Source organism: Epargyreus clarus, unplaced genomic scaffold (assembly GCF_041222505.1).
Source record: "Epargyreus clarus isolate Ecla_fem2 unplaced genomic scaffold, WU_Ecla_fem_2.2 ptg000016l, whole genome shotgun sequence".
NCBI classification, from domain to species: Eukaryota; Metazoa; Arthropoda; class Insecta; order Lepidoptera; family Hesperiidae; genus Epargyreus; species Epargyreus clarus.
The window spans coordinates 6,392,108-6,454,599 of record NW_027332224.1 but is presented as its reverse complement, the minus strand read 5'-3'; the positions used below and the strand labels follow the sequence as shown (position 1 = coordinate 6,454,599).

Genomic DNA, 62,492 nt, shown 5'->3' with positions numbered 1-62,492 from the left:
GCGCACTAAATCTAATGAATTTTTTGCACGAACAATTCTATGTTCATACGATATTGTTTGTTTAACAGAGACATGGCTTAACGATTCTTTTTATAGTAACGAATTTTTCAGTAATGACTTTGTTATTTATCGCAAAGACAGGGACGAAGTGGCAACGGGTCGGTCGCGGGGGGGCGGCGTGGCGGTGGCGGTGCGCCGTGAACTGTGTTCGACATCCACTGCTGGCGCACCTTCTGGGTTTATCGGCTCTGAGGAGCTGTGGGTTAGCATTCCATGTACATCAAATAATGAGATGCGTGCGCCGGCGCATTTACGACAGCGGTGCGACGTTGCTGCCACCGTATTCAAACATCGAAACGAAACTAACTATTTGCATTTAATTTGTACATATATTCCGCACGGACCTCATCACGCTAAAAGATTAACGTCCTTCTTTGACAATGTTTACAACTTTATGGCGTCCCATCCGAATGATATGTTTATGATAGTGGGCGATTTTAATGTTACTAATGGTATTTGGAATTATAACGTAGATTCAAATAGTATGTCCATTGTTAGCAACGATGACGAGCTTGCCTGTTTAACCGCAGATTTCATGAATTTAGCGCAATTAAAACAATACAACTCCATTCAAAATCTAAATTTAAGACTGTTAGACTTAGTGTTTTGTACTTCCCGTGTTCAAGTATCACGTAGCTTTAACCCATTGACACCTGAAGATTCACATCACCCTGCTATTGATATAGATTTGACTATAGAATATATAGAACCATTTTTAAGTAAACCTCATTCACGTAAACCTTTGTTTCACCGCGCAGACTACGAAGCTATAAATTCAGAGTTGTTAAAAATTAATTGGCTTGAAGAATTTCAGTCTCGTTGTGATTTAGAGTCAGTTGTAGAATATTTTTATTCGATCTTAAATAAGTTAATACACAAATATATACCTTTTGGAAGCACCACTCTCGCTACAAACCATTCCCCGTGGTTTACACGCCCACTTATAAAATTATTAAACGAGAAACGTAAATACCATCGTAAATGGAAACGTTATAAGGATCCCATGGACTATATAACATTTTCTCTTTTGAGAACTAGGGCACAAAAACTTGAAAAAAAATGTTACGAAACATATAAAATTATAACAGAAGACAAAATTAAAAGCAACCCAAAGTATTTCTGGACATACGTGAAATCTAAAACAGGGCACAATGTTATACCTCAAAACTTAACTTACAACAACATAACGTCTAACGATAGTACAGAAATCTGTAATCTTTTTAATAATTACTTTAACTCCGTTTTTATACAACCTTCACTTGAGGATCGTAATAGTAGCTTCGAATTCAACGCACATACAAGTGATTCAGCCTCGTCATTGAATATAAGTACAATTTGTATAGACAAGAAAATCGTTAAAAATGAACTGAAGCGTGTTAATGTCAATAAGGGTGCAGGATATGATGGTATTCACCCATTATTTTTATCTAAATGTGCACATGCATTGTCAGTCCCAGTGACATACATATTCGAAAGTTCACTTAAAACTGGTACCTTCCCAGAACTTTGGAAAAAAGCGCTCATTACTCCAATACCTAAAAACGATAATACTAATGACGTCAGTCAATACAGACCCATCTCGAAATTATGCGTCCTTGGCAAGCTTCTTGAAAAAATTGTAACTAATCAATTATCCTATCATATTCGTAGTCATATAACACCCAACCAGCATGGTTTCTTTCGCGGCAGATCTGTTGATACTAACTTAGTTACATTCACGAACTTTTTATTAAAAGCAATGGACAATAAGCTACAAGTAGACGTCATTTATTCCGATTTCTCCAAGGCCTTCGACAAGATTAGTCATTTTGTTCTGTTAAACAAACTTTGGAGTGCCGGCATTCATGGGGATTTGTTCCGTTGGATAAAATCATATATAAGTAATAGATCTCAGGCTGTTTCTATCAGGGGTTTTATGTCAGATTTTAAAACTGTGCCCTCTGGCGTGCCACAGGGCTCTCATTTGGGACCATTACTCTTTAATCTATATATAAACGACATTCAAAACTTCATCAGTAGTAAATTACTTTTATATGCTGATGATGCTAAAATTTTTAGAGTAATCACGAATGAAGGTGACTGTGCGTCTCTTCAACACGATCTAAATTCTTTAGCCGACTATTGTTCTAAAAATCAATTATTCTTAAATCCTGAAAAGTGTTCGATTATATCTTACTCCCGTAAACACAATAATATCAATTATGCCTACAATTTAAATAATAAAATACTCTCTAGATCAAGTTCAATTCGGGATTTAGGCATTATTTTGGACTCTAAATTAACTTTCAAGAACCACTACGATAATATGATTCAACGAGCGAATCGTCAACTGGGCTTTTTACTTAGAACTTGCAAACCTTTTAAAAGCACACTTACCTATAAAACTTTATATTTTTCGCTGGTACGATCTATATTGGACTTCGGCTCTGTGATCTGGAGTCCTTACCATGCATGTCACATCAATAGGATTGAAAGAATTCAAAAAACATTTTTAAGAATTCTAGAGTACAGAGTCGGGTCCGATAATCTATCGTATGGTGGTTCATTAAAAAAAACACGAAATTTTAACCCTGAATCTTCGACGGCAACAGCGAGACTATATGTTTTTGTATAAAATTTTAAATAACTTTATCGATTCCCCTGACCTTTTGGAAATGATCAGCTTAAAAGTACCGTCAAAAAGTATTCGCCGACCTAATAATTTATTTGCTGTTCCTATATCGAGTACTCAATTCACCTCTAACTCATTTTTCAATCGTTGCTTGGCTGCCTACAATGAACATATTGGTCATATTGATCCTTTTTACCCGACTGCCAAGGAAGGGTTATGTTTTTCGCGCGTATCTTGTATGTTTGTCTTTCTTTATTTGATCCGATCTAACAAACGGGTGGATGAATTTCAACAGTTAAGGTGTCATTATATTTGTTTCAATGACCCGAGTGTCCTTAGATAGGTGTTAGTAAAAAAAAATCAAAATGGCGGATTTTTGGCGCGAAATAGTAACACATTTAAAAAAAAAAGTTAACCGAACCTATCGAGTAGGGTATCAAATGAAAGGAAATTAAACGGAGATTATAAAAACATATTTGTATATATATAAAACAGCAAGGTGACGGACTGACTGACTAACTAAATGACTTTTTCATTTTTCAGAAATCAACGTACAGCCTAAATTAAGGACCTTACAGTTGTGAAATTTTGCACATAGGTTCTCTATATAGCGTGAATAAGTACTAAGAAAGGCCTTTTGGAAATTGTACCCTTAAGAGGGTAAAATAGGGGAAAACAGTTTTTTTGAAATTCTTTAATTTTGAAGCAACTACTATAAATTTTTATATTTGGCTTTCTGGATAAGAACAAGGCCGCACTAATTTATCCCCCTCCAAAAAATCAACCCCTTAGAGGGTAAAATAAGGGTTAAAAGTTCATTTGAACAATCGTCAATTTTGAAGCAAACACTGAAATTTTGTATCAGGCTTGTTAGACAAAAATAATGAAGTTCTACCTCTAACGAGGTAAAATAATGACGAAAACTTTGATTTAATGAAGTTACATATTTTATAGACCGTAAATGGTGGATTTTTTCGCGAAATAGTAACACGTTTTAAAAAAAGTTAACCAAACCTATCGAGTAGGGTGTCAAAATAACGGAAATTAAGAGGAGATTACACATACGTTAAATAATATATCTTATATATAAAACTCTCGTGTTAGTTACCGTACTCCTCCGAAACGACTTCACCGATTTTCACCTAATTTTATATACATGTGTAGTAGGTCTGAGAATCGCCCACTACCTATTTTTTTTACCCCTAAGTGATAAGGGTTGTTCACCCTTAACATTGTTTTATTTTCATGGGAACACAACGTTTTCCGGGTCAGCTAGTACATATATACTCGAATATACACATCGAGATGACTGTCTGACTAAATAAGTGAGTTGCTGTGCCAGAGATCAACGCAAAGGAAAACCGCTGAACTTAAGCGTGCTGGAATTTTACACATAGGTTCTTTATATAGGGTAAATGAGCACTACGAGGATAAAATAGGATAATATTGTTTGAACATCTTTTGTTTTTGAAGCCTACTATGCCTACTATGAAACTTTGTATTTGGCTTTCTGGATAAAAATAATGAAATGCCTATTTCACCGCTTTTGGAAATTCTACTTCAACCTTTTTGGTGCAGTCGGGTTTTTGATTTTTTAAATTAATTACTTGTTGTCAATCTATCTCTAAATTTAAAGTAAAAGTTAATCAATCCTTATTTGAAAAAATGTATAATACCTTGTAATATGTAACTACTAAACATAATAAAATGTACCTTGAGACACAATTCAGTATTTAAAAACTTGTAAATTTAAAGTAAAATCTAATCAATCCTTATTTGAAAAATGTATAATACCTTATAATATGTAACTACTAAAACACACTAAAATGTTCCTTGAGATACAATTCAATATTTAAAAACTAGTAAATTTAAAGTAAAAGTTAATTAATCCTTATTTAAAAAATGTATTATACCTTGTAATATGTAACTACTAAAACACACTAAAATGTACCTTGAGATACAATTCAATATCTTAAAAACTTGTCTAATGTATTTTTAATACACAAATTGTTGGCACTCAAAGTCTAGAATAACATATATTAAGTTAGTTTAAGATGTTGTAATGTAATACATGACTGTCTGTGTCCAAAATACAATAAAATAAAAATAAAATAAAATATTGTGGAAAGTTAATCAATAATAAGTAAATCTTATTTATTTAAACGTTTGGTACATTCTTAGAATTTAGAAGTAGCAACATTAAATACTCGTCAAAGTCAATGTCAAATTGTCAGTGTCAATAATTTCGATTTCAACAAATAGTTGAAATAAAGTAAAAATGGCAAATAATTCGCTTTCGAAAATATTTGCGCTCGATAAACTTACTAATTTTTTCAATATAATTAAGCAGAACGGTGGAATCCGTGCCTCCCTGTTTAAACTTTACAGGTAAAACTATTTATTATGTAATTTCTATAGGTTATGTTTTTGCTATTTACAAGTCAATTTTAAATATTTGGCTGAGATCTAATGTGTTTTTTGCGTCGTATTTATTAATTTTAAGGGTTTGCAGTGTGAGATATTTGTATTATATGTTTTTAGGATAATATATTGGTACTAGTGATGTAGATGTGTACGGTAATAACTTTGTGAATTAAAAAAGGGAATTTATAAATATTCTTGTTAATTATAATCTGAAAATATTGTCTATAATCTTCTGAGGAAGTGGATATTTACGTATAATAAATGAGCCAATCATCTTAGTCATTAGAAGTCATCAGTCATTAGAAATACTAACACATATGTGATCGGCTTCAGTCCTGTTCTATATGGAGTTGGTTGAAGATGTCCATAACAAAATAATGATGTGATGGCAGTGACTCCTTACCATTACGTAACTGAAAGCTCTTTTCTTACACTAATCTTAAAAACTAAATATTTTTAAATATGTAATGTCCCTATAACATATTGGTCTTCAGTATTTTATTAATATAGGAGTAGGAGACGCTGGTATTCCTGAGGACTACACTAGAACACTTCGGAAATGTATCTCTCTCTGACCACAACCTTCAAACCAGAACACAGCAGCGCTTAACACTGCTGCTATGAGCAGAATAGATGTTGCGTTGGTGCTATAGTCAAACCAGGGGCAACACTGCTGTTATTAGGTTGAAATAGATGTGGCAGTGGCACCAGTTGATTAATATAATAATTTTTAATGTATTATTTCAGGCAAGATGAGCTGAAGGATGGTGTACTGGTCGGCGAGGACAGATTTGGCAACAAGTACTATGAGAACCCTCGGTACTTCTACAGCAGGAACCGCTGGGTGGAATACTCTGACAAGTTTCACATGAACTACGATGCTAGTCAGGTATGTTTGGTATTTTTACCACACTTTTATTGGCTTGACCTGTATGTATGTATGTATGTATGTATGTAACGGAAACTTTGAACTCGATTTGTACCTACTTTGAACAGGTCGATTAATTAAAAATTTTAAACAATTATCAAGAACCGATGACAATACACTATTTAAATAATTTTATCCCATTCACCACATCAGGATCGTCAAGATCAAGATTAATGATTTTCCTTGTGCAATTTTAGCGTGGTTTTTAGTTTTTAAACTATAATTATTTTAATACATACAGATATAGAGATCATTCTAAAAAAATAATAATGAACATTAATAACATAGTGGTTAAGAAATGCATCTGTCATTCGGGGGTTCATGGTTTAAATCCCAGGTACACACCTATGTCCAGCGCGGTGGACTATGGCCTAATCCTTCTCATTCTGAGAGGAGACCCATGCCCAGCAGCGGACAATAATGGGTCAACTATTATTAATCTAACCAATGTTTTACCTACCAAAGATCATAACATTTGACAATATTTCACACTAGAAATTGGCAGATTTCAATTTGGCTTACATGAACACAAATTTGCTACTATTGTTTATAAAACTTAATTCCTGCATAGATATAGTTGTAAATTCAAATCATTTTGAAGATGTTAGAACCAGTATCATGTGTCTGGGTAGGTGCCATCTCTATGCCTATTTCTAGCATGTAGCACTTTTAGTGTTTCTATGGTGCTGACTGATTAAAGGTGAGGTGGCCATCTTAGTCCTAACATGTCAACCTCTGATCTATATGGAGTTGGTTACGATGTCCATGGGTGGCAGTAATCTACAATCAGGTAGACTGCAGGATTACTGCTTCAGTCTTTGTAAATAAAAATAAATACACTATTTGATGTTAATTTTCGACTGGTCTTCCTTTCAGGTTCCCGCTGAGTGGTTCGGCTGGTTGCACTACAAGACCGATCTACCTCCACACCAGGTGAGTTTTCTATGTAGTGTAATGGTGTTATAAGGAGGTAGAACACATTGTGGTACTACTAAATGCCCCAAGTGTACGAGTGCCTTAGTATTTCTCAAAATGTGGAGATTTTAACATTTATGGTGAAACCCTTTAGTTATAAATTAAGTTAGGATCCTTGGGAAGACTGTAGAGGTACCACCATCACACTTATTTCTCCTTTATAACATCAGTACTAAACATTGCTATGTTCTGGTTTGAATGGTGGTGAAATTTAGAAACACTGATATGAGGCATTCCAACTTAGTTCTTAGAGCACTGCATGTGTGGCCCAACTCATGGACGAATCCAATTCTAATTAGGGTTGATTACAGATGTATTTATGGCAGTAACCATGCGCATTCCTATATAATGTTAATATAGTGTTATATAATGTTAGACAAGAGTTGTAATTGGAAGGCACATATTGAATATGTTTGTGACAAGTTAGATAGGTTCGTCTTTGCGTTGAAAAGATTACGGGGTTGCGGTGTCCACTGAAGTAGCAATTACTGAGTACCACGCGTATGTTTCTTCAGTACTTTAGTATGGTCTTTTGCTATGGGGAAACTCCGTAGATATAATCAAAGCTTTTCGGGCACAGAAGAGATGTGTGAGAGCCATTTGTGGTGCTTGGGTTATGGACAGTTGTAAGCCGCTATTTAAAAAATATCGAATATTGCCACTAACTTGTATGTATATTAGGGAGCTTTGCCTATTTGTTAAGGAACATCCGGAATATTTTAAAACCCACGAGCAAATTGTAAGCAGGTGTGTAACAGCTAGAAATAAATTCAAACTGTATTTGCCACAAAGTAAATTAAAATTGTTTAGTAGGAATGCGTATATAAACGCTATAAAAGTTTATAATAAACTACCCAATAAATTTAAAGAATTGACTTCTTACAGATTTAAAAATAAAGTGTCTGACTGGCTTCTTGATAAATGTTTTTACGACTTGGGCGAATACTTTGCATATAAGGAAAATAATCAGCTGCTATATTGACATACATACTTTTTTCATGTTATTTAAACAAATTTAATTAAATTAAACATATTTGACATTAATATACATAATTGACTAAATTAACTAAAAATTATTACTGTATTATGAACTTGACATTGCACACTATTTTTATAGTAGAATGTAAGAACATATAAAATATTTGTCACCATTTACCATTACTACATTCTGGCAATAAATAATTTTCATTTCATTTATAGCTTTGATTAGGTTCGGTCACAACCAGATCATAGAGGTTGCTGAAAAAATTTGTGATTTTCGCGTCTCATTAAGATCCCCCTAAAAATCCAAGAAACTGTTCAAACCTTTATCCTTATACGCCCATGTCAGTGATTTTATCATCAGGTGCACTGCATGCTCGTTTTCTATAATAATTGCGTAAAAAAAATAATTTAATGCATTCAATATTATACGCTGTCCACAGGATCCATCTAGACCCAAGTACCCCTGGATGCAGCACTACAACGAAAACCTTTCAGGCACTACTGGCCAGTATGTTCCATACAGCACCACCAGAGCCAAGGTGGAACCCTGGGTACCGAAGCCTAAAAGCAGTGCTTAGAAATCTTCAATAAATACAAATAAACACAAAAATCATTTATTTAAAATTTGTTAAACTGCCTGCGTAATACTATTTGAAACTACCCGCGAAGTTATAAAGAAGATGTTAAAATGTCATTTGCTACTCGACCGTCATTGACGAAGGACTATTTATTTGTAAAAATTAAAATGCAGAGATAATTTATAAATCAGTCTTGTATAATAGTTTAGTTATAAGTAGAAAATGGAAATAAATATTATGTTATATTTTGTGGTTTTCTTGTCGTATTTTATTTATTTTTTGGTAATGTAATAAAGGTAAATGTGAACTGCAGAATTACCTAAAAGGTTGGTAATTTATTTTGGTTGTTCAGGCATTTTTTTAAGTTTAAAATCCTAGGCAAGTTATTTGAATTTTCAATATTTTACCGGCGAAAAAAGTGAAAAACTTACAGGCTTGGGAAATCTTATAAAGTACTAAAATGTATGTGAAACAATTTGCACATGATCAGATAGGCGATGACCTTAGTCCTGAACCCCTCTCATTCTGAGAGTTAATCATGAGGAATAGTTTCGATTCCTTAAATTTGTTCAGCTATTTAATGGGTGAACGCGTGCTAAGCTGTCAGTATAATTGGTAAAATTATTTGTAGTTCGAAAATGTAAGACTACTGTTATTATATGGTAGAACTATTGAGTAGGCAGTCGAACTATTCGTTAGGCGGTAGAACTATTCGTCCGGCGGTAGAACTATTCGTTAGGCGGTAAAACTATTCGTAAGGCGGTAGAACTATTCAGTAGGCGGTAGAACTATTCAAAGAGTGGTAGAACCACTATAGTTAGATCGGAGAGACACCACCACCACAGTAGTGTGTAGTAGAGTGCAGTAGATCTTGTGATTTGGTGGAAGGATGTGAATACTAACGAAGTAACGAATTAATGGCGACTGTCTTAGTCTTCAGGAGTAACGAAATTGTAATCGGTTTCAAGTAAAACTTGTTCTCTATAAAGGAGGTTCCATGAGCCTCAGTCATCAATTGCAGGTGTGCATACTCATTTCTACTTCTACCCTATATAATATAGGATAAGAGTCCTCATTGAAACCACATGTGTCGTTGAAGGTGAATAACGAAGTGGAACGTCGTGAGAATACTTGCACTGTTTGAAACTTAAAAAAAGTTCTCAAAGTTGTGAAGTCTCTCAATTCGCACTTAGCCAGCGCGTTGGACTATGGCCAGAAGTGGAACACTAATGGATTGACAACATGTGACGTTACCCCTAAGGACTCTACCAGACCTCGTGTTAGCACACCCTTCAAACCAGAACAGCGCTACTGCTGATAAAAGGCAGGTCTACATAAACCAAACTAGATATAGGTATATATTGCAACTAAATTGTACTTGAGAATAACGTTACAACTAGATAACAATACACGGTGTTAATTCATGGCTTATTGAAGGCTGCTTTATTTCTACGTAGAAACCAGTTTGGGTACGGGCCGTGGTCAGTGCTTCTCAAATTGAGTGGAGAACACGTTTGGGAGAATGCCGTTAGGTTATTATTGCGTTGTAGACGTTTTGGTGGTTGTTTGGCCTAGATTGGTAGCCCAGGTTTGTGATTCGGCGTCTCATGGTCCAATCGAATCCTTGACAAACACTGATTTTTCAAAGTTATGTTTGTGTTAGAAATTATGATAGTTGCTTTAATGCCGAAGGAAAACATCGCAAGGAAACCTATATCTCAGAGTTTATTAAACAAGTTTGAAGGTGTTTGAAGTCTAACAAACTGCAGTTGGTTAGAATATGACTATGGCTTTAACCATTCTCACTTACATTCTAAATCTGATTGAATTAAAAATAAATTTACTTATTTTTATGCTCTTCTCAATAAAATATAATGAGAAGTGCATAAAAAGAGTTTGTCTGTAAATTGAGCGCTGAACTTCCGTAAACAAAGTTGAATAAAGAAAAACTCTTTAACCCATAAAATCTATCTAGTTTCGTAACAAAAACATAAAAGTGCCTAAACATTTCTTTTGTTTCGTGCGTAATCAATTCATCATCGTTAAATAGGTTGACAGTTAACGTCGGCTGTAAACTTTAAGAATCTCTGATTCCGACCAACTGTCCACTATACATTGAATTGTAGCGTATGGTTGAGCTTTTACGGCTACACAAAGCGAATTAAACTTTAATCCACGACGATATAGCAGCTTTTTTGGCATCGATAAGCAAGCTTACGGGCACACTAATGCAATTAAGACCTGCGAAGGGATTCAAGCTTTAGTTCGTGGAGATTAAGTCGACAATGTATTAAGTGGGGACGAAGTCGTGGTCGGTCAAACTTTTTGCTCTCACAGGTAAAAATATCTTGACTTGACTCTCCACCTCCAGCTCCAGTCAAAATGCGACGCGACGCGCAACGAACGCGCTGCATTTAATTACATTTAAAACGTGAATTAAGTCGTTTAATATAACTTTACTTGTGAATAAAATGGCTGCGTTCATAACGTTACGTTGAGTAGAGTTGAAAGTATCTTTAGAAATGTGTTTCGTTCAAAGTTTTGAAATAGTTTTGTGCGTGCGAAAGGATGTTTTACGGTTTAAGTGATTCGAAAACAGGATTTGGTGATCACATTTGATTTTATGGTGAGTTGAATGTTGTAAGTACATATCTTTTGAAGGTTTTGGTTAAGTTGTTGATGGGAATATTATTGTTACAATTCTCATGATTGCAACAAAGAGTGAACTATAGAGATATAAACTTTTGAAAGTTTCGACTTTATAGGCTGCACGGGTTTAACTTTGCCTTTTTTTGTTTCGAAAAAGTTCGCGTGGGCGGCAAAAAGCGATCTAGGATAAGATTTATGGTTTATGCTTTTTAGATTAGAAGAAAGGGCCGCTGATAAAAACTATGGTCAGTTTTTTGTTGAAACTATGAATTTTAATGACTCTTAACAAGGCTTTTTGTCGTTTTATTGTTTGTGGGGAAATTTTTCTCAAGATACTTGACCGTTTGTGGAAAAGAATGGTTATGTGGGACTTAATTATCCCTGTAAATGGAGTTTTGAGAAGGAATCATCGGTGTTTCTTTTGAGCGATGTCCCTTAGGCCCTTTCTGAGATAAACGGACTCTAGTATTTGCTTAGAAGCACGCCTTCCTAGAGTTGCAAATACTACATATTCATACTATGTTTGTTACGCGATTATTTAAAATAGCGCGTTTCGCAGATTTTTTTACTGCTATTGTCTTTATTACATAAAACTCTATATTATTTACACAAAACTCTAAACTCACCTAAATTTAAGTTCTGAGTGGTGACTCATGCTACCCTTGACAATGGCGCACTGATATTGAAAAACTTTCGTTATATGAGTCAATGCAAAAGTATTAAAAATTAAAAATCTTGAATGGAAAATCTATGTTTATCAACAGACTCATAGATTAGAACAGAGTAAAAGTTTTTTTAAATGTCATTGTTTCTCAAACTGTACCAGATATTTCATAAATAAGTTTAATTCAATAAATTTAATTCAATAAATAAGTTTAATTAGGAATAAGATATTTTCCATGATTTTTATGAGAAAAAACTTTTTACATTAATAAAGGCGCAAAACATAGTTCTTCGATGCCGGCGACGCACAGGCAAATGTTCTGTTGCAAAATACCATAGGCGATGGCGCTTTGCATCAGGTAGCCTGCCTTATCGTTAGGTTTAAGCATAGATTAGTAAAGATACTTCGCCGCCTTGAAATTGAATGAAGCCACAGACGGCTTATTAGTAAGTTCTTCTTTTGAATTCTTGACAAATAAAAACATTGTTAGAGAAAATTTACAATAAATAACTAATACTGCGTAATTAACATAATAAATAAATAATTATTTCAAATATTTCAGGGACGTTTTAGCACGGAGACGTGGCAAAACTTTTTTACGCAACTAATCAATTCTCAAAACTGTGTACATTTTCTTGTTAGGAGTGAGTAATCTTTACTAATCTATCGGTTTAAGTAAAAAATAAAGAAAGTCGCTGCCGGTGTTATGATGTCGACGCCGGTGCCGTGTCGTGTCGTTACAATAAAAAAGATCCCAATGGGGTGAGGAGCAAAATTCTTGTCATTTCTCTGAAAGTATTTCATTGCCTCCCGGCTGATATTCAGCTGCCAAGTTGTAGGCATTATTTCAACGATATTTTCTAAGAATTGATTTCAATGGTACTTCTAATCTATTTACGAACAATCCTTAGGTATTTATTTTAACACCGAAGTGGTGTTAATTTCCAACATAAAAATAATTTCAATACACTTTTGTTACCTACTGTAAAACTTATTTATTTACAACTTTATTTTTACCGTACTATAAAATGTTTAGTGTTATGTAGTAATAACGTGTGGTGTAACTTTCTGTAGTGCTAGGACTTATTAAAAAAGTGTGTGTGTGTCAGCTACGACGCACGATTGGAGTTTACTCCTTACGAACGATAATTATGACATATATCGAATAGAAAAAAAGGGTAAATGAACGCATCTGCTAAAATGATAAGAGAAACAAACATATATCTGTAATTATTCGGATTATTTATATTACTTCAATAATGCGTATTACATAAAGTATGTTACAAAATAATATAAATAATAATAATAATAAAAACATTAAAACTTGATGGTTAGGTTGCTGTTTATGTACGTTGTATATAGATGTATACAATAGATGCTACTATATGCATTTATTATACAGCATGCATACCCTGTGCTCGGCAGCAGTATACAAGTTGTGGCAGAACTTCGTAATACGCAGGCGCGCAACACACACGTACAAACATACGCACACATTCAACTCTCAGACTGGAGGTAGTGAACTATACAGTGAGACTACGAAGTATCGCGCAAAGAGGAGACCCCGAGAATGAGATACGCTGTGTAATGTATTCCATCTCATTCTTTTACACGTTCAATCCTACAGATATATATGTTTGTCTCTTTCTACGTTACGCCTCAACTTTTCGTGTTACACTTGATTTTACTCCTCATAAAATTTCCGTACCGGGCCTTATAACTCAAATCGTTTCTTAAGGAGTAAACTCCAAAAAATGTTACGCCAAGTATCGCCATCTTGTAGTCCATTTAAATTTAAATATTACGGTACATTACATTGCATTACGTCATGCGACAATATACAAGCTCGCCCAGCTGTAGATAATAGAGCTAAATGACAACACCATTGAATACAGGAACAGCAAGATGATACACAAAGTTAAGATGCCAATGAACTCGGCTCGCTTTGCTTCTCGTTATGTCGCGTGTGAATTTAAAACCAAAGTGAACAGATTAAAGTATTATAAAATGTACAGATTTGCACCACACTTATAAAGAAAATATACCTATTGTAATTCAAAATTTGTTATGCCCCGAAGGCTACAAACAAAATATAATACATCAAATACAAATTCTGTCGTAAATAACAGTCACCTTATACTTTTTTTTTATAATATAGGAGTAGCAGACGAGCATGCAGTCCACCTGATGGTAAGTGGCTACTGCAGCCCGTGCACATCTGTAACCAACCCCACATAGGATTAGATATCCTGCGGTCGGCCACAGATGCGCTGCTACCTCTGAGGACTAAGCTAGAATGCCTCGGAAAAGCATGTCTCCCTTACCACACCCTTCAAACCAGAGCACAGCAGCGCTTAACACTGCTGTTATTAGGCAGAAATAGATGTGGCGGTGGTGTCGCCGGAGTCTAACCACACATGGTTCTACCACCTTCAAAATCTTTCAACTTTATCGATATGATTAAATTGTTGTAGTTATAAATATTTAACGTTATGTTTTCTAGAAGATTTCTTCAGACTTTAAAGGTTACTCTTCGTGGCTCAGGCCTATTTCTGCCTTATAATAGTAGTGTCACCCCGCCGTGTGCCGTTCTGGTTTGAAGGGACTCCCTTACGGAGACACTAAACGAAGTAATCCGAAGCACTCCAGCTTAGTTCACAGGTAGGGATGGCGATTCTTTCCTAAAAAGATCGATTGTTTCGATCGATTAGATTCGAATCGAAGTGCAATAAATCGATTCACAAAAGCATCGAGGCCCAAGAATCAATTTTTCAAAATCGATCTTCGATCTCTTGTGAAAAGAAGGCCATCAGGACCAGAACAGCACTAAAATACGTATTCGTTAGCAAAAAAATGTTTATAACACATTCAACCAACTTGGAAAAAATCGACATTCGATTATCTAGGATGAAAGATCGAATCACTGAATCGATCCATTATTGGATATCGATTAAGATAATCGATATTTTGGCCCAAAAGATCGATCCTTCGATTAATCGATCTCAGATCGCCATCCCTTTTCTCAAAGAGAAATGCACCTGTTACAAACCTCGAACAAACGTTCTATCCACGTTCTATCCTATCTAGGGTAGCTTACAGTTGTCCAATGTCCATCGATACATTGATCTTACTTTGATTTAAATATATTACAATACATTGTTATACTAACACTTAAATTGTCTGAAAGTTTGAGAATCCGTGACCTGAAATGTACATGGTTCCCTATCTTTTACAGCCATAAAGATAACACATAAAGATAAAAGATAGAAACAATGGAGATGAAAGTTACATTTCTTTATCCAATTCGTGAGTAATGATACCTAAATAATTACATGCAATTTATGGAATTTTCCCATAGTTAGTCAATCTTGGTTTATCAAATTGTATTATTATTTTGAAGGGATAGCGCATCTGTGGCCGAATCAGGTAGGAATCTAATCCTATCTGAGGTTCATTAAATATGCCCATGCGCTGCAGTAGAAGCAGTTCTGTTTTGGAGGTCGTTTAAGGCGCCTTTCTTAGTCCTTACGTGGCAACACATGTGATCAGCTTCAGGTAGAACCTATTTTAAATGGAGTTGGTTACGTCCATACGGCAGTGACTTACCATCAGCTGAAGTGCATGCCCTTCTATACACAGGTAAATAAAAATGAATGTTTGTATGTCCTTTATAGAATCTTAAACTATGCTTGATCACGTGATGATCTTTAGCAAAGTTGTTGTGCATGAGCCCACGAAAGTTCTGAGTTGGTACGACAAATTTTCGACAGATGGCGCCACTGTCATTCCAATGAGGGTATAGTCCGCGCCAAACTGCTAGTCCGTTCTGAAGTTGGCGCGAGCAGGTGTAGTCATACAATTTGCTATGGCGACGCAATTCATTTCTATATTCAGAGCGGACTAGCAGTTTTACGCGGACTCTACAAATTTTCAGTTATATGTACGAGGGTGCGTTTTTAAGTTCGCGGAATGAGGGACAAGGAGGGAAAATAAAATGTCAAAATTATTTTTCTTTTTCTACATATTCTCCTGCAAGACGAATACATTTTTAAGATCTTTGTATTAATTTATTTAAACCCTCATAAAAAATGTTTCGTCCTTGTCGGAAAAATTGCGTCCTTAACTTCTTCGTCTGTAGAAAATTTATTTCCACGAAGCTCTTTTTTCATTTTTGGAAAGAGATAATAATCGCTGGGAGCCAGGTCTGGCCTATAGGGTGGGTGATTTAAAATATCAAAGCTCACCTTATGCAGGGCAGCCAGTGCAATACGGCTTTTGTGTACGGGCGCATTGTCGTGCAACAGCAGGACACCTCTGGTTGATTTTCCCCGCCTTTTTTCTTTGATGGCTTCTTTTAACCGCTCCAGGATAGTTGCGTAATATTTTCCGGTTATAGAGACACCTTTATCTTTATAATCTATTAACAAAATTCTTTCTGAATCCCAAAAGACTGTCGCCATGAATTTTCCGGCCGATTGTGACACCTTAAACCTTTTAGGAGGTGCTGTACCCTTTTTATGCCACTGCATGAAGTCTTGTTTAGACTCAGGTTCATAATGGTGAACCCAAGTTTCATCTCAAGTAACAATTCGATTCAATACAATATCTTTATCTTCTCCACAGAGGTCCAAAAACGCACGGGAACATTCAACGCGCTGTTGTTTTTGAGGCGGCGTGAGCATTCTCGGCACCCACCGCGCGCTGACCTTAGTCATGCCAAGATGGTCATGCAGAAATTTAAAAATGCTTGTATCCGATACTCCAACCATTTCTGCAAGCTGTTCCTTCTTTAGCCGAGCATCTTCCAGTACTAATTTTTCGACTTTCGCCATCGTTTCCGGAGTGGTCACCTCAACAGACCGTCTGGGTCGTGGGTCGTCTTCAAGTGAATCCCTGCCTAGCTTAAAAAGGTTGTTCCACTTGTAAACCATCGTTTTTCCAGGGCAAGAGTCCCCGTAAACCGATGACATCTTTTCCATTATGATTTGCACAGACTTTCCTTGCTTGGTAAGGAACTTTATAACGGCGCGATGCTCGATTTTCTCCATACTTAAATTGTTTTTCCGGATTGAGTTGTTTAATTGTCGATAGTTTTAAAACTAATGATGCAATTGTGATAAAACTTTATATTTATACTATTTATGAGTCACTTAACACGTACCGCCCTTAACAAGCCCGCTATCATCCCTCCAACCCCGCCATTCCGCGGACTTAAAAACGCGCCCTCGTACCTATGTCATGTTATTTTTGAAAACGCTTAAAAATAAAATTAAGATTATGCTTATAAAGTAAGCTTCGTTTTGAGAAATGAATTCAAATTACTAAAGCGAATTGTTTGAAACCTATTGAATTCTATTTTTATCGTGTGTGCATATGTGCATGTGCATACGGAGAATTAGTACGTGCGAGATATTCACATTCCTTCGCAAACCTATGATATCCGAAGCTGGGTGGTTTATTGTGACAAGGATTGCCAAGAAATTATATATGTTATGGTAATACTAGCCCGCGGCTTCGCCCGCATTTGAAAGAAAATAATATAACATACTAACATACATAAAACTGAAAATTCGTACCTTCAACTTTGCTAAAGATCATCACTTGATCAAATGCATAGTTTACGATTCAATGCTTACTAATATCGATTAAAATAATCGATGTTTTGGGTCCAAAAGATCGATTCTCCGATTAGTCGATCTTAGATCGCCATCCCTAGTTCCCGTGGGATTTCCGGGATAAAAACTACCCTGTGTCTCGGGTCTCAGACTACCTTTGTACAAAATTTCATTAAAATCGGTTCAGTGTTTTGGGCGTGAAGAAGAGACAACCAGAAAGACAAACAGACAGAGTTACTTTCGGATTTATAATATTAGTAAGGATTTAATTGTGTTATGGAGATTCTTTCGCCGCTTCTTCTCCATAAGGTGTTTCGTACCTTGTGAAGTGGTGGTAGTTGTATTGACATTCAAAAAGTGCTCTGTAAAGAACCTATTTTGAATACAAAAATTTATTTGTATTGATTTGAATATGTAGGGCTATTGAGCGGATTTTGTCACGATTTTAATATAAAATCTTCACACTGACGTCAGCCATTATTGTCCCACTGCTGGGCACAGAATGAGAAGGATTAGGCCATAGTCCGCCGCGCTGGCCAAGTGCGTATCGGTAGACTTCACATACCTTTGAAAACTTTTTTTAAAGATTTCCCTGGTATGCCGCTCTCCTTACGATGTTTTCCTTCACTATTTAAGCAAGTGATAATTATTTTCTAATACGCACTTAATTTTGAAAAATCCTAGGAACGTGCCTGGGATTCGAACCTCGAATCCACCTCAACTACCATCTATATTAAGATAAGATTGACTTACATAAACAATATAATTAAAATTCATTTCTCTCCTTAAAAGTTATCTTCATATCGCAATCCTTAACACATGATACGAGTAATTCCTGTTGAGTTTATAACAAAGCTATCCTTTATTCGGTACGTATTAGATCATTCAATGCAAATAAAGACCGCTAGTGTTGCTATTCCACGTATTCGCAAGCTTATCTTTGCGAAATTATATATTAGAATTCCTACATACACATCTAACACATACGTAAAGTGATATATATGGTTGAAACTCGGTGTTTTGATTGGTGGGTCCGAGGTTGAAAACCCAGTCCATTCACGCTAATCTACTAAATCGCTTATTAATCACACCTTATGTGTGAAGTGAACGTTTGTGAAGCTGGTAGAACCCTTTGTGGTTCGACTCCGGCGGCCCCACCGCCACACCTATTTCTGCCTATTAACAGCAGTGTTAAGCGCTGCTGTGTTCCGGTTTGAAGGGTGTGGTAAGGGAGACAGACTTTTCCGAGGCGTTCCCGCTTAGTCCTCAGCGGTAGCGGCGCATCTGTGCCCGACTTCAGGTACGAATCTAATCCTATCTGGGGTTGATTACTGATGACCATGGGCGACAGTGGTCACTTACCATCATGTGGACTGCATTCGTCTACCTGATGGTCGATCGTTTGCTTCTCCTATTTTTATATATATATTTCTTATGTGCGTGTGTATGTCACTGAACGCCTCCTAAACGAATGGACTGATTTTGATGAAATTTGTTGTGTGTGTTTAAGGGGACTTGAGAATGTTTTAGATTCACAATTTAGTCCGTGGGAAAAGGCCTTTTTAATTAATTTTTAATTCGTAAGTAGTTGTTGATTTTGGAATGTTTCACATTGGATTCGACAGACTTCGCTACCATCGCAGTTTCAAATATTATATCTATTTTTTAAACCCGTAAGTGATAAGGGTTGTTCACCCTTAACATTTTTTTATTTATATGGCAACACAACGTTTGCCGGGTCAGCTAGTATCATATAAAAGTAAACAATTAAAGAGAGCGAAGCCGCGGGTACAACCTCATTTTGTCATAGTTTATTGTCTCGGAGTGACATAATTTCGCCAATTGCCGCCATGTTTTAACAATTGACTGCTCTTAAAAGGTCATCACAACATCTGGACTTGGGTATTGCATTGTCCTTTTCGTTTTTAGCTGACTGATATTTTTTTAATTATCAAAGTAGTCTTCTATACTAATATTATAAAGAGGAAAACTTTGTTTGTTTGTTTGATTGTAATGAATAGGCTCAAAAACTACTGGACCGATTTTAAAAATTCTTTCACCATTCGAAAGCTACATTATCCACGAGTAACATAGGCTATATTTTATATGAAATATGTTTGATAAATCGATTTTGAGGCGGTACAAAGTTTGCCGGGTCAGCTAGTATGACATAAACGTATTATTTGGACTTCTCAAACTAGCCCCATACAATGGAATTCCACACCAATTGGTAAGCTGTTCTGAAATGTAATAAGCATTATGTAAAATTACATTAATTTTACACGTTCATTTTTGTATTACGACTAGCTGACCCAACAAACGTTGTTACCATATAAATAAAAAATGTTAAGGGTGAACAACCCTTATCACTTAGGGCTATGAAAGATAGATAGTAGCCGATTCTCAGAGCTACTGAATATGCATATAAAATTTGGTGAAAATCGGTAAAGCTGTTTCGGAGGAGTACGGTAACTAACATTGTGACATAAGAACATTATCCGAATAAAAAACTTATTTCTTTCTAAAAGTCATACAATCTGATATATTCTCTGTGTGAAACGGGATGGATGTTCTTGAAAATCATGACATCAGTTTTTTTATATATAATATAGGAGTAGCAGACGAGCATGCAGTTCACCTGATGGTAAGTGGCTACTGCCGCCCATAGACATCTGTAATCAACCCCAGATAGGATTAGATTCCTATCTGAGGTTGGCTACAGATACGCCGCTACCCCTTAGAATTAAGCTGGAAATCGTCGGATAATTATGTCTCCCTTAACATTGCTGTTATAACAGAAATAGGTGTGGCGGTGGTGTTGCTGGAGTCGAACCTCAAAGGGTTTTACAACCTTCATGTTTTATAGTCTTATTTATTCAGTCTCTATCATAATACCATGGCAATTACCAACTAAATTTGCCATTTAGGAAAACACATTACGTGACCAAATTATTCGAGGGAAAGTTCTCCCACAGTTTAAATGTAATAGAGATTACAATGGACGCTATTCTCATGATTGTGAAAGCTAAGATACCTAAAGATATAATAGTTCAGCAACCAAATATTATCCCACTGCTGGGCACGGTTCTCTTAGAGTGGTTTAGGGCATAGTCCATATCTGGCCAAGTGTGGATTGGTAGATTTCAAATACCTTTTGAAGGTGGTAGAACCCTTTGTGGTTCGACTCCGGCGGTACCACCGCTCCATCTTTTTCTTAGTTATAACAGCAGTGTTAAGCGCTGCTGTGTTCTGACAGATACTAATCCGAGGCGTTCCAGCTTAGTCCTCAGGAGTAGCGGCGCATCTGTGGCTGACCTCAGGTAGGAATATCTAATCCTATTTAGGGTTGATTACAGATGTCCATGGGCTGCAGTAGCCACTTACCATCAGGTGGACTGCATGCTCGTCTGCTACTACTATATTATAAAAAAAGCTATGGGTTGACAACAACATCACTCAACAGAATCACTTTTAATTAGGATTTGAACCTTAAACCCTAAAGTGAGGGGTCAAAATTCACACCACTATTCTATCATCCCCCCCTGTCTAGAAATATAACTAAAAACACTCAAAAAATCCTTTCAATCATTTTAATTGACATCCCAAGTGACGTGCCCTTATAAAATACGGGAGAACCATAAATATGCCTCAAAGGGGTGGTTCAACCCCATCCCACATGACATCGGGTTATAACACTCGAAAGTTTTCAGACAGATGATTAGAGGTACAATTCTACTATCTATAACAGCGGTAGAAAAAATACTACTGCTAACTATTTCTCTCTTTTCGTATAGAAGTAAGAAACCAGCAGTTCACCAGATGGTAAGTGGCTACTGCCGCCCATGACATCTATAATCCACCCCAGATAAGATAAGAGAGGCCTACCAGAGGTCTGCCACAGATACGTCGCTATTTTTTAATTATATAGGAGTAGAAGAAGACTAGAATGCCGTCCACCTAATGGTAGGATTAGATTCCTACCTGAGGTCGGCCACAGATGGGCCGCTATCCCTGATTATGCTGGAACGCATCGGAAAAGTATGTCTCCCTTACAACACATCAAACCAGAACACAGCAGCGCTTAACACTGTTGTGTTTAGGCAGAAATAAGTGTGGCGGTGGCGCCGCTGGAATCGAACCACAGAGGGTTCATCCATCTGCAAAGGTCCTCTCTAATTTGGTAAAGAGATATCTTCCTCCAGGCTAAGTGATCATGCCCGGGGGCTGTGCTCCGACAGTCTCAGTTCGGAGCTTGTATGTATGCAAGATGTTGAGAAATCTTCAATAGCGTGATTCAGAAATGCCATCTCTTGATGAGTTGGGGAAAGTAGTTACAATAATTTGCGAGTCATTCAAGAATTTTACAATTACCAAAGGATACCTAATATTAATTGGGGTTCTGGGTTCGATCCCCCGCCAGGTAGGTATCTAAATAATGAATTTATACTTTTGTTCTGGGTCTGGGTGTTTGTGTGTGTACATTATACCCACAATCCTACTGTAGGGTTATTAGTTAAGAAACCGCTATTTATTTATATTTATATTATATTTATTTATATTTATATTTATATATATTTTGGTAAATAAAAAAATCTTTGTTAGTAGCATTAGGCTTCTACAAAGGCTGAGTACACACACGTCATATGCGTAAGCGAGACAACTATATGTATCACGTTTCGTTTAGTTCGAATATAATTTTTTTCTAGTGTAATCAAAGGATATGGGAATCCGTGTTTTGAAGACCCTTAAGTATAAGGGCACGCATTTTGAAATTTCAATTATTTGTACTTAAAATACATACTAGTTTTACCTGTGGTTTCGCTCGTGGTCAGAGCTCGATGACACTACAATAATTTGATAAGATTATCATCATTATCAACTCATTAACTGTCCCACTGCTGGGCACGGGTCTTATGTTTGAATGAGAAGGTTTAGGCCATATTCCACCGCGCTGGCCAAGTGCGTATTGGTAGACTTCACATACCTTTGAAACTATTTTTTAGATTTCTAAGGTATGCCGGTTTCCTCACGATGTTTTCCTTCACCGTTTAAGCAAGTGATAATTAATATCTAATACGCACATAACTTTGAAACATCAGAGGTGCCTGGGATTTGAACCTCAGATCTTTCGAGCAAGGGACCGAGTTTCTTACCCACTATACTATCACTTTGATAACATTGTCGTTAAACTCATGTTATAAGTTATTTTATTTATCCCTCGGGAATAATTCTTTTTTGAGATAAAAGGCACCCGGGTCGTCTTTACCCTAAAGGCACAGGGCCCCAACGTAGTAGAGGGTTCATAAAGCCAATACATTCGCTTATACGTAAAGTAATAAATGAAAATATTGATTATTCACCAAATTTGTGTTTTTTTTTGCTTTCTAGAAGGTCGGGTTTCTTTTTCTTTTAATTACATCTACAACACTTATGTAATTGTTTCGGAATTAAAGGTACCCTAGATCCTTTTCTGAACCCCTGACAACGTGGGTACAAAATTTTATGTCAATCGGTTATGTAGTTAAGACATGAAAGTGTAACAAACAAACACACATTCGCATTTATAATACTAGTTCGGGTGTAGAAAATAGACATTAACTGTACTTTATCTTATATTAGCTGACCCGGCAAACTTTGTGCCGCCTCAAAATCTATTTATCAAATATATTTCATATAAATATAGCCTATGTTACTCGTGGATAATGTATCTTTCGAATGGTGAAAGAATTTTTAAAATCGGTCCAGTAGTTTTTGAGCCTATTCATTATAATCAAACAAACAAACAAACAAAATGTTTCCTCTTTATAATATTAGTATAGATATAAAATTCTCGTGTCACAATGTTAGTTACCGTACTCCTCCGAAACGGTTTTACTGATTTTCACCAAATTTTATATGCATAGTCAGTAGGTCTGAGAATCGGCTACTATATATTTTTCATACCTTTAAGTGATAAGGGTTGTTCATCCTTAACATTTTTTTTTATTTATATGGCAACACAACGTTTGCCGGGTCAGCTAGTCTATACTAATATTATAAAGAGGAAAACTTTGTTTGTTTGTTTGTTTGATTGTAATGAATAGGCTCAAAAACTACTGGACCGATTTTAAAAATTCTTTCACTATTCGAAAGCTACATTATCCACGAGTAACATAGGCTATATTTTATATGAAATATATTTGATAAATAGATTTTGAGGTGGTACAAAGTTTGCCGGGTCAGCTAGTATAATATAAAAAGTAAAACAAAATAGCCTTAAATTTAAAATTGTAAAGAAAAGTAGCCTTAATTTTTTATTAAATCGTAAAATACAAACTTTTATCGATTTTTCCGGTGCATCATTGTTATTATCGATAAAATTATTTACGTGTCATCACTATTTTATGAGCCATTATTCTTAACTTTTATTGCGTCAATATGTTGAGTTATTACTTTAGTTAATCGATAATATCGCGTAAAAAATTCATATGATATGATAGATTGACCGTTTTTGGAATATTTTTGAAGGTGGTAGAACCCTTTGTGGTTCGACTCCGGCGGCACCACCGCCACACCTATTTCTACCTAATAACAGCAGTGTTAGGCGCTGCTGTGTTCCGGTTTGAAAGGTGTGGTAAGGGAGACAGACTTTTCCGAGGCGTTCCAGCTTAGTCCTCAGGGGTAGCGGCGCATCTGTGGCCGACCTCAGGTAGGAATATCTAATCCTATCTGGGGTTGATTACAGATGTCCATGGGCGGCAGTAGCCACTTACCATCAGGTGGACTGCATGCTCGTCTGCTACTCTTATATTATAAAAAAAAATGTTTCTTTCTTATATTTAGCAGCAAGAGCATGTAGTCCATCTAATGGTCAGTGGTGACAGCCGCTCTTTCTAAAATCAATCTCAGATAGCATTGAGTCTTACCTAAAGTTAGCTAGAGATGCCCCCTGTTATCCCTGTGGACCAAATTACCTGAAGACTAAATTGGAACGTCTCGGATTTTTCCTTTAGCACCCTTCAAAGCGGAACACAGCTGCGCTACATTGCTTTTATATATGCCTACTTCAATAATATAAAATAACTGGAACATAACCTAATTGAAAGATTTTTATCCGAAGATATGTATCATAATATTACCACTATCAGGTATAATCCGCTCCAAACTCCTAGTCCGTTCTGAAGTTGTTGCTAGCTACTGTAGTCATACAATTTGCTATGGCGACGCGATTCATTTCTATATTCAGAGCGGACTAGCAGTTTTACGCGGACTGTATCCACTTACTATTACGTGTAGACCAGAAAATCTATTGCTTTTTCATATTTTATTATTAAACAGATGTTTAGCTTAAAATCTAACATGAAAATCTGCGTGAACGAAGTCGCAGGCGAAAGCTAGTATATAAATTATTTTTATATAATTAAACCTGCAAAGGCAGACGGGCTACCTGATGGAAAGCAGTCACCGTCGCCTATGGACATTTGAAACACCAGAGGAGTCGCCATTGCATCGCCGGCTTTGAAGGAGAGCTATTTTTGCTTCTTGAAGAGCCCTATGTCATAGCGCTCTGGGAATACATACTCAAAACTTTTAAATATATACAGATCTTGTATGAAATTGAAAGAAATCGGTCAACAGTTATTTTTTATATAGTACGTCGAATCCATTCTTTTCATAGATAAATCTACCATCGACATTCTTTTCACAGATAAAAATAAATCTACCATAGACAATGGCCGCCAGGTAGGCCGCAAAATGTACTTTCTATACATAAGGGTTTTAAAAAGGATTTTACAGGTAGTCCCTTAACAATGTTAACTGTCTTTTGTTGTCCTTACTGTGTTTTTGTGAATGAAGTTGGCCCGAGTACACGATTTGCCTTAAAAAAAAATGCGTGTCTCTATGTGTGTTTAAAAGGTAAATTTCTTTGTGGTTCGACTCCGGCGACACCGCCACACCTATTTCTGTTATAACAGCAGTGTTAAGCGCTCCTGTCTTCTGGTTTGAAGGGTGTGGGAGGAGACATACTTATCCGCGGTGAACTTTGTCTTAAGGGTAGCAACGTGTATCTGTGGCCGATCTCAAGTAAGACAATATTATCTGAAGTTGATTACAGGTGTCCTTGGGCACACGTCGGTACTAGCCATCGGGTGGATTGTATGCTTGTATGTTACTTCCACCAATACGCACTAAGCCAGCGCGGTGTACTATGGCCTCATCAACAACCCATTACTGTCCCACTGCTGGGCACGAGTCTCCTCTCATAATGAGAAGGATTAGGCCATAGTCCACTACGCTGGCCAAGTGCGTATTGGTAGACTTCACATACCTTTGAGATTTTTTTTATAAATCTCTCAGGTATGCAAGTTGCCTCACGATGTTTTCCTTCACCGTTTAGCAAGTGATAATTAATTTCTAATACGCACATAACTTTGTAAAATCAGAGCGTGCCTGGGATTTGAACCTCGGACCTCTCGATCGAGAGACCGAGTCTCTTAACCACTAGGCTATCACTCATTTTGAGAGGATACCCGTGCCCAGCAGTGGGACAGTAATGGGTTGACGACGATATCACTAGCTACTCGTAGCATTAGAAATAGGCAGTAATAGGTTAATGACATTAAACGTCTTTCACAAATTAGATAAGGTTAAAAAATAGTTCAAAAACGTGATCCGTTTTCGTGCGATGCTAATTTTAGGACAAAGGGCAGATTAGTTTTTCTGTTTAACACCAACACGGATTGAAATTTTAAAACGTTTCAACTTCAATAATACTGAGAATAAAAATGGAGATTTTTATTTCGAAAATAATTCTTTATCCATAACAAAACATGTGACAAAGTGGTGTACATAAAGTACATTTATTGGCGTTCATAAAGAGTTTTGTAAAGAATCTACTTTCAGTATTTTTGATTTGATTTAATTTAAATTAGTTTTTTATTGTGATACTTACTTAATTGAATAAGTATGGTACGACGGAGGAGTTATTATCAAATTCAAATTGTATGACTAGCTGTTCGCAACAACTTCAGAGCGGACTAGCAGTTTGGCGCGGACTATACTTGTCTTAAAAACAGTCCTTTGTCCTAATCCGTATCATAACAGATATGTGACTCACACAGAGTCCATTGAGTAGATTGAATGATTGTCCGGTCGCCGACCCCATGGACGCCATGTATCATAGGATTTTATTTATGTCATGTGAGATGTTAGTCCTTATTATTTGTTTTTGTCATTGTACGGGGATTGCACTGTAGAACTTTTAATTCTATTGACCGACATATGACAGTATTAAAAAATAGAAGAATAAATGATTTACTTAAAAACAATTTGTTGAAAGCATTCTCAAAAATAGCCCAGTTTTAATAAAAACTTTAGGATTCATTAGGTCTATTTTCAATAAAATAAAAGTGTAAAATAATGAAGTCGGCCATCTTGTCTAAAATGCTAACCGGGGCGAAATGACGTTATTTTTTTAGCGTGTCACCGTATTGATTGAACTTTTCTATAGGATAACGAAGCGTGACGTCACTCGCGGACGCCATGACACCCGTGACCCTTTTTACGCTGAATTCAAAATTTGTTTTAATAATGCTAATATTTCCGTTAATACTGAATTTATTGCCGAAATAATACTATTTCTGGAATCAGTAGACATGTACCTACATTATAGAAGGGAAGTTCACAATTTGTCATCATGTCTATTGGCCAAGTGCAAGAACTCTCGCACGGAAGGTTTCGTATTTCCAAATGTTTATTCATTTTTTTTTCAGTATTTGTTTTAGTAGCATTTGAAATCTACACCTATTACGGGTCAATAGAAAAAGTGAAAAACGCAGAAAATTGTAGTAACTTTCTTGTATGGGGATATTGGGATCCCCATTTATTTTGAAGCTTTTTTTATTTTTACTTAGTATTTGTTGCTATGGCGTCCACCGTTATACGTACCTACTCTCTAAAATATCAAGTGTTTATCTATTACACTTCAAGAGATAGAGTACTGTGACCGACGGATAGACAGCGGAGGCTTAGTAATAAGGTTCCGTTTCTACTCTTTGGAACCATAGAACCCTAAAAGTCTATTAAAATTCGATTGTATACCCATAGATTAGTAAAGATACTTCGCCGCCCTGAAATTGAATAAAGCCACAAACGGCTTATTAGTAAGTTCTTGTTTTGAATTCTTGACAAATAAAAACATTTTTAGAGAAAATGTACGAATAAATAACTAATACTAATAATTTACGTAACAAATAAATAATTATTTCAAATATTTTAGGGACATTTTAGCACGGAGACGTGGCAAAACTTTTTTACGCAATTATTTCAATTCTCAAAACTGGGTACATTTTCTTGTTAGGAGTGAGTAATCTTAACTAATCTATTTGTATACCGTCGAATTTTGACAACTGCATCAACTACGAAGTTAACTAAAATTGACAAATGTTCATCTTTATTATACCTAATTCAAGAAGAAATTATACTTCGATCTTTTTCTTTCAATAGATTGAATATTAATAATAGATGTTACTCGCTAAATATTCCTCAAGCCATAGCTAAATAATCGGCCATAGATGTCTATTCTGTTACTACGTTAAGTTTATGTCAACATTACTGTCTCAATACTTACGTTGACCGTGAGAAATACGTGGTCATTTCAAGCACCATTGTAATACTTGAACATTGTGGATTAATTAATACTTTATTAAACCATTATTTTAGAACAGTCTTGCATCAATTATCTTCTATATTAGTTTCTAAATGTGGTAACCTGAGTACGTAGTTTAATTTCTGCTTTTTAAAGTCCAGCTGTTGTATTCTGGTTTGAAGGGTGTGTTAAGGCATATTATCCCTGTAGTTCCGGGACAAGAATAGGGCTACGGTATCCCCTGCCGGTCGTAAGAGGCGACTAAAAGGGGGCTTCCGGGGTCGTGGGTGGCAAGAGTGGGAGCTCGAACCGCCCGGCTAGTGACCCCGGGATGGACGGCGGAATGTGTGGTCGCATACCGTCGTGCCCACCAGACGGTGCGGCGAGCGTTAAGCTCACCTGGGCAGAGCTCGACGGGGCAACGCGCTAAGAGGACTCCGGTTGCGTTCCTTTGCAGATCCCGGAGCCCTCTACGTAGCGCCGAGGACGGCCACCGGGGGGGCTTTAGTGCGGTAAGAGTCCCACATAATCCTGTGTCGCTCCCGCGGCATTGGGTACCTTTCGAAGGTTTCCCCCTCGTGGACAAAAAAATGTGAGGCGTCTTAGATAAGTCCTCGAAGATAGTTACTCTGTGATCGACTCTAACGTCAGCAATTAAGACATTCTCTGTCCAAAATTTCCCTACAAAAGATCAAATTTGATATTTTCTGGTATGTAGTGATTATCAAATGTCGATCTTTCCTAGGCAAAACATTGAATAGATTCATTATCAACAACAGGCGTAATCCAATCTGGGGTTGCTTTCAGATGCCATTTGGATACTAAATAGACCGTATATTGTTACTTAAAAATTTATATAAAGATAACATTTTTTATAGTTTAAACTGTTTGAAGATAACTGAGCTTATACTTGAAGAAAGAAACAAAAAATAAATGTACAATTTCATTCGTTGTTTTTATTCAAAATAACGACCTAACGTTAGGTAATTTCGAAAATATTACCAACTTTTGCCTCATTTGCATTTTGCGATATAGATTCCGGCCTAAAATTACAAAATAACACACATATTTGACAGATGTTTAGCAGTAGCGGATAAACCTCGGTAGGCACAGCTGGCCGGATGCGCGGTCAACTCAGCTGTAACCGCCATCTTGTTCGGAATGTTGGCAGCAATGCACTTTTTGCAAGATGGCTTCCAGTATTGATATGTTTTGTCTCTATTGCCTTTTTGTTTATTAAAAGGTAATTATGAGTTAAATGACTTGTCGTGTCTTGGAAGCATGTCTTTCTTACACATAATGACGTAACACAAGTTTATTTATATAAAAGTTTGCGTTAAAATGAATTGTCTGTATGTATGTTTAATATTTTAAAGGACACATTTTTCTATCTCCGTCTATGTTTACGATACCAAAAAATAATAAAACGCACTTATTTCTGCCTTAGGGCATGTAAAGTCATCGGTCAATTCTTAACATAGGATCACCATCAATCTATTACTGTCCTACTGCTGGGCAAGGGTCTCTTCTTAAAATGAGAAGGTTAAGGCCATAGTGGCCACGTTAGCCAAACACAAATTGGTAGACTTCGCATAACTTTGAAAACTTTTATCTTATCTCCCTGGGCATCATGTTTCCTTACAATTTTACGTTAAAACAAGTAATTAATTTGGAATATGTATTTAACTTTAAAAAATCAGAGGTGCATGCCTAGGTTCCAACCTCGGACCCGTCGAGTCGAACACCCTTGTCCTACCTGTCCTATCCTGTGATAATAAACCTCATTGGACGCTTTATGGACGGCTTAAAATCTGACTCTGGTTGGCCACTGTCCCAATCCTCTCCACAAATACACATTGAAGCAGTGGAGTACGTATCAGGCGTCTCACATTTGTTAGGATGGACAAAACCGTGAGACTAATAAGGACCAAAGCCTCATTATAAATGCCAGCTGTTGAACTCCTCGTTACACTTTGTACCCCGGATAAGCCGGCTAGTAAAAAAATCGCAGACTTGATACTGATAATGCATTACGATGTATTCGAAGACAATTATGACAAGTAAATTCTTCTAAAAATGTACATACGAGTATATGCCAGTTGCGAGGAGGTGTAGTCATACAATTTGCTTTGGCGACGCGATTCATTCCTATATTAAGAGCGGACTAGCTGTTTTACCCGGACTACACAGTATACAATTATGAGACTATTAATAATTTATTTTTCTATTTGTTCCAGCATCAGCCACGAGATGTCGCTAGCGGACGTGACGTCAGGCCGCAGTTCGCCCGCGTGCCCAGAGTGCGACACTGGCGCCTCCGTCACTTCCGATCTACATAAGGTAACATCTTTTTAAAACTACCTGCCGACCAGTTCCAAAGTTAATTAATGTACAAAAAGTGAAATAAGAAACATGACAATTTCAAAGGCTCTTAGTGGTTCGACTCCCGATGCCGCCTCACTTATTTCTTTATAGCAGTGTAACGCTGCATTGTTTTGGTTTGAAGGGTGAGTTAAGGGAGAGATTAATGTAGGATACCCGGCTAAGTCCGTAGTGACAGCAACTTATCCTTAACTAGCTGACCCGGCAAACTTTGTACCGCCTCAAAATCTATTTGTCAAATATATTTCATATAAAATATAGCCTATGTTACTCGTAGATAATGTAGCTTTCGAATGGTGAAAGAATTTTTAAAATCGGTCCAGTAGTTTTTGAGCCTATTCATTACAACCAAACAAACAAATAAAGTTTTCCTCTTTATAATATTAGTGTAGATCAACCAATAGTAAGACTCCAATCCTATCTGACATTCATTAGAGATTTCGATGTGATATTGCCCACTTACTAAAAGATGGACTGCATGCTTTTCCTCTTCATGAGAAAGGGGTGAGCTAGCAGTCTGTGTAATATGAAGCAATTTTATTACTAAGCACACAGCAATTTGGGTTACTCATACACCTGCCGTTAGGGGAATTTAGTGTGTAAGATTAAGTATGTCCCTTAATTGTGTGTAGGCAAGCAGAGATGATTTTTTTATAATATAGGAGTAACAGACGAGCAAGCAGTCCACCTGATGATAAGTGGCTACTGCCGCCCATGGACATTTGTCATCAACCCCAGATAGGATTAGATATTTCTACCTAAGGTCGGCCACAGATGCGCCGCTACCCCTGAGGACTAAGCTGGAACGCCTCGGAAAAGTCTGTCTCCCTTACCACACCCTTCAAAACGGAACACAGCAGCGCCTAACACTGCTGTTATATCTCCAAGATTGACCCTACGGTACGGTGGCAGGGGTGTAAGACCACTCTTGGTCTCTAGATCGCCCCTGCCGCCATAATCTAAGCAGGTCTACATACTCTGTTACACTGCACGGCAGGCAAGTGTGTAGAAATACTTCCCATATCGACACAACCACCATGCACCCTAGATTGTCCCTGTGGTAGACGTATGAGTGGCCCGCTTTACATATTTATATACTAACTAGCTTCGCCCCGCGGTTTAAAAAGAAATAACGCGGGGGAAACCGCGGGGCACAGCTAGTTCTAAAATACAAGTAGCCTAAGTTACTCCTTATTACATCAGCTATCTGCCAATAAAAGTCCCGTCAAAATCGGTTCAGCTATTTCAGAGATTAGCCAGAACAAACAGACAGACAGACAAAAATTGTATAATGTTATTTTGGTTTATGTACCATATGTTTGAATATGCATGTAGTAAAAAGCTGTTATTTCAATATTAAAAACAGACACTCCAATTTTATTTATATGTATAGATGACATATTTGTATCAAAAAAAAAAAATACTTCTCTACAATGTTTTTCCTTATATATAAAGTTATTGGAGCCCACCTGATAAGTAATGTTACTTACTTGTGTTAGGTGAGCCCCGCTCTTCCAGCATTGTACATAGAAAAACATTGAATACAAATATTTAAAGTATTATACGGTGTGTACGTGTGTGTGACTTGTGTGTGTGTGTGTGTGTGTGTTTGTGCGTATTATTCATTTATTTTTTCCTATGTAATTGAACCTTGTATCAGATTTTCTACTTCCTCGTAAGTAAGAGTTTTTAACCAATTAAGCTTGATTTAAATCCATTTAGATACTACCTTCTAATTCATTTAATACCTTCCAGTACCAAGTAGCGTGTACCTGCAAGCCGTCATCACCACAGTACGCCAGCGCCGACGACCCCGGACCCCCAGCGCCCGCCAAAACCGACACCCCCCCAGCGCTACCCCCCCGACCCCCTGCCAGTGTTCTCGCTACTAACAGACGGAATAATGGTAACTATTTTATTATATTCTATATGCTTGTTGTTCAATCATAATTAAATATAGCCTATAGTATCCTGAATAGTGTAGCTTTCTGATTGTGTAAGAATTTTCATGATCGGTTCAGTATTTTTGAAGATTAGTGACATAATTAGTTATGTCACACAAAAATAGATGGCGTTGCGGCAAATAATACTTGGGTATTATTAAAAATTTTACGTATTATTCATCATCACCCCAACGCCATCTATTTTTGTGTCATATAATTAAGTATTGTTGTAAATAATAAAATGAATAAAAATAAGTAAAAAATAATGAACACGAACAATGATGGTACGGAAACCTCTATGTGCGAGTTCGACCCGTACTTTGCGAGTTATATTTCTGTGATTTGCTAACTCTACATACCTTGGGATCGTAACAGGAAATGTTTAAACTTATCTAACTCTATAATCGCTACGAATTTCATACTAAGTCAAATTATTCAGAGCAGAAAAACATTTAGGTAGGGATTTCATCCATGAAATTACCGTTCTCATGAATTTTGATAACCGTTTAGCTAAACGAATTTATGTTAAACGTTTTTCCTATTATTGAAGATAGTGACCGTAAGAATAGTTTAAAGGAGATGTTTCATTTTCGGCCATCTCATGTACAGTATATCAAAAAAGCGAGAAAAAATTGTAGAATTGAAGAATATGACACATATATTTTTATAATCTAAAGTATTCCTGTTTAAAAATATTTAAAATAAGCATTCCTCATTGAAATATTCAATATGGCGGAATACTGTCAGTGTCAAGTTTTCAAAACTGTCGATATCGGTTATTCTGTATTTCGCTTTTTATGTCGTACAAGTTATTATTACCTTAGTTCTTTATAACCTGGCTTTCGTTTTGTGTAGACTGTCATGATTTCCGAATTTATTAATAGAATCATCTTTTAAATAGTATCTGGTTTGATAGATGTAAGTGTCATGTTGAATTAAAAAAGAAGTTGAAAATAGAAGATAGTTTGGATGGGAGGATAAATTACATTATGGTGACGATGACGAAAATAAATATAAATAATATATTGTGTTCTTCGATCACATTGTGTTGAAAGAGGATTTTTTCAAAAAACGAATCACATAATTTAATCATGTGTTGCATCTCTTTTGTCTTTCAATATTTTTCTATATCTATATACTTTTATATATTTTATTTATAAAAAATGAAATTTTAAAATGAAGAATAAATTACAATACATAAAAAATATTAAGCTCGTAAATCTTATTATTAATACAAAAATCTAAACCTTCAATACCATTCATTGTTTTTTATGTAATTTCCGGTCAATTAAGAAAACCAGTCCAATTAAAAAAATGGTCGACATAAAAAGCGCGGGATGTCATTGACCAACATGACAACATGGTCGCCATAGTGATGCGAAATGTCCAAATTCTTTAAAATGAATAATGGATATTTTAAATCGTAAGTTTTCCCACGAAAGATGTAACAATTGATGTAAGATTTGTAAGGAGCGCGAAATCAAGTGTAAATATACAATGGAGGGCTACCTGTCACACTTTGTAACAAAACCTGTCGTATCCTTGTTAATAATAACAAAAAATAATACCATGAAAAAATTACCCAACTGGGGCGATACCTTATTGTAAAGTTTGTAAATGATGGATAGTTGAATTACGACCGGCGTATTTTTTTGGCTGTTTCATTTAGATGTCTAATGAATTATGTACACGCTAAGTATATATATTACTTATGTATGTGTAGGTATAATGTATATTACAAGTATACAGGGTGAAATTTTCAAGTATGGCCCAACCCGAATCTATAAGGAACAGCGAAAATAGCTCCAAAGAATTACGAGGCCGAATCAGATGACTATTCTGTATAAAAAAATCTGTTAACCGAGATTCGAATTAATTTATTTCCAAAATTATAATCAATGTTTCAAAAATTTTCATACTCATTTCAATCGTAAGGTTTAACTCTGCTTCTTTATTACTATACGAGTAACTTAACAAACTCTTTATATGACGTTTCGATTCAACCACGTTAAAATTTTAGTTCAATTTGACCTACTTACCCATCTGAAAGAATTAAAACCCATTGGAACTGGGAGAAATTCATGTATCTTTCTATTTCATCGTAATATATCTAAAACTTACAAAGTCAAAAACTATTGTATTGAAACCCAATAGTGCAACTGAATAAAGAGGAGAAATCTTTTGAATTTTTTTCGCAACGCACCTATTCTATTCAACCTCCGTTTCCCAAACATCTAATACGCATGTGGTCTACCTGTTTATGCGTTACACAAAATCCATAAGCATTTCCATTCGTAATTCGTTCAATTTAAGACCTTTTACCTGAACGCCATTGCGCCTGCGCGGCCGCCATTGTAATTCATAACCTAGTCAATCCGTAGCTTGATAAATAAATCAGATTTACAAAATATTAACATAAAAACCACGATTTTAATATCAATGTGTTCGTAAATAACCAAAATCCAGTGTTTAAAGTGCTTTAAATGTAATGTTTAGTGTAGATAACTAATATTGCTTCGATTTTACGATTTCGTACACAAAGGAGGGAAATTTTATCCTACGACAATAACGAAATTTAATAAAAACAGAGTAAAATAACAATATTCTGCCTTCAAAAGTAATATAGTAAAGTGTCGTTTAAATAATGTAAATACAAGTGTTGTTTTTAAGGGGTCATTGTTCCTTTGGAGAGAATATCGATTTTATTAAATGGCGCGCAATTCAAACTTGGCTGTATAGTATTGTTGACTTTTGTCGTGAAAAAGAAAAAAATTTGGCGGTAAATTAGCCGGAAGTGAGCAATATTATTTTAATTGTAATAGTGCGTTCAGAAAATGATTGTTAATTTAATTGTGTTGTGAAAAGTGATTTATTAAGTTGTTTTAACTGTATAAATAATATAAGTGTTGTTTTGTTCGTTGTTGATTTCAAAATGCATAGAATAACTATAAAACATTTTTAATTTGTATTTATAAAAAAAATACGCGCAAAATCAAAATGAGATGTCAGACCAAAAGCGCGGTTTATAAAGATGCGTTCACAAATATGAAAAAAATGTTGTGACGAGAAAATTAATAAATCGCGTTAATTAGTGATGTGCGTACTGGAAATTTAAAATAACAATAAAAAGGCTATGCAAACGTGCGTTATGCAAGTACTACAGTATCAAGTGTCGACAGCAACGCAACAGTCGACCATAGCAGCTGATGTCGCACAACACTATGTGCCGCCGCCGCCATATTTTGGTAACTTTTTTTAATGAACTAGAATCTGAATTATTGGGTTAAAGATATTTATTTTCTAAAAAGAGTACAACTCACTTATATAAGAAAATACATCTTGATTTTTATATAAATACATCAAGCATAGATACAAACAAAATTCTTAAGATTTTACAAATTATTCGTTTAAAAATCGTAAAAATGGATTAAAAATTAACATACTTAGAACGTTATGTAAATATTGATAAAGGGGGATGAGTTGCAAATTATCAGTTAGAATAGGTTTTCATGCCTATTACTAATCAATAATCAATCTTCATTATTGCTACGAAAATGGTCAATTTAAAAAAAATTGTTAGGCAAAAATTGGTTAACATTGATTATATTTCTAACGGGCGTTATTCTACGGTATAATCGGAACACAACACAACGCTAGTCAATAACGCTAGTTAGTAATAAATAAAAGTTAGTAATAAATAAATGACAATCAATCTCAGCCAATTTTTGCCTATTACTGGGTAGGCAAAAATTGGCATAACTTAACAATTTAAGTAGGCAAAACACGTCAAACTACTTATTTATTTATTTACTAAATCCACAGCTATATTTATTTATGCTATCGTATACTAAGTATTTATTTATTTATGCACATATAGATAACTTGATACAAAAGACTTATAAATAACATTCCATGCAAAGGTACTGCACAAAATGTGTTAAAATAATAGCTAAAAAAGTTTTTAACAAAAAATACAACCGACTTCTATGTCACTACCAAGTAAAAAATAATTCAAATAAATGTTGGTTTAGTACATATTTCTGAAGTCGGCGCTCAATATATTTCGTTGGATAACGATGTAAACAGCGTGTCTAATATGAGCGCCGACATCATATTTAAATGGGAACAACTTGTAGCAATTGTCCACACACGAAATTAAAGGCATTAAAATAGGTTCATAAACGGCGAAGTTATGGCTGTTATATTTACATGGGTGGAGGAGTTCCCCTCTTTTTCTCCAGAACCAATCGATGGATCCTAACCATATTTAAATGGGACCAACTTCCAGCTCGTCTCTACACAATAAAAAAAGAATTATTAAAATCGGTCCACTAACGGCGGAGTAATTGGTGTACATACATAAAAAAAAAAAGTTACCGGCCGAATTGATAACCACCTCCTTTTTGAAGTCGGTTAAAAATGAAATTATATTTGACATTATAGATATAGTCACTAAATATATGTATGCGTGCATATGAGTGTGTGTAATACTAATTTTGCAAAAATTGGTTGCGACTAACTCCAGTTGGTAATAAATTAATAATAATCAATCTTAGCCAATTTTTGCGTAAAAGTGGGTAGGAAAAAACTGGTTTAACTTAACAATTTAAGAAGGCAAAAACTGATAGTGAATAGTCAGTGTCGCCAATGGACTGTAACTCCATATAAAATAGGGGTTGCTTGAATTTCATTTAGTTTTAGGCAGTTTTTTAATAATTCCTAGATATATTTTGAAAGTGGTAGAACCCTTTGTGGTTCGACTCCGGCGGCACCACCGCCACACCTATTTCTGCCTTACAACAGCAGTGTTAGGCGCTGCTGTGTTCTGGTTTGAAGGGTGTGGTAAGGGAGACAGACTTTTCCGAGGCGTTCCAGCTTAGTCCTCAGGGCATAACTATTTATTAATCTGTGCTCAGGGGTAGCGGCGTATCTGTGGCCGGCCTCAGGTAGAAATATCTAATTCATCTGGGGTTGATTACAGATGTCCATGGGCGGCAGTAGCCACTTACCATCAGGTGGACCGCATGCTCGTCTGCTATTCGTATATTATAAAAAAAAAAAATATTCTAGAATACAAAACTTTCCTAAATGCAGAAAGACTTGACATCTCTTTACGGTTTAATTAAACAAAAGGCCGCAAATAGTGTTGAGGTCACGCGGCTTTGTTTGCAGTTTCATAAGATTCTGGAGTATTGTTTTGTCAGACATTTTCGTTTGACGGATGTTGTGCGAGAAAATAAGAAAAACAAATAAAGATGTTAAAAAGGTGTGGACAATACTAGAACTATGTTATCTTTGTTAACAGTGGTTAGTGATAGATTCATTGATGATGTAATACTGTGGCCGCTATAATAAATACAACAAATAAATAAAAAGACGTCCCTATACGAAAAACTGGCTGTTTTCAACGTTTGACTTTGTCTCATAATCGATAGACAAATTTTGAGATTGGATATATTTCTGTAGGTACCTACTAGTATAACGAAATCGAGAAAAAAGCTCAATAGGTAAGGCTCTCACAGACATAAGAACAAAATATATATATATATATATATATATATATATATATATATATATATATATATCTCCGTATTTTTAAAATATATTAAAAATATGGAATACGTGTGAGAGTTTGCCTTTTAATTGTGTTATTCCTACAATCTCCCTTAAATCAAACCAGATCAAATCAATTCAGTTAATTGCAAATAAGGTTATACAATAGGTGTTCAATTGATACAATGGGCTCTTTGCTAAAAAGCATGCAAATATAAAATTTAAGTTAGTAGGTATTACAATTACTAATTATGTTTATGTCAATATCTTCCTCTTCCAGCATCAGTGGGCTGCAACGGGAATGAGACAGGTTGCCGCCGCCGCAAGTACGCGTGGTGGTGCGTGGGGTGCGGCGCGCTGGCGGCGGCGCTGGGCGGCTTGCTGGCCGCGCAGCACATCCTGCTGCGCGCGTACACCGCCTCGCCGCAGCATCTGGAGACCGTGCCGGCCGCTGTACCCGCTGCTATGGTGGGTAGTCAGCTGTTTATATTCTTTAGGTTTCTTCTGTCTGCTGCTGTGCTAGCTGCATTCACGGTGGTAGGATCTTAAGATTATCTTAGACTGTCTAGGTTGCTTAGTTTTTTTAGTTCTTTTTAGTTTCTTTAGGATAATTTTTGGGCCTTTGGCTCTTAATTTAGGTTTTTTAGTTGTTTAAGTTTAGTTTAATTAGTTCTTTTTAGGTTTTTAAGTATAGTTTTAGGTTCTTTGGCTCTATCTTTAGGTTAGTTACTTCTTTTACTAGGTTAGTTTCTTAGTTTTTTTTAGGTCCTATAGGTAAGGTTAGTTAAGTTGGCTTTTCTTTTAAGTTCTGTAGAACAGGTTAGGTTAGGTTAGATTAGTTTCCTTAGTTCTTAAGTTGAGTTATTTTTGTTTAAAAAAGTCGAAATTTCACTATGTTTAGTTACAACCTTTATTACTTATTAAATTATTATTTAATCAACCTTTTAATGTTTTGCCTACCAAAAATCTAAATTACACAATTTATTCATAAATAGACATCGTCTAATTAATTTTTAGTTATTAAAAATTTATAAATTCATTGTAAATCATAGGCGCACGGAAGAATTGTCAAATTACGATATTTGGTAGAAAACATTTGAAAGATTGATCTTTAATAACGGCCTGTAGATAATAAGTCCTGCACAAATAATACTTTAAATTATTGATCTAATATTTCACTTTTTCTTACAGTTGGTGTTGACTGGCGTATGTATAATGAGTTTGGCGCGTCGGAGAAACAGATACAGCTATATGGTAAGAAAAGTATGTTGCTTAAAGATATTTTATTTTTATTATTTTCGATTTTTTAACATTCAACCTGATTACATTTTATAATTTAGGTTTAACGAAAAAAAAACAACATATATTTTTACTTGTTTTTGTGTATCCATGATACCTATAACACGAAGAATCCTTAAATATCAGGTCAAAGTAATTAAGGCCTTTTGTTTTGAAAAATATAGTCATAGTCCGAAGTAAATATTTGTAAATTTTATAAAACATCCTTATCGGGATTCATGATAGACACTTCACTACATATTTATAAATGTATTGTAAGAATCTTTACAATTAACGCCTGTTATTAATAAACAATCTATCCAATGTTTTGTCTTCCAAAGATCGTTGACTATTGATTAATAACAAAGATTGTCGATTGCTGTAGTATTTTTTTACAAATAAATATTTATATCTTTCTTTTCTCTCAAATCTAGATCTTTAGTAGGCAAAACTTGGATAGATTAATTATTAATAATGAGCATTAGTTCTTTAAGGCTTGTGAAGACTACCAATCCTTGATGGTGTATGGTCTTTGCAGGTCAATAAGGGTATTGTGGGTTGGACGTCTGTGAGGAAGCCCAGCAGTGGGACAATAATATCTATGTCTTACAGATAAAAGTGGTCGGAGCTTGCTGCCTGGTGTGTGCTCTGATGTGTGTGTTGGTCACCATTACCACTACTGTGATACATATGAATAGGTGAGTGGTACTATTTTTTTTGTTTTTTTTTTAAGTAACGTAATTATTTTTAATCTATCTATCTATTTACAAACTATAAATCTATATACAATATATACAAAAAATATAATTTAAACAAAAAAATAAATAATAAAACTTAAAAAATTAAATATAAAACAATGAGTCCAAATCACTGCCTCCCGGTAGAGTCCCAAGAATGCTGGCTGTGCCGCGTTGTATGGCCAAACTTTTTCTTTGGCCAAAGTACTATTTTAACTACCTTTTACTCTTTTATTTATCTATCCCTTAGAGACGGTACTTTTTTGGGATAAAAGGTACATTATGACCTTTTTTGAACCCCTGATAACGTGTGTGCAAAATTTCATGAAAATCAGTTATGTAGTTAATATGTGAAAGAGTAGGAAATATACAAACACACGAACAAAGAAACAAACGCAAACACAAACATGCGTTAGTATGTAAATGTTAGAAATGAAACACATTTATTTAATTATTTCTTACAAACTTACATTTAACATTACAGGATACCCTAATGCGTTAAAAGTATACCTTTAATAATTATTAGATACTATTAAACACTATAATTTATAACATGGATACTTTAATTTATAATTAGCCTCTGTGAACTCATTCTGAGTATCATTCACAAATTTTATAGTCTTTTCGGTGCAGAAAATCAGTCTTTTTCATTTAACGTAAGGAACACACTTTAAGAAAAGTCGTTTTAGTATTTTTTCCATTGAACGTAAGGAAGAGTATCTCTTAAATGATGACTATGTCTAAGTAAAAATAATACAAATACTAAAACCTATCCTATGCCTTTCCAGATTACAGACCCTAAAGTTCTGCGAATACACGAAGTTGGCCAGATCCTGTACTTGCTACTCCATGTCTCCGGACTCCCAGCATAGCGGCTCTGATGACGATGGTGAGTTGGTGGATCCTACTGGGTGTTTATTCAGACCGTGCATCTGTAATCTACCTCAGATAGGACTCCTACCTGAGAGTGGTTACAATAGCCCTGAGAACTATCCGTTTTGAAAACATAAGGATAGAATATATAACATATACAATATCACATGTCGTGTATAGCCTATCGAATACAGCATGAAGCAAATCGCATAATGCATATGACATAAGCATACAGCACGTTTTATTTGGCATACAGCGTAAATCATATCTCATATTGCAACACTTTTTTTTAAATATAGGAGTAGTAGACGAGCATGCAATCCACCTGATGGTAAGTGCTACTGCCGCCCATGGACATCTGTAGTCAACCCCAGACAAGATTAGATTCTTACCTGAAGTCGCCTATAAATGCACCTACCCCTGAGGTCTAAGCTGGTATGCCTCGGGAAAAGTATCTCCCTTACCACACCCTTCAAACCAGAACACAGCAGCGCTTAACACTGCTGTTATGAGGCACAAATAGGTGTGGCGGTGGTCGGGGTCGAACATGGACATCTGTAATCAACCCCAGATAGGATAAGATATCCTAAAGTCGGCCACAGATGCGCCGCTACCCCTGAGGACTAAGCTGGAACGCCTCGGAAAAGTCTGTCTCCCTTACCACACCCTTCAAACCGGAACACAGCAGCGCTACACTGCTGTTATTAGGTAGAAATAGGTGTGGCGGTGGTGCCGCCGGAGTCGAACCACAAAGGGTTCTACCACCTTCAAACTAACCCATCTGCCATTATCACACATCACGCCTAACACACTGTGTTGCCAGCAGTGCGCTGTGTGTTCGAGGGTGTGACGGACTGCGGCGTGGTGCACGGGGCGCTGTACTGGTGCCTGCGCGGTGTGTTCGCGCTGTCCGTCTCCGCTGTGCTCGTCTGCATCTTCAGTTGTATGCTGGCTTATCAGCTGCTCAGGTATGTATAAACTGACCATTTTTTATTTTATGTTAAAAAGTGTTTTAATTTCCTACATATCAAGTATGATATGTCACCTATTTTCATAACTAAATAATCTCATATAAAAAGAGAAAATTTGTCGACGTGAAAATGCAGAAAAACGTCTTAGAGTAAATGTCACAAATATAACAATTCATTTTTCATGACCCCTGACATTTTATTGGGAATTTATTTTTTATTGAAACATGAAAGATCGATTTACAAAAAAAGTGTACTATGTACTTATCTATTATTTATTGTCTAACGTTCGTTCGTAATAATCAATATAACCCCAATTTTTGCCTACCTATACTGTCATATTTGAACTTTGGTAGGCAAAAATTGGCTAAGGTTGATTATTACTAACAAGTGTCATATAAAAACGGGAGCATTTAATACTGAGCTAATGTTTTGCGATCATAATTTGCCGTCTATTGCCTATTATTAATAACCAATCTATTGAATTTCTTGTCCTTCAAAGAGTCCTTTGCCTACTTAACAATTTATTGACAATGTTAAGTTTTAATCTTTGATAGGTAAACATTGGATAGATTGGAAATTAACAGGCGTATGTAAAGCGCTTCGTAGGCTCGGTACCGCTCAGGCTTTCTTGGGTATTATCAATGGAATAATCATTATACCTTTTTAAAAGTGTTGTGGACGGTTTAAAAGAATCCTATACGGGTTCGCCACAAATCTGTACTTTACCAAATCTTATTGACGTATGCTTCAGGCCTCCTCCAGTTGATACCGAAGTCCAATATTGAGATACAAATAATATTGTAGTTTTGGTATAAAAAATACTTATCATTTATTTATTTAACATATACAGACAGAAGAAAAGAAAATGAGTTTACAATCAAAATTATAATTACAAGTTTATACATTTTTAAAATATTACATTAAAAAAAATAATGTCAAAAGCTAAGAATAATATAAAAAGTCGAATTAAATGGAATTAACTTACATTGGAATGCATTGAATTAAATTTTAATAATGAAATAAAATTATATTAAATTTGAAATTGTCAATTATTAATAGTGTATGTGATTTCCAGCCATGAACGCAAGAAGATGTACTGGGAACAGCTGGAGTTGCGATGCAGGTCGCTGTACCGCCCGCCCACCGGCCAGCCCGCAGCCGCTGGCAGACCTGTACAGGTGAGCTGCAACTCTACCTATATATCTCTTATTCCATATCTCCTACCATACATCTCCCATCCATATATCTCCCATTACCATACTTTTTAATCGAATTAATTTATTGGATTGAATATTAAACGAAACTTTCTCACTTCCTTTGTTTTTCTTCAATTTTTTACAGTTTTAGGGTTCCGTAACCAAAGGTCTATTTAAATAACTTTAATAGCTACACTTGATTTTTTTTTTCAAAGTACGTATAACGGTGGCCGCTATAATAATCACAATTACTAAAAATAAAAGGAAATCAAAAAAATAAATGGGGTCCCCATACAACTGCTATATTACAGCGTTCTTCGCGAATGAACCATAACACTCGTAGGTGGGCAGTTTTAAATTTCACATTGCATTTACTTCTACGGCTGCTATGATAATAAATACTAAATAAAAAAATGTGAGCCGTCACGGGACGCCTGGCAGATGTGAAACATCGACATTATTTTGTAAAAGTAATATGCAGAAAAGAACATATTGTGATAGGAACTAAATATGTCATAATGATAAAATAAAATATTACGATTTTTTTCCAGATAACGATGACTATTTATTGAATTCGATTGCGCATGGCGACGCGTCGCCACACCGTACACACTACTGCATATAGACTGTATATATATACTATCGCATGCTGTGGCGACGTCGCCACGCCAGAAATCGGTTTTACGTGCGGCTATAGATGTTTCACATCAAAAATTTTATCTTGTAATTTCCTTGCAGAACAACTGCAGTTGTTGTACGCAATGCCACACAACTCAACCCGCTTGGGACTTTAGTTTGCAGCATCGCTTCTGGGCACCTGGTAAGTAAGGTCCTTTTAATTCGACTGTAGTATAGTCCGCGCCAAACTGCTAGTCCGCTCTGAAGTTGTTGCTAGCAGGTGTAGTTATACAATTTGCTATGGCGACGCGATTCATTTCTATATTCAGAGCGGACTTGCAGTTTTGCGCGGACTATACCATTATACATTTTTAGGGTTCTGCATCTAAGGGGCAAGAACTGAACCCTATATTGCTAAGCCTTCGCTATCTGTCCGTCTGTATTGACCGTAATGCACACTAGAAGTTTACAGTGTGTATCGCCTTGGCCGTTATAACAAAAAAAGTACTAAAATTGAAATAAAACTATTTTTTTTTTGCATTTTCGTAGCAAGTAACGAAGACAGTGAAAATTAAAAAAAAAATAAAAGAAATACTAAAAAAAACATTAAAAATTTGATAGTGCAGAACCCTCTATGTTCTGCTTCGAATCTAACTTCGCCATTTATTCGACATTTCGACTGCAGTACAAGTGCAATGATTTTCAAAACAATAAGTATATATTTTGTATTTTGTATTCCAGGTCGTATAGGTAACCTGTATTCCCCGAATCCGGGAACAGGACGCAAAACGTCCCCGTGGAGCTGGTTCCCGTGGCCCAGAGGAAATAGCCAGAAGTAAGACTACAAAAATATGAACAGTTTATTAAAGTTTATCAAAAATTATAATGAGAATGTTTATGTTAATATCAAAGTTGGGTTAGGTTAGGTTAGTGCTAAGTACCTCGCAGGTTTAATACGGTCACCAAGACTAGTCTTTCACAAATAGAAGGTTGTAGAACCCTTTGTGGTTCGACTCCGGCGGCACCACCTCCACTCCAATTTTGCCTTATAACAGCAGTGTAGCGCTACTTTGTTCTGGCGTTCCAGCTTAGTCCTTAGGGTTAGACGCATCTGTGACCTCAAGTAGGAATCTAATCTTATCTAGGGTTGATTACAGATGTCCATAGGCGACAGTAGTTTTACCGTCAGGGGGACTACATGCTCGTGTGCTCCTATATTACAAAAAACACACAAACACACACACTTGTCCAGCGCGGTGGACTATGACCTAATCCTTCTCATTTTGAGAGGAGACCCGTGCCCAGCAGTGGGACAGGGACAAGTAGACGACGTAAAATATAATAGAAGGGTTGAAAACTCCTACTCATTACAACAAACTTAACTCCTAACAAAATGTATATCAGTTCCAGATGCCGCATGGGAGTACCGCAATCAGGTGACAGTGCGTACGGCTTCTGCGAGACTGAACAGCCGCAGCAGTACGACGAGCGAGCCTACCCGAATTTCAACCAGAACTTCCAGCGTGGAAACTCGGGTATGTTATTGACATACAATAAGATTAAATAAAATCAATCTTAGATGGGGGGAACTCGGGTACGTTATTGACATTCAATAAGATTTAATAAAAGTAATCTTAGATTGGGGTAACTCGGGTATGTTATTAACATTCAATAAAAATAACCTTAGATTGGGGGTAACTCGGGTATGTTATTGACATTCTATAAAAATAATGTTGGATTGGGGAGAACTCGGGTGTGTTATTAACATTCAATAAGATTCAATAAAATAATCTTAGATTGGGGGTAACTCGGGTATGTTATTGACATTCAATAAGATTCAATAAAAATAACCTTAGATTGGGGGGAACTCCGGTATGTTATTAACATTCAATAAGTTTCATTAAAAATAATCTTAATTGGGAGGAACTCGGGTATGTTATTGACATTCAATAAGATTCAATAAAAATAATCTTAGATTGGGGGGACCTCGGTTATTTATTTATTTATTTTATTGATATAATTAGAACGGCCGAGGCCACTTACACTAACTAGACAGATCTAACACACAGACAACTCACAGAACTCCAAGCATACAGACATGATCAGCTTCCAGTCATCAGCAACCACATCATGTTATGTTATTAACATTCAATAAAATAATCTTAGATTGGGGGGACCTCGGTTATTTATTTATTTATTTTATTGATCTAATTAAAACGGCCGAGGTCACTTACACTAACTAGACAGATCTAACACACAGACAACTCACAGAACTCCAAGCATACAGACATGATCAGCTTCCAGTCATCAGCAACCACATCATGTTATGTTATTAACATTCAATAAAATAATCTTAGATTGGGGTAACTCGGGTATGTTTTTGACATTCAATTAAAATAACCTGAGATACTCTAGCGGACTAAGGCGGAAGGGTAGGAGGGGCAGTCCGCTCCAAGTAAATTTTATTTTGATTCAAATTTCCTAAAAAATATTTTGAACAACATAATTATTAGTGTTTTTTTAACTCATTTTAAATTTTTATGCTCGATTTATATAATATAATAAAAAAGAGTTCTCAGAGGGGCAAACAATAAATATTTTTTTTGAGTGACTTTTTTTGGGATTGTAAAAAAATAAAGTTATATTTTACTTAAAGGCACATTCATTTATTTCTTTGTAAATTTTATTTATAAACTTTATAAATCCATTGCTTATTTCTTGCTATATAAACCGTAAGTCGTAATAATAATAAATAAATATAATTAATTATTTTTATCCACAGGCAACTTCGCACAAACCTCAGGCACATTCGCTCAAACACAGGCGTTCGCGCAAAGCACAAGCAACTTCCAGGCTCAGGGCAGCTTCCCCCAGACCGCGAGCTTCAGTGGCAACCAGTTTCAGGAGGGCTTCTCTGAAGCTAGCGCGAGCTTTGACGCTACCACCGGTGTGTGGGGACCGCCTCCGCCCTACAGCCCCCAAGGGCGGAGTGGGAGTAGGTTCGTAGCTATTTTTATTTTTAACACGCTTTTATTAGCTTGGGTTGTATGTGTATGTACGTAACAACGGACGTAACGGAACGTACGGTACGTAACGGAATCTTTGAACCCGATTTCTATCCACTTTGAACGTTCAGTTTAATTCAAAATTTTGAAGAATTATCAAAAACCGATGACAATACACGATTTTAATAATTTTGTACCATTGTTCTTATCAACATGCTCAGAAAATTATTTTCTTGTTATATTATTGTTTAGTTGATTTTATAATAAAAGTGTGTTTTTTAGTTTTTTGAGCTATATTTATTGAAGTTATTCTTCTTTTAGAATGATACTTATAGAAACGACGAATATAAACCACACAGTGAAGTTGAGTAGTAAATGTTGCATTTCCTTATGTCTTATCGATTACTCGTCGTGTCGTATATCATTTTGTTATTATTTTTGTAATAATTTCACTTCTTTAATAAATAGGCGATTCATACTCTTTTTTCATTTAATATATAAATAATAATATCGCTATTTAGCGATAAGGCCGCCAGTTGTACCTTTAATTAATGTTTATTTTGTATTTCTTAGTATAAATTTGGTGTACAATAAAGAGTATTGTATTGTATTGTATTGTAATAATAACCGCGTTCTCTGGTGAGAAAAATATGTAAATGGTAGATGTTTGTTGTAGGTTTAGGTGTATATTTGTGTGTACCCAGACACGTGAGTGTTAAAAGTGTTATTATTCATTTTAATATATATATTTATATAGGAGTAGCAGTCGATTATAAATAATATGAGAATAAACGACCAAACAGTCCACCTGATAAGTAGGTACTGCCGTCCATGGTCATATGTAATCAACCCCAGATAGGATTATATTCCTACCTGAGCTCCACCACATATGCACCGCTACCCATAAGGACAGCTGGAACGCCTCACAAAAGTTTTTCTCGGAAAAGAGTACTCCATTTACGTATCTTCTTATCTTTCCAGACATCACCTCCATCATCAGGACCCAGCCGCGGCAACATTGCTCCATCACCACCACATAGACGTCCACAGAAACTCCATCCCAGTACACGAACACACAAACGTCCAAACACACACATGCCGAAACTCCTATCTACACATGCCCCAAAACATGCAAGAGATGAGCCGCCTTAACCCAGATATAAGTCGGATGAACCCGGATATAAGTCGCCTGAACCCAGATATAAGACTAAACCCCGATGTACGACTCAATCCGGATATAGCGCGCCTTAATCCAGAAATAAGTCGCCTTAACCCAGATATAAGTCGCATCAACCCGGATATAAGCCGTCTAAACCCAGATATAAGTCGGATTAACCCGGATATAAGTCATATGTCGCAGATGTACCCAACTGATCCCAATGAGATAGCCCGTTTGCAAGAAATGGCCCATCTAGGGCAAGAAAGGTTTAATACCTTAAGGGGTCACTTAGTACCCTATAGGGGATGTCAGAGGTCCCTAGGGATGAGTGCAGGGAACCTAAGGGACTGCAGAATGGATGAGAATATAGCGATCGAGTGCTTACATCAGAAAAGTGCTAGTAAAGGTTAGTTTTGATTTATATTAAGTGCTTTTGTTTTAAGAAAGAAAGAAAGAAAGAAAGAAAGAAAGAAAGAAAGAAAGAAAGAAAGAAAATTCTTTCTTTCTTTTTTAAGAAATTTCTTTCTATCTCTGTTTCTTTCTTTTGTTTTTCGAGTGGTAAGGAAGAGACTTATCCGAGGCGTTTCAACTTACGCCAATTATTAATAATTAAATTATTTAATGTTTTTAGTTTAGTTGTCAGCCACAGATGCGCTGCTACCCCTGAGGACTAAGCTGGAACGCCTCGGAAAAGTCTGTCTCCCTTACCACACCCTTCAAACCGGAACACAGCAGCGCCTAACATTGCTGTTATTAGGTAGAAATAGGAGTGGCGGTGGTGCCGCCGGAGTCGAACCACAAAGAGTTCTACCACCTTCGGGTTGATTACAGATGACCATACGGCGGTAGCCACTTACCATCAGGTGGATTGCAACGTAACGAAAAAAATATGATTTACATATGAATTTCCGATATAATTTTGGTTTTTCAGTTTCAGATCAAAGCAGTGACTCCTGTCAGAAACAAGGGAAGGAGAATCTGGGCTTCCAGAATGATAAGCATTCTCCCATACGGTAAGTAATCCATCACTGTCTCACTGCTGGGCACGGGTCTCCTCTCAGAATGAGAAGGATTAGGCCATAGCCCACCGCGCTGGACAAGTGCGTATTGGTAGACTACACATACCTTTGAAAACATTTTAAAGATTTCTCAGGTCTGTAGACTTTTTCACGATGTTTTTCTTCACCATTTAAGTGATAATTATTTTCTAATACGCACATAACTTTGAAAAATCAGAGGTGCGTACCTGGGATTTGAACCTCGGACCCCTCAATCAAGAGACCGAGTCTCTTAACCACTAGGCTATCGCTGCTCTGTTTTCTTATGTGGATCGATAAAATTTGCTTTTTGTTCATCAGGCTCCTAGCTACAAGGCTTAACTATCATGATAATTTCATATAAAAATATTTTCTTATTTACAGATCATCAATGCAAGACTGTCATCGTGGAACGAACCAAAATGCGGAGTCAGAAGTATACTTCGCTGACGTGTCCAGTTGTTGTAACGTCTCTGTTAAGGTAATAACATTATACCTATTTCTGTTATAACAGCAGTGTAGCGCTGCTGTGTTCCGGTTTGAAGGGTGTGGTAAGGGAGATAGACTTTCCGAGGCGTTCCAGCTTAGTCCTCAGGGGTAGCGGCGCATCTGTGCCCGACCTCAGGTAGCAATATCTAATCCTATCAGGGGTGGATTACAGATGTCCATGGGCGGCAGTACCCTCTTATCAGGTGGACTGCATGCTCGTCTACTACTTCTATATTATAATAAAAAATCCTCTCTCAAAATAGGAATCTCCAACCAGAAGTCGGCCACAGAAGCTGTAGTGCATTGGATAAATAAAATATAAACCAGTACACAATAGCTCTTAACACTGGTGTACCGATTCGAACCACATAGGATTCTACCACATTTCTAAAACGTGCAATATAAAAACATGCTTGTTGAAAATTGTGCAAAAAATGTTTTCATGTTGCATTTTTTATCTTTCTTTTCTTATCTTTCCAGGCGGATTGTTGCCTCAACCCCAACGTATCAGCCCTGGTGGGTACAATCGAGAACCACCCCGAATCCACATCAGAATCCGACACGGGTTCCTTCACCCTCACCCGCCAACAACGCCCTCAACCCCAAGTCGGCTCCAAACGAAGACCACGAAACGACAAACATAAAGACAAACGAGAGAACACAATCAGAACAGATCTGAACAACTCAATCAGAAATGATCTGAACAACTCAATCAGAGCTGATTTGAACAACTCGATCAGAATCACCGATCGGATTGATCAAAGAATTGAGCGAATGCACGAATCGCGGATCAGTGAACGTATGACCGATTCGAGGGATAGGTTGGATAGGACGGATAGGGATTCGAGGGATCGATTGAATGATAGGTTGGATCGAAGGAATGATTTGGTTGATCGGTTGAATGAGTCCCGCGATAGATTGAATGATCCGAGGATAGAACGGATTTGTGATCGGGATAGGTTGGAGCGGATGAGTGATAGAGATAGATTGAGTGATGCTAGAGTTGAGAGATTGAGTGAGAAGGATAGATTGAACGATTCAAGGTTAGAGAGAATGAGTGACAGAGATAGATTGAACGATTCTAGAGTTGAAAGATTGAGCGAGAAAGATAGGTTGAATGATTCAAGATTGGAACGTATGAGTGACAGGGATAGACTGAATGATTCTAGGGTTGAGAGATTGAGTGAGAAGGATAGATTAAACGACTCAAGATTGGAGCGTATGAGTGACAGAGATAGATTGAATGATTCAAGAGTTGAAAGATTGAGTGAGAAAGATAGATTGAACGATTCGAGATTGGAGCGTATGAGTGACAGGGACAGACTGAATGATTCTAGAGTCGAAAGATTGAGCGAGAAGGAAAGATTGAATGATTCTAGATTGGATCGAATGAGTGACAGGGATAGATTGAACGATTCGAGAGTGGAAAGACTCAGTGAGAAAGATAGATTGAATGACTCTAGATTGGAACGCATGAGTGACAGAGACAGACTGAACGACTCAAGAGTGGAGCGAATGAGTGAAAAAGACAGACTGAACGACTCGAGATTGAGTGAGCGAGTCATCGAACGATTTGAAGACCGGCGGATGTCTGATCTGAACTCTAGTATACGAATCGAGGGCAGCCCTAAAATGCGGTCGCATATCAGCCCTTTACGGATGCCTAGGACTAGCCCTAAGAACCTACCGAACCACCCTAGGCAATCCAGCAGCGATTCCGGGAAGGACTTCCCTCCTATAACTCCAGAAGGGCCAGAGGGTCCAGATACGGTGTATTCTAACGAGCCAGACCCGAAGTGCCTGGGTCCGGACTCGCAGTACGAGGCGGTGCGGGAGGGCAAGGAGGAGCTGCGGAGCAACCACCACCACTGCTACAGCGACACCAACACCATGGACTCCGGCTGGCAGAGCGGCTCCGAGAAACAGGGCGCGGACTGACAGCTGCGCTCACAGATAACGTATGACAGATGAGTGACAGGTTCGGAATTGACAGATAAAAATATGACAGATTAAAAATTTATTGGTTTGAAAAATGTGACAGATTAACAAGGTGACAGGTTCGCATGTGATAGATAAAAATATGACGGATGATAGAGGCTTTTTTTTATAAAAATGACTAGTTCGAAAGTGATTAAAAATATGACAGATAAAAAAGGTAGGTTCGGAAGTAACAGATAAGAATATGACAGATTAAAAATTGTTTTTTTTTTTAATTCTGTTTTGATTAAGAAGTATGAGACATCAAAAAACGCGACTGGTTCGGTAACAGATCAAAAATATGACATTATTATTTTTTAATTCTGTTTTACTTGATTTTTTTTTTATTTTTTATGCCGTTAACGGTGAAAGCAATATGATCAAAATTTAGTCACTCACGAATAATCCGACGGGTAACACGCGATTCGTCTATACTCGGCGAGGATCTAAACATTACGTAATCTTCACAACTGTATCAAAAATCGTCAAAGTAGCTACTTTTGATAGCCGCGATTGTCAATTTCCTTGCTTTTCAGCTAGACGCAGGGAAATTGGAAAATCGCTCATGCAACTGACGAAAAATTACTATTTTCGAAAACCACTACACGTATTGAAAAGATTGTCGGACTATATTTTTTGTGGTCTAGTCTGTTTTAATTTCTAGAAATTCAAAGTCGAGCTTAATCTGTGGTATTTTTATTTGTACGAAAAAATACGCACATAAAAATGCTTATGAAAGCTCTTTTACATCTGTATTATATTTTTTTTGTAACTTGTCTTTATAAAAGTTGTAATACAAAATTGACATTTTTGTTGTCGAAAGTCGATATTCTATCGTACATTTTGTGATACAACTTTTACTTGATATTTCCAAAAAAAGAAATGCTCTCTTATTATTCGATTTTCAAATGAGATTATTGAATTTATGTAATAAGTATGTTTAATCAAAAATATACTCTTAAATAACTTTTACCATTGTACATAATTTGTCCATGATTTTAGATATTTGATAAGGTTCGTAATTTTTAAGATTTGTAAACCAATAAATTAAATTCTACCTTAAAGTGTTCCAAATGACGCACATTATACAAAAATAGCACAAAATATTTTGTATTTGGCGGGATTCCACTAAATGCATGTAACGATCGCTGGTTATTTCAAATTAAGAAATAATAATATAGCGTGGTCGTTGCAATTTGTAAGTGGAACGTGGTAAATGTCATTTTAATATCAATGTTTTTACCCGACTGCCAAGGAAGGGTTATGTTTTTCGCGCGTATCTTGTATGTTTGTCTTTCTTTATTTGATCCGATCTAACAAACGGCTGGATGAATTTCAACGGTTAAAGTGTCATTATATTTGTCTCAATGACCCGAGTGTCCTTAGAGAGGTGTTAGTAAAAAAAAATCAAAATGGCGGATTTTTGGCGCGAAATAGTAACACATATAAAAAAAAAAGTTAACCGAACCTATCGAGTAGGGTATCAAATGAAAGGAAATTAAACGGAGATTATAAAAACATATTTGTATATATATAAAACAGTAAGGTGACTGACTGACTGACTAACTAAATGACTTTTTCATTTTTTAGAAATCAACGTACAGCCTAAACCAAGGACTTTACAGTTCTGAAATTTTGCACACAGGTTCTCCATATAGCTTGAATAAGTACTAAGAAAGGCCTTTTGGAAATTCTACCCTTAAGAGGGTAAAATAAGGGAAAACAGTTTTTTTGAAATCCTTTAATTTTGAAGCAACTACTATAAAATTTTGTAGTTGGTTTTCTGGATAGGAACAAGGACGCACTTATTTATCCCCCTCCGAAAAATCAACCCCGTAGAGGGTAGAATAAGGGTTAAAAGTTCATTTGAACTATCGTCAATTTTGAAGCAAACACTATGACATTTTGTATAAGGCTTGTTGGATAAAAATAATGAAATGCTACCTCTAACGAGGTAAAATAATGACCGAAACTTTGATTTACTGAAGTTATATATTTTATAGACCGTAAATGGTGAATTTTTTCGCGAAATAATAACACGTTTTAAAAAAGTTAACCAAACCTATCGAGTGGGGTGTCAAAATAAAGGAAATGAAGAGGAGATTACACACACATTATATAATATATCTTATATATAAAATTCTCGTGTTAGTTACCGTACTCCTCCGAAACGGCTTCACCGATTTTCACCAAATTTTATATACATATTCAGTAGGTCTGAGAATCGGCCACTATCTATTTTTTTTACACCTAAGTGATAAGGGTTGTTCATCCTTAACATTTTTTTTATTTATATGGCAACACAACGTTTGCCGGGTCAGCTAGTACATATATACTCGTATATACACATCGAGATGACTGTCTGACTAAATGAGAGAGTTGATGTGCCAGAGATCAACGCAAAGGGAAACCGCTGAACTTAAGCGTGCTGGAATTTTACACATAGGTTCTTTATATAGCGTAAATGAACACTACGAGGATAAAATAAAATAGGATAATATTGTTTGACATTTTTTGTTTTTGAAGCAGACACCTACTATGAAACTTTGTATTTGGCTTTCTGGATCAAAATAATGAAATGCCTATTTCACTGCTTTTGGAAATTCTACTTCAGCCTTTTTGGTGCAGTCGGGTTTTTGATTTTTTAAATTAATTACTTGTTGGCAATATTATTGACAATAATCTGTAAGTATTGTCAATATTATTGTATGTGTGTAGCGCCCTACAATACGTAAATTACAATTATACTGTAATTTGTAAAAAGAATGACATTTCTCAGCAAAAGCGCGGGAATTGACTTTTTAAACTTGCCATTATTGTGAGTGTAAAATAACATTGTAGTATCGTGCCAAGTAGATCTTTAGACATTTTTGTATTAAAATGACCAAAATTACTTCTTATAATGGTTATATAACTTGTTATAATAAATAATGTACTAAAAAAGTAATTTTTGCGTTAATTTTCTTTTCATGACATAGAAGTAGCATGAGTCCACCTGAAGGTAAGTCACTGTATGGACATCTTGTAACCACCTCCGTATAGAATAGGTTCTACCTGAAGCCGATCACAGATGCGAAGGACTGCTTCACGAAATAGGTGTGACGGTGGTGCCTACCCGGTTCTACCTTTACAATATTTATTGAAACAAATTATATTTTATATTATTTCATTATATTAAAACTTAAAATGCTCGATCTTTATACTTATAATAATTATTATTATTTTAAATAAACAATTTATGTATAAATAATGTGTATTTATAAGCTGTAACTTAATTTTATATTTTTTTATTTTGAAATTGGGAGACATCAATTTTGAGAATATTCAAAATAAATGTATGATTGAATTAAAAGTTGGAAAAGAAAATATATAATTGCATCATTGTATAAAAATGTTTTTCTATTTTTAATGGAACATTTAGATATTCGCGAACAATTCACCTAATAATTTGCCAAATGTACAAGTATGTGAACGCCGCGCACGAATACTCTACGACTTATGATTCACGCTAATACACCACATCGCGTCGAAAATGGATGAATATTAGTGGCAAGTACCGAATACCGAGTATGGCATTAAATATTCTTCCAGAAGATTCGTCTGTATTCGGCGAATATCTAAATGTTAAACGCATGGAATTTACACAATAACAAAATGAGAGTTATGGGATTCATGAGCCACATGTCTTGCCCACGGGCCCAGCAGTGGGCAAAATATGTCTCCTAATGTAATATGAAGTATATTCGTGTCACAAATCAGTATATTTTGTAAATATTAAGAAATAATTTTAGATTCGTAGCAATTTGTGTCTATTTAATTATTATTATTCTTGGTGCAAATGTATTCTTCATAATAATGTTATTGTGATTATAAATATTTTAAAATTACGTATTGTACTGGTCATGGTCGGCCATTTTGAAATTTTCTTAAACATTTTATTAATATAAAATTGTTTTAAAGATATCTGATTGTTTATTAAATGACGATTTTTAATTCAAATAATTAATGAACTAATTTTGTTGTTGATAAATTTGTGTGTTGTTCAGTTTATTCTGGGCTAAAGATATTATATATTTTTGAATAATAAACTCTTGGGAAAATTTTTAAAATACATTTTTTAATTATTATTGATATTGTTTTTATACCATTCACAAACAATTTCAATAAAAAAGAGATTTTCTGCGCCATTTTTTATGCGATGCGATGTTTTTGCGTCATGTCAGATTTGAACAAAAATAAAATGTCTTTAGACCAGTTTTAATAATAATTATTGTTGTAAATCTTTCTAGTTTTAAGTGTCGAAATCTGCAATGCAAAAAGAAATTGTTTATTTGTACGTAAAATGTAAGTTTTTGCTCTGTTCAAATCAATTTTTTTGATGTTATATTTTTTACAATCAAGTTCAAAATTGTCAAGGTTAATTTGACTTCAGGTGGCCATAAATATATACATATGTAGATATACAGGTGAATTTTTAAAACGGGCCTTCAGGGCCAAATCCGAAACTATAAGGATTAGCGAAAAATGCTGAAAGGAGTTACGAGGCCGATTTTGATAAAAACTAAAACTGCATCATTACTTTTTTAAAATATCTTTTTCCCTAGCCGGGAATCGAACGAGTTCATTTTTAAAAAAAATACACCCTCTATATTATTACACCATCTGATAGTGTCGCTTATAAGGATCAAATTCTGGGAAGTAATGTTATGTGACAAATTAAAGAAAAAGGAAAATTTTGAAGATAATACATATTTTTCCATACATTGCCATACTAATCCTTAAGGATTATACATAACAAATGATTTATGTGTAATTCTTTAGAAACATACGTAAGTCATACCATTGAAGAATTTGTTGGTTAATCAACTAATTATTCGATGTTATAACCGTGACATACGGCTTAGTATGAGTAAGTAATAGTTTGGCAAGTAAATTACCGCCGTTTTTAGGATTTATTTTTTAATAAAAATAGATAAGTGATTAAATAGTAAATTGTTATTGTTTGTTGTTTATAACTACGTTTTAACAGTAAATATAATTTTCTATATCTCTTTGTTTAGTTATCACTCGGATTTGACTCGAAAAAGACATTCTCGTAAATTGTCAATTTTACACCTGTATTAAACGAAACTCGGCCCATAGCAAGTTAAATCTATTATAATGGTCCTAAAAGTAACCTTAACTAAGTCGGACATAAAAATATAAATTCTTGAAGAACAAAACGTTCATTTCGAATGATTTGAAACATTGAGCTAAAAAATTGTTAATACGCGAAATGTTTAAATTGATGAATGGCGGGAACTTAACTGCCAAATTAATATAAAAAATATGTATTTTCTTAAAATTGAGGCTTTTCCTTTTGTTTGTCATTTATCATTACTTCCCAGATTTTGATCCTTATAAGCAACACTATCAGATAGTGGAATATATAGAGGGTGTATTTTTTTTCAAAATGAACTCGTTCGATTCCCGGCTAGGGAAAAAGTTATTTTAAAAAAGTAATGATGCAGTTTTAGTTTTTATCAAAATCGGCCTCGTAACTTCTCTCAGCATTTTTCGCTAATCCTTATAGTTTCGGATTTCGCCCTGAAGGCCCGTTTTAAAAATTCACCCTGTATATATTTATGTACGTACATATAAAATGTGTATTTACATAAATAAATACATATATCGTCAAAAAACTATTTATTTGGGTAGAAATTACACGTGTTTTTAAAATGATTAAAATTTTTAATTAAGTACAGTTCGCGTATAACTGCTAGTCCGCTCTGAATATAGAAATGAATCGCGTCGCCATAGCAAATTGTATGACTACACCTGCTCGCAACAACTTCAGAGCGGACTAGCAGTTTGGCGCGGACTATACAATTTCAAATATAATAAGCATCCTTAAAATTCTTGCTTTGAACAGAACTGTATTACCAATTATATTTAACTAAGTTTAGGAATAACTAAGTTATAACTCGAAACCATTTGGCTAAGTTCAAATATTATTTTCTGTAAAAAAATCTGTATATTGTATTGCATGATTAATTAAAATAGGGTAAAACTGTAAAATTTCGAGGAATTTTATTCGATATTTTTTCGCATTTGCAACTTCATTTTAGTAAAATAATGTTGCCGTGTCGTTGTAAAATGTCCTTAAATTGTATTTTTCTCAAAATCTCTTTTTGTGATTCATATTTTTTACAGTTAATGTTATTTTAATATTTTAATGTTCATTTTTTTGATTAGTCATAATGTTAGATCAGTTAAAATGATTCTATTAAAAGACTGAATCTTCAATGTGTATTTCAATCATCCCGTATTCCCTTTTAACATAAATATATTTTTATACTATACTAGCTGACCTGGCAAACGTTGTGTTGCCTTATAAATAAAATAATGTTAATGGTGAACAACCCTTATCACTTAGGGGTATAAAATAGATAGTAGCCGATTCCCAGACCTACTGAATATGCATATAAAATTTGGTGAAAATCGGTTAAGCCGTTTCGGAGGAGTACGGTAACTAACACTGTGACACAAGAATTTTATATACAAGATAGAAGTAGCAGACAAATATGCAGTCCACCACATATATTATAAAAAAATGTAGATATATTCACACACAACACACGGACATGTCTATGACACAGTCACACACTATTTTTTTGACATTTAAGTAACAAATAAACTTGCAGTCCATCTGATCTTAAGTCACTCTTACCTTTTTTTTTGTTAACGAGGGGGAAACCTTCAAAAGGTACCCGGTGCCGTGAGAGCGATACAGGGTTATGTGGGACTCTTACCGCACTAAAACGGGGGGGGTTTTGTTTTGTGGCCGTCCTCGGCGCTGCGTAGAAGACTCCAGGATCTCCAACGGAACGCAACCGGAGTCCTTTTAGCGCGGTGCCCCGTCGGGCTCCACCCAGGTGAGCTTGACGCTCGCCACACCGTCTGGTGTGCACGACGGTATGCGACCACACATGCCACCGTCCTTCCCGGGGTCGCTGGCCGGGCGGTTTGAGCTCCCACTCTTGCCGTCCGCAACCCCGGAAGCCCCCTTATAGTCGCCTCTTACGACAGGCAGAGGATACCGTAGCCCTATTCTGGTCCCGGAACTACAGGGACAGAGTCACTCCTACCCAGGGATATCTGTAACTAACTCCATATAGAATAGGTTCTACCTGAAGCCGATCACACTTTTCGACTCTCATCGCTGTGTACCACCTTTAAATAGTTTTGCGAAGTAGTTTTAATTCTAACTTAATAGCATGGATTTTTTAAAGCAATAAGTGCCACCTAACGTGTTACGTCGACAGCTACGACAAAGCTGTCTTCATCCCTTAAGTATAATGTTGACAGCTACGGAAGCCTGCTTTCATCTCTTCAATTTCGCAAGAAATCCGCAAGATGGCGTTTTAACCAATTTGCATCTTAAATGTGAACTTTCAACATATCTCACGACAAATATTTCAAAAACAAAAATGATAACTTTAAAGCACAATTTATAAAGTGTGTAGCCAAAAGGGGTAATTAAAGCCCCGGAAGAAATACTACCCCTATTCCATATCTGCCTCCCCCCCTCGATCATTTTCTTTGCTTTGCAACTATAAATTTGCAGAAGTTAAAAAAAAGAAAAAAGTGTTACAAAATTACACAATATATGCCACTTTTCGAAATATGACGATGTGTCCCTGTGGCCTAATAGGAAAGGCCCGGTTGTTGGTGCCGGAGACTGTGGGTTCGAATCCCACCAGGGAACACTTGCGCGTATAATAGTTGGGTTCCACCAAACACCGTTTTTGTGTTTTTTTTTTTAAATAAAAAAAACCATCATGAATGTATTTGTAAAACAACGCATTTTTCTGATAAATATCAATTATAATAATCGTGCGAACCCTTCGCAATAACGTAACGCTCGTTGTAATGTGCTTTAAACTCGGTGTTTTGCGAAGGGTTAACTTCATCCCTTTAAAGTTCGCAAGAGTGCGCTGTATTCAATATTTGTGAAATATTGTTTTAGAATAAGTTTTATAATGTAAAACATTACCCTTCCTTACAATGCGATAAAAATTAATAATATAATTTACTTATAAATTGATATTCCAATTGAAAAAAATAATAAGCCAAGTAAAACCCGCACCCGAGGTTGCATACCACCAATTTTTTTTTTTAATCTCTAGAATTTATTATTATAGCAGCCATTAAAGTACATACAATGTCAAAATTTGAACTGTCTACCTATAACGATTCAACAGTTTGAAAAATACCACTTTGTTGTATGGGGACCCCTTTTTTTTAACTTTTTTTAAGTTTAGTATTTGTTGTTATAGAGCCTACCGTTATATATTCTCTGTAAAAAAATCAAGTGTCTATCTGTTACGGTTCCAGAGATAGAGCCCTGTGACCGATGGGCAGACAGCGGAGTCTTAGTAATAGGGTTCCGATTTTACTGAAGGAGGAGCTGAGGCCGAAGGGAGTTGTGTTCCGGAAGTTCCGTGGACGGAGAGGACCCCCGGAAGTCACCAGACCCGCGTCTCACGTCGCCGCAAATACGTGATTTAGTTATAAGTATATATTAGTATGTAGGTTAGTCTGTAAGGTATATGTGTTATGGACTTTGTTGTCTGAAATAAATAAATAAATAAAATTAAATTTACCCTTTGGGTACGGAACTCTAAAAATGAATTAGTGTTATGACATATAATATTTAACATTTTGAATATTACATAAGTACATATATATTTTTTCAATTTACTTCTAAGATACGCCCAAATTTGGTATGCAATTTGTTAAAAGGATTTACCATTAAAACCATTTTTATCTTGTTACGTTCGGGCCCAGAAATGTATGGAATCAGTTCAGTCTCCTTTACATAAATGCAAATATCTGGTAGTCTAAGCGTTTTTTTTTAAACGAAAGTCGATATTATGATAGGCCTTAGTATGACTGACGTAAGTTAAAATCGTTATTTACTGTTTCAGACATTCTGTATATTATTAATTATCATTATTTTGAGGCAAAGTCTGTTAATTTTACAATTTACATGTAATAAATATGCTAAAACAATTCTCAAAAACACACAATGTATTCCACATTTAGACACTCATCGCTGTGTCCCTGTGGCCTAATAGGAAAGGCCCGGTTGTTGGTGCCGGAGACTGTGGGTTCGAATCCCACCAGGGAACACGTACTGATTGCATTTAGTTCCACCAGACACCCGTTTTTGTGCTTTTTTTAATTAAAAAGAACCATCATGAATTTATTTGTATTTGTATAACGATACATTTTTTACTGACAAATTAGAAATATAATATTAAGTGATCTTTATATTTTGAAAATATGTATTTTCTATGTTATTTCGAATTATTAAAATAGTATTTCACATTTTTTTTTATTTTTTGAAATATATAGAAATACTACACAGTGTATACAAAATTGTCTTACAAGTGTATTAGATATATAAATTTCATACATTCTGAAAACAACGCACTCTCGTGAAATTCGCGCGAACCCTTCGCAATAACGTAACGCTCGTTGTAGTGTGCCTTAAACTCAGTGTTTTGCGAAGGGTTAACTTCATCCCTTTAGAGTCCACAAGAGTGCGTTGTATTCAATTTTTGCGAAATAAACATATTGTGTTATGATACAACTTATTATAATATCATAATGTAACTAGCAACCCGGCCGCGCTTCGCACGGGCAGGATAGAATAAATGTCAATTTTTTTTCGTAGACGTCTATCAGCTCTTAGAAGGTGGTAGAACACCTTGTGGTTCGACTCTCTGCCTCATAATAGCAGTGTTAAACGCTGCTGTGTTCTGGTTTGAAGGTTGTGTTAAGGAAAACATACTTCCGAGGCGTTCTAGTTTAGTCTTCAGAGGTAGCGGCGCATGTGTGACCTACCTCAGGTAGGAATCTAATCTTGTGGAGGTATGATGTGATATTAAATTTCTTACTGACGTATATTATATAATTATTGTATATTATGACATTGAATTTGACATGTTAATTAGTGTAAGTGCATCATGTATCGTTGTAATTAACAATAAATAAATAAATAAATGATTACAGATGTCCATGGACGGCAGTAGCCACCAACACGTGGACTACATGCTGCTGTGTTCCTGAAGCGCTCAATATATTACACAACATGTTCAGCATTTCGGACTGATTGAAATACTATTATAACATAAAGAATACATTCAAAATTTGTAATTTGAAGTTTCTCTGATTACACACATAAACCGGACAGTCATGACTCGGAATTCTTAACGGGACGACCTATAGATATTATTAATACTAATGGTGCCCGCGGCTTCGCCCGCATTTTAAAAAAATAATATGACATACATAAAACGGAAAATTTGTACCTGCATTGGAATGACAGTGGTGCCATCTGTCGAAAATTGGTCTTACCAACTCCCAAACCTTCGTGGGCTCTTGGACAACAACTTTGCTAAAGATCATCACTTGATCAAATGCATAGTTTCCTATTCTATAACTACTTACGAATTAAAAATTAATTAAAAACCTTTTCCCACGGACTAAATTGTGAATCTAAACCATTCTCAAGTCCCCATGAACACACACAACAAATTTCATCAAAATCAGTCCAGTCGTTTAGGAGGAGTTCAGTGACATACACACGCACATAAGAAATATATATTATTAATATTTATTACGGAGGACTTCGGGAGGATCTATTCGGAGGATGCGAGCGTGTGTGTAAAGCAGGGGTAGCCCCTAGTGGTTAAGAAACTGGACCTCTCGGTCGAGGGGTCCGTGGTTCAAATCCCAACGCCCCACCTGTAATTTTTCAAAGTTTTGTGCGTATTACAAATTAATTATCACTTGCTAAGAGGTGTAGGAAAACATCGTGAGGAAACCTACATACCTGAGAGATCAATAAAAAAGTCTCAAAGGTATGTGAAGTCTACCAATACGCACTTGGCCAGCGCGGTGGACTATGTCCTAATCCTTCACACTCTAAGAGGAGACCGGTGCCCAGCGGTGGGACAGTGATGGGTTGATGATGATGAGTGTGTGTGTGTTGCATCACGGTTTACCGGTCGCCAGGGGAACCAGACGGGACCACTCCACATCCATATACTTTTCCCCCTGCATTATCACTAATGCACAGAGTTCAAAATTACATGTCGGATAAAACCAAG

General features: G+C 35.9%; 2 protein-coding genes across 4 annotated transcripts; both read left to right on the top strand.

Moving 5' to 3' along the window:
* Positions 1–4,876: 4,876 nt before the first annotated feature.
* Positions 4,877–8,805, top strand: ND-B17.2 (NADH dehydrogenase (ubiquinone) B17.2 subunit). Its single transcript, XM_073081441.1, has 4 exons — positions 4,877–5,059; positions 5,843–5,984; positions 6,900–6,956; positions 8,423–8,805. The coding sequence occupies exons 1-4, from the start codon at positions 4,950–4,952 to the stop codon at positions 8,558–8,560; spliced, it is 447 nt and encodes a 148-aa protein (XP_072937542.1). The 5' UTR covers positions 4,877–4,949; the 3' UTR covers positions 8,561–8,805.
* A 2,136-nt stretch (positions 8,806–10,941) lies between these two features.
* LOC140748781 (uncharacterized) lies at positions 10,942–51,297 on the top strand. Of its 3 annotated transcripts, none has more exons than XM_073081660.1 (17): positions 10,942–11,186; positions 30,353–30,455; positions 32,253–32,403; positions 38,274–38,461; positions 39,185–39,247; positions 39,884–39,969; positions 40,797–40,897; positions 41,708–41,849; positions 42,928–43,030; positions 43,787–43,868; positions 44,408–44,501; positions 45,071–45,201; positions 46,449–46,665; positions 47,653–48,236; positions 48,762–48,843; positions 49,252–49,348; positions 49,837–51,297. In XM_073081660.1, exons 2-17 carry the CDS (start codon positions 30,366–30,368, stop codon positions 51,292–51,294), a joined length of 3,669 nt encoding a protein of 1,222 aa, XP_072937761.1. In that variant the 5' UTR covers positions 10,942–11,186; positions 30,353–30,365; the 3' UTR covers positions 51,295–51,297. The 3 variants fall into 3 exon arrangements, with proteins under 3 accessions (XP_072937761.1, XP_072937760.1, XP_072937762.1); XM_073081659.1 differs by having other exon boundaries at positions 41,705–41,849; XM_073081661.1 differs by lacking the exons at positions 10,942–11,186; positions 30,353–30,455; positions 32,253–32,403 and adding an exon at positions 35,565–35,685 and having other exon boundaries at positions 41,705–41,849.
* Positions 51,298–62,492: the final 11,195 nt, after the last annotated feature.

What these genes read in the sequence shown, in the direction of transcription:
- LOC140748781 (XM_073081659.1), top strand. Translation starts at nt 30,366, where the DNA reads ATGTCGCTAGCGGACGTGACGTCAGGCCGCAGTTCGCCCGCGTGCCCA. An exon ending in CCGCTGTACCCGCTGCTATG is followed by an intron (nt 38,462 to 39,184) that starts GTGGGTAGTCAG and finishes TTTTTCTTACAG; the next exon opens with TTGGTGTTGACTGGCGTATG. An exon ending in TCAGAAAAGTGCTAGTAAAG is followed by an intron (nt 48,237 to 48,761) that starts GTTAGTTTTGAT and finishes TTGGTTTTTCAG; the next exon opens with TTTCAGATCAAAGCAGTGAC.
- ND-B17.2 (XM_073081441.1), top strand. Translation starts at nt 4,950, where the DNA reads ATGGCAAATAATTCGCTTTCGAAAATATTTGCGCTCGATAAACTTACT. An exon ending in TGAACTACGATGCTAGTCAG is followed by an intron (nt 5,985 to 6,899) that starts GTATGTTTGGTA and finishes TCTTCCTTTCAG; the next exon opens with GTTCCCGCTGAGTGGTTCGG. An exon ending in CCGATCTACCTCCACACCAG is followed by an intron (nt 6,957 to 8,422) that starts GTGAGTTTTCTA and finishes CGCTGTCCACAG; the next exon opens with GATCCATCTAGACCCAAGTA.